General features: G+C 38.7%; 1 long non-coding RNA gene across 2 annotated transcripts; it reads right to left on the bottom strand.

Moving 5' to 3' along the window:
• Positions 1-39,966: 39,966 nt before the first annotated feature.
• LOC135318867 (uncharacterized) lies at positions 39,967-65,026 on the bottom strand. 2 transcript variants are annotated; one of them, XR_010377257.1, is made up of 6 exons: positions 64,784-65,026; positions 64,502-64,675; positions 51,427-55,542; positions 50,426-50,566; positions 47,332-47,505; positions 39,967-40,524 (listed from the first exon to the last, which is right to left on the bottom strand). It is a non-coding gene; the product is annotated as an uncharacterized LOC135318867 (long non-coding RNA). The 2 variants fall into 2 exon arrangements; XR_010377256.1 differs by having other exon boundaries at positions 64,502-65,026.
• Between the last annotated feature and the right edge of the window lie 7,063 nt (positions 65,027-72,089).

Raw genomic sequence — 72,089 nt, 5'->3', positions numbered from 1 at the left:
AATTACTTTTGCTTTCAGCTTCAGTTTTATTACCATCATACTAGATGGACCAAGAAAAGATGAACCTCCTCCCTCTTTTTTAGCTTTCATGAAGGAGAGTCAGACTGGTAGGAGGAGCTAGTGAGCAAGGTGTGAGAGGCACTGAGAACCGTTCTTTTATCCCCAGTGTGTGGAGCAGTTATGTCCTTGTCTTTTACATGCAGTGCAAAATTGATGTCTTTTCTGTTTTTATTGAAATAGAGTCGATTTACAATGCTGTGTTAGTTTCTTGTGTACAACACAGTGATTGATATATATATATTCTTTCTCATTATAGGTTATTACAAGATGCTGAATATAGTTCAATAGGACTTTGTTGCTTATCTATTCTGTATGTAGTAGTTAGTAAGATTGATTTCAGATTCAAAGTGACACCTGAGGAAGGGCAAGTGGCCTGCTGTCTGGCATGCAGGGGTCTGTGGCTGGCTTTAGTTCAAAGGAAGCTCAGCTTCTCTGTATGGACCAGTAGCAGCTGCAAAGTGACAGCCAGACACACTGTGTCCCCCTCGATGTTCTTCTCCTTGAGAGAGTCCTCCTGGGGGCCTGCCTGTCTTGCTCTGTCAAGGTCTATGGGCTGGCGTTAGAATTCAGAGAATAAGACAGTCCCTGCCAAGGAGGTTATAGGGAACTGTCATCTATAGAGATTGTTTCTTTTTAATGTTTCTATTAGTCAATTTAAGAAAGCTCACAGTGAGAGCTCTGTAAATCTCTATGTAGAGATAAATTTAGTCCCCTCACCCCTGATCTTTATTAATTAAACATTACGATCACATCAAAACTATCTTTCTCTTTCTGTCTCTCTGGCTCCCTCTTCCTCCCTATTATTCTCTCTCTTCCCCTGTCCCCCAACCCCCGCCCCCCAACCCCCGCCCCCGCATTTGTGGGTTTGTTTTTCATAAGAACATTGGAATCATTTGTAGCATGTTTTATACATACACAACCTAGGTTTAACAATCCCTCTGGGTGATTTTTTTTCTGTAGATCACATTTTGAAAACCAACATGGAACAGGATTGAATAGCTGCAGTTTGTTAATTTGATGTTAAAAATTATGTTACTTATTCACAGCTAAGAAATCACAGGTCTGTTTCTTTAAAACATTTTTTATTGAGTTATAGTCATTTTACAATGTTGTGTCAAATTCCACTGTAAAGCACAATTTTTCAATTATATATGAACATACATACATTCATTGTCACACATTTCACTGTGAGGTACCACAAGATCTTGTATATATTTCCCTGTGCTATACAGTATAATCTTGTTTATCTATTCTGCATATGCCAGTCAGTATCTACAAGTTTTGAACTCCCAGTCTGTCCCTCCCCCCGCCCTGCCCCTTTGGCAACCACAATTTTGTATTCTATGTCTATGAGTCAGTTTCTGTTTTGTATTTATATTCATTTTAAAAATTTTTGAGATTCCACATATCAGAGATCTCATATGGTATTTTTCTTTCTCTTTCTGGCTTACTTCACTTAGAATGACATTCTCCAGGAGCATCCATATTGCTGCAAATGGCGTTATGTTGTCAGTTATTATGGCTGAATAGTATCCCATAGTACAAATATACCACTTCTTCTTCATCAAGTCATCTGTTGATGGACATTTAGGCTGTTGACATCTCTTGGCTATTGTAAATAGTGCTGCTATGAACATTGGGGTGCAGATGTATTTTTGAAGTAGAGTTCCTTCTTGATATATGCCCAGGAGTGGGATCACTGGGCCATATGTTATGTCTATTCCTAGTCTTTTGAGGAATCTCCATACTGTTTTCCTCTGTGGCTGCACCTAACTGCATTCCCACCAGCAGTGTAAGAGGGTTCCCTTTCATCCACAGCCTCTCCATCATTTGTCATTTGTGGACATTTGAATGATGGCCATTCTGGCTGTTGTGAGGTGATACCTCACTGTAGTTTTGATTTGCATTTCTCTGATAATTAGTGATCTTGAGCATTTTTTCTTGTTCCTACTGATCATTTGTATGTCTTCCTTGAAGAATTGCTTGTTTAGATCTTCTGCCCATTTTTGAATTGGGCTGTTGGTTTTTTCGTATTATGTAGTATGATCTAATTATATATTCTGGAGATCAAGCCTTTGTTGGTTTCATCATTTGCAAAAATTTTTCCCATTCCTTATATTTTTGTTTTGTTTTACTTATGGTTTCCTTTGCTGAGCAGAAGCTTGTAAGCTTAGTTAGGCCCCATTTGTTTATTCTTGCTTTTATTTATACTGCTTGGGTAGACTGCCCTAGGAGAACATTTTTGAGCTGTATGTCAGATAATGTTTTACCTATGTTTTCTTCTAGGAGGTTTATTGTATCTTGTGTTATGTTTAAACATTTGATCCATTTTGAGTTTATTTTTGTGTATGGTGTAAGGGAATGTTCTAGCTTCATTGATTTACATGCTGCTGTCCAGTTTTCCCAAAATCATTTGCTGAATAGACTATCTTTATTCCATTGTATATTCTTGCCTCCTTTGTTGAAGATTAGTTGACCAAAAGCCTGTGGGATCATTTCTGGGCTTTCTATTCTATTCCGCAGACCTGGTTTTTATAAAGTTGTTTCTCTCACATTTTCCTGCAGCTTCCTTTAAGTTTTCCATTTAAAGAGGGGGACTGGACAACTCTGGTCATTGTAATGTAGCTGTTAGAGGATCCTGTTTTACCTTTGTATTCTTTTCTCCCACAATGAAGAATCAGAAAAAAGGAGATGGTACAGGAGCAGTGTTTGAATTTTCTTGCTGCTTTGCTCTGAAAAAAAAAAATTATAGACCTTGTTTCTTAGTAACCTGAAGTTTGCAGATTGTGTTCAAATATGTAACCCACTTTGTTTACTGCAATTATTGTGGATAAATCTCCATCTAATTCAGTAAGCATGCACTGAAATCCCTTTTTGTGCTGCATTCTATGCTCATATATAAGCTTTTACTTATCTGATTTTATTATCAAAACATCCTCCAGACTGGACTTACCATTTTTTTCATATTACCCCTATAATTATTCTTAAAAACTTAGGTTTAGCTAGGTGAGGCTTCTTGTTTAAGGCCACACAAGTAGTAACTGATAAAGCTGGTATTTTTTAAAAATATTTTTGATAGTATTTGAAGCATCTTGAATACTTGAACTTTAAATATGGAACTGAATAGTTTAGACATTTGAATATAATATCATGTTTATATAGTCTGATTATGAAATATGCATACATATTATAGGGAACTTTTATTATAATGCCAATCAGAAATATGCCAGAAGAACCATGGTATAATTGTGTTTTTAGTACTTAATTTTTAAAATCAAATTTGCCTTGGAAAACAATTACAAGGGAATCTCATATCCTTTTCACCTAGATTTACCCACTGATGGCATTTTCCTAGATTTGCTTCCTCTCTCTAAATATATGTATATGTCTCTCAATATAATATAAAACAATATTTGCATTTTCATTCTTATTTTCATTTATGGGATTAAGTTGCAAAAATCCTGACCCTTCTCAGCTAAGTACCTTGGCCTAAATCTCTCAAGATTCAGGACATCCTCCTGAAACAGAAGAAGAGTGGCAAGCGGGAGAAGGAGCAAGTGTGTGGGTACATTGACCTAAAGTGTGCAGTCTCCTTCTCAAAAAGGGGAGGCAGGAGGGTGGGAAAAGTCTTCAGTAGTTTACCTATGAGGATGATGTTACCTGTGCGTTTTTCCATACATAGACTTCATTATGTTCAGGTAGTTTATTTTTATTCTTAATTGTATTTTGTTTAGTTTTCACATATTTGTAGACTTTGCAGTTTTATTCCATCTATTAATTTCCAGTTTCATTTCATTGGGTTCAGAAAAGATACTTTGTATGAGTTTAACCTTTTAAAATTTGTTGACTTGTTTTGTGGCCTAAAATATGGTCTATCCTTGGAAATATTCCATGCCCATCTGGGAAAACGTGTTTTCTCTTGTTGTTGGATGAGAGTGTTCTGTATATGTCTGTTAGGTTCAATTAATTTATAGTATTATTCAAGTACTCTGTTTTTTCTACCTATTATTGCAAGTAAGGTATTAAACTATTGTATTATTGTTAAGTGATCTGATGCTCAATATTGTCAATGTTTATTTCACATATTTTGGAACTCTGAGGTTCAGGTATACATATTTAGAATTGTTTATCTTCTAGATAAACTTGACTCTTTTAACATAATGTCCTTCTTTGTCTCTTTTAACAGTGCTTGAAATAACTTTTTTATCTCATATAGATATAACCACAACAGTACTCTTTTTGTTGTTATTTGAATAGAAAATCTTCCTGGGGTGTACAGTAAGGTGGTAGTTGCTCAGGCTGACCTGTCTCCAACCTGTCTGGTGACAAACCAGCACCCATTCACTCCTTCTAGTCTAGGCTTCTCCAGCCTTTCTATCTGTTTCAGTCTTTCTCCAAGTAGCCAAGGGGATTTGTCTCCTTTGTGCAGGACACCAGGACTGGGATGCCAAGTCTGTGGATTGACCTACTCACTCCTCAGGGTTAGGGTCTATTTGCCCAGTCTTCCTTTTCCTCTTAGTCCTTCCCTAGGTGCACAGGTCCCAACCTGAACTTTTTACTCCTCCCTAATTATGTGGAAATATCTCTTGAAATCTTGTTTGTATAGGAGTTCTGCCAGTTTTCAGTCACTTTTCTGTGAGAAGTTATTATCCCTCATCTTGACCCCCCTCCTCTGGAAACCGTATTCTTCATTGGTAGGTTCCCCCCTACACCATCACTCAGTTTTTAGCAATTTAAACATATCATTCCACTGCCTTCTGGCCTACAAATATTTTGTTGATAAATTGACTGACAATCTTATTGGATGTGATGAGTTACTGCTTTTTGTCGCTTTCAAGATTCTCTCTTTGTCTTTTGACAGTTTGATAATAATATGCCTCAGCATTGGTCTCTGATTATTTATCTTACTGGAGTTTGTTGAATATCTTGCATTTGTAGATTTATATATTTCATTGCATTGGGAATTTTTTAGCCATTATTTCCTCAAATAATCTCTCTGCCCTGCCTCTCCCTTCTGCTTTAGGGACTTTCATAATGTATATACCTGTCTATGTGACAGTATTCCATAATTTTGTTAGGCTGTATTCACTTTAAAAAAATTATTTCTTCCTTCTGCTCCTGAGACTTGATAATTTCAAATGTCCTGTCTTCAAGTTTGCTGAGTCTTTTTGCCTGTGCAAGTCTAATCCCCTTTATATGTATTCAAATGCTCTTCCCCTGAGCTTTACCACCAAGGCTAATTCCCTGTAGAAAATGTGTAATTTCATTCATTGTTTTTTCCAGCCTCAGAATTTCAGTTTGGTTCCTTTTTTAGTTATTTTTATCTCCTTGTTCATTTTCTAATTTTGTTCATATATTGTTTTTCTGATTTTCTTTAGTTATTTTTCTGAGTTTTCCTTTAGCTTTTTAAGCATATTTTTAAAAAGTTATTTTAAAGTCTTTGCCTAAAACATCTAATGCACATGTTTCCTCAAGGTTTTTTTTTTTTTTACCACTTTATATTCTTCCTTTGGAAGGGCCATATTTTCATTTATTTTGTATGCCTTGTGATTTTTGTTGTTGTTGTTGAAAAATTGGATATTTATTTATCTATTTATTTATTTTAAATGAAGGTACTCTGTACTTAACCCAGGATTTTGGACATGTTAAGTACATGCTTTACTACTGAGTTATTACCCTCCCACCCCCTGAAAATTGAGCATTTATGAAAGCAGTCACCTTTCCCATTCTTTGCATACTGGCCTTTTGACAAGGAAGTCTTTTCCTAAGCTGGCTCTTGATTTTGAAACTTGGGATTAAACTTAAGAGAAGTTCTAAAGTGTTTTTAGGCTTTTTTGAGCATGCATCTTCCCTGGGCCTGTGTTTTGCTTTTTCAGTTTTCCCATATATGTGCTCCTTTTAAGTATATTAATTTCCCAAATGATGCCTCCTTTGAACTTTTGATTGTCTATTGTGTGTCTCCACCCTGAAAAGAAAAAGAAAAATTCAGTTTCTCTTCTCAACTTTCTATTCTCTATACTTATTTCTGGTCACCACATACTTGAGCAATTTTTCACAATAAACAATTCTGACCCTAACTTCCAAGAGTTAGTTTATACCCTACAGATTAAGGGCTCAGTCCCACAAGACTTCTCCTCAGTTCAGATGCAATTACAAATCCAGGTTGTCACCTGTGCTTCTGACTAACTGGCTGTACATTGGAGTTACCCATCTCTTCCCCAGGTTCAATGATTTGCTAGGATGGCTTAAGAAGTCAGGAAGGATAGTTTGCTTACTAGATTACTGGTTTATTTTAAAAAAGGATCCAGCCTATAAACAGCAAAATAGGAGATGCAAAGGGAAAGATATCAAGAAAAGCATGTGGAGCTTCCATGACTCCTTTGGATGTGCCACCTTCTAACAACATCCACATATTCATCAAGCCAGAAACTCTCTGAACCATTTCAGTTAGGTTTATTTATTTTTTAATGGAGGACTTCTTAGATAGATATGGTTGAGTAAACTATTGGTCATTGGTGATTAACTCAACTTTCATCTCTTCTCTGCTCCCCAGTGGTTGGAGCATCAGGCTAAATGTTGCAACTTTCTAATAACATTGATTCCTCTAGGAACCAACTCCATTGAAGTGATCTAGGGGCTTTACAAAATCACCTCATTAACATAAACTCAGTTGTTGTTGAAAGGTGCTTATTATAAATAACAAAAGACTCTCCTTTCATCTTTATCAGTCTGGAGCTATTTTAGGAATTGAGGACAAAAGACCAAAAGTTACAAGAAAAATAATTTCATCTCTCTCATCACATAAGTTTTTAAGAGCTATATACCAGGAATAAGGACAATGATCAAATTTGTATTTCTTATTATACATCTCAATATCACACACCCAAAATATCTTGTCATAGGTGTCTGCAGGTCATTCTCCCTGCAGCTTTCCCAAGCAATGCCCACTGCTTCTCCCTGCCTAAGATCCAAATAAGGGAAAAGATAACAGTCATTCAGGCAGCCCATGAGATGTCAGAACATTGTAAATGCAGCCTGCTCTGCTCTGTTTATTTTGAAAAAGGGAATTGGAAACTCAATTGATGCCTTAGATAGTCTATTTTATATATTCACTGGTAACCTCTTGCTCTAGGCATCTGTGGAGCTGTCTCTCCACATTTTTCATTGAGAAATACCTGCTGCTTCTTTCCACCTGATATCCAAGTTTTACCACCACCTACCCCTCTGCCACCCTTCCCTGAGTTTCATGTGAAGTGAAACAGAGACCTGAAGAGGCAGCCCTGACAGGTTAGAACATTATAAAATTCCCTCTCTCTGAATCAGGGGAGGGAATTGGGAAATGATTTGCCACTTCCTTAAAGACCTTACCACAATGGGGACCGAGGGCAACAGAAAAACCACAGAATTTCCTACCATTTTGAATGAGGCTGTTTCTTGATTTGGTATTTGGTTGGTTGCTTTGGACCTTTGACTGTTTTATGGAACTACTGTAAGGTAATTCTAGCTAGTATTTTGGTTGTTGTTTATATCTCCTTGGGGAAACAAGAGCTTAGAGTTTGCTAGTCTGTCATTTTGCTCAAGTATGTAGAATTTCAATCCTTTCTCAATGACATTCACTCAGCCTTTGTGAGAACCATTTACCTCATTTCCAAAGTAGTTATGTTAATTTCTAACTTTCAGTCTCTTGTGAATATCAGTTTAGCTGGATATGTAAGTTATTATCAAAGGGCTTGGTATATTGTAGGCCTTCAGTGCATCATAACAATAACTTTAATTATAGTATTATTTTGAAATAACAGTTTGGAGAGTGATATTATATTATTTCACTACCAATATCATGAGAGACTTGAGGGAATGATGGGGGAATACCTCTGCAGTATGCTAATTCTAGGTTACATTTTGTCTCATGGAAAGCACAGAACTCTTACTTACCTTATCCTAAGTTGATAGATGCTTTGTATAAGTCTGAGTTAGAGAATGACTTTATAATCAGATTTCCACTAAGAAGCTCTTCTAGGTTGGCAGGTTGCCATGGCATCCAGACCCAAAATGATGGACCCCATTTGTCTGCTGGAAAGTGTCAAGGTGCTTTCAGTGAACCAAAAATCTCTGCAGATTCTTGGTGAGATTTCTTTGCCAGTGCTGGTGGTGGCCATTGTAGGGCCGTATCATACAGGCAAATCCTACTTGATGAACCATCTTGCAGGTCAGAATCATGGTGAGTGTTGTAATGGGTCAAGGACCAATTGCTTGATTCTAGCTAATACCTCAGCTTCTTAATTTTTGTCCTGATCTTGTGTAGGGAGAACCAAACTTCTCTTAACAAATCAACTTTCCACTCCTATTTCTCACTGCTAAACCACTGTCTTACTGTAATTCATTATCATATTGTATGTTTTATTCCTGTAAAGCAAAATTTCTCCTACCAATTCTCACAATCCTACCTTATTTTACATGCTTAAGCACTGGACTCTTGCAATTGTGTCTACTTGCTCTTGAAACACATTTTGCTTTTTTATGGACTATACTCATCAACATATAAATGTGTTCAAATGTCTATAATCTTAAAAATATTTCCTGTATGTCATATACTACTGTGGCTAACACCTCTCCCCACTTTAGAAAAATTTGTCTGACAAAAAATATAATCTTGATTTTTTTCCCACCTTTTTCTCTTCCCCTGTCTGTCTTCAGTCCATTTCTCTCTGGCTTCGAACCTCACCGTTCTTTCAAGATACTCTTGTTATGGTTATCAGTGACTTCCATTTTGTCTGATTCATGGATTCCCCTTTGCCTCTATGTTGAGCCCTTGCTTGGTATCTTTATCACAATTAATGTTCCTTCCTCCTTGAAACAGATGACACACAAAGTAGGACATTCTTGAGGAAATGGAGAAAGCACCAACTCGTATGCTGGGATACTGACATTCCAATAGATCTGACTCTGTAGCCCCTTGGTGGTTTAGATTATCTGCTCTAACTGAATGCTGCTTTCTCCTCTCTCCTCACAGGGTTTCCTCTAGGCTCTACAGTGCAGTCTGAAACCAAGGGCATCTGGATGTGGTGTGTGCCTCACCCACGCAAGCCCAATCGTACTCTGGTGTTCCGTCTGCACAATTAGAGCCTGGGGGATGTGTGAATAGTAAAGCAGAAATTCACAATTAAATCCTTTTTATTCTGGATTTTCCCCTTATCTCTCCATGGTCCTAGAAATTTTACTGCTTTAATCTGTAAAATCTAGAAATCAATTATAGTAAATAAGGCAAACTATGTTTTGTTTGAATCTCACTTCTAGGTAAGTTATCATAGTGTCTTAGATAAATTCTTTTATTTCTTGGCACTGTGTGGATGACTTGATTACATTTAGTAAGTCATTATTGAACGGCTGAGTTCCAGGCCTTTGGACTTAGCATTGTAGATATCAGTGACCAAAGTAAATGTCCTGCCCTAAAAGAGTCTTTAGTTCAATTGACAAGACATTATCTGCAGTCAGATTTAATACCATGTAATTGGGAAAGAAGCAGGCTGGAAAGAAGAAGAAATTACATTGCATTGCAATCCCCAATTTCTGGGAATTTCATGGGAGCTCCATGGCTGGATTGGCTTTTTTGAGTTATCCTGATTTTGGGACAGGGGTGCTGATACATTTTTGAAGAGCTGCTCCAGAAGCCTTTCTAATTAAGGGGGCTGACACCTGAAGACTGTCTTCCACCAGCACTCCCAACAGCTGGGGGAATAAGTCCTTCAGTTTTGAAAGGCAATCCAGGCAGCACCTTACTGGTTTTGAGAATTTACAGTTAAGCATAACTAAGAAAGAGGAGACGTATCAATCTGCGAGTGAGGAAAAATTTCTGATTCACCTTCTTAGCTACAAGGTGAAGAGTGTATTTGAGGGTTGGATTTAAGAGACAGGTTTACATTTTCTATGATGAAGTTCATCAACTACTCACAGAGTGTTCTGGAAATCTGTGAGACACCTCTGAATGTGCAAGTTCTATAAAAGTAAGTTTTTGTCCTACAAGAAACATTTTAAAATGGATTTTTGGTGTTTTAGCTTTCTGCTAATGGGTGAAATGAACTATCCCTCCTTTACCCGTTTTGAGATTTATTTGGAAATAGTACCTACATTTTTATAGCTCTGTCTTTTTTCTCAACAGGAGTTAGAAAGTCTGCTTATTTTTAAAGCCATATATCAAACAATGATATAATCTTGCTGTTGAAATAATTGTTTGTCATAAATGCTACTTCTTCTTATCCTAATTGATTACTTTTAAAAACTGGGTTTTGGGGAAAGAAAGTAATGAATAGACACTTATCCCCCCAAACTCCCATTTAGAATCTTCTCAACATAAACCACAGTTTTTGCATTTACACTGGGAGCAACTTTACATGCCATTTATAATAAAAAAAAAAAACTATTTCCAGTTTATGCCATTATTTAGACAATGCTATGATTTATACAACTTAGCCTGGGCTTTAGGGCCCTTGATTAGGCTGCATGAAACTCACCTTAACTTCTCCACTTGCCCTCTGCCCTCAAATGACTCTGTTCTAACTACAAGACCCCTGTCTTCTCCCATCTCTAATTTTGTTTCTCTGGGTTTTCCTGTCTATGGGATCACCTTCATTTCTTCAGTTCCACATTTACCAGTTCTTTAATATTCAGCTCAAGACATTGAGGAAGCTTTCAGATCACATATTCTTTCTCCAAATTTCATAGCTCTGTTCTTCCTTGATAGACTTCTAAATTTTAGTTTAGTGTTATAGCTATAGGTTTCACTGCTTATATACATTAGTGAGAGTAAGCCTTTTACAGATACTTCTATCTTTGTTGCACTTACTGTTATGGATGTTTGTCCACTGCTTTGAAATTATCATGTTGAAAGAAAATTTTCATTTTTAGCATTGCTTTTTTAAAATCTAAGAACAGTGGGGGATATTTAGTAGCTTCCTGCCATTATTTATTGATTGCATATAATTTAAATACCCAGTTATGCCAACTATGGTTTATTTTATATGGACTCTGATTAATAAATATATGCAGAATGAATAAGTGCCCACACTCATCACTGAATTCCTAATTACACAACAGGTACTGTATTAGTTTTTCTGTATATGTTATTTTACTTTATCCAATTGAGGAAAAAGAAAGCACTGTGAACACTAGAATCCTTTTATATATGAAAAATTTGCAAACACAAGAAATGTCTCTGTAATTGTCAAAGTTGATATCTGCATTTACATCTGTCTTCAATTTCTTTGCATGGTGAGTATGTTAGCTGAAATAATAAATGAAACCATGATTGAAGAAGTGTACAGATGAATTTCTAATGTAGGGGTAAACTTCTAACTCTCTTGTTCTAATGTGCTTTCTAGGATGAGTCTAAGAAGGATTCATGGATCTTTGCCCTGGCCGTGGTTCTCTGCAGTAGCTTTGTCTAGAACAGCATGAGCACCATCAACCACCAGGCCCTGGAGCATCTTCAGTATCCTTCCAGGTCCTGAACCACCATGATTCACTGAATTCATGGGAATGAGGATAGAGTCAGTCTCTCCTTTCCTGTCATTTATTTTTCTTGGTTGGAGCAGAGGGGACCCATGGCAAAAGAGTGTGTTTATAATATTTTTATACTAGAGAAATGTGGGAATTGTTGGTAGTGAGTTTCTTTTCCCTAACCAAATGTTAGTTATGCGACAGAGCTTGCAAAACATCAGGGCAAAGTCCTCTCAAACACCTGATAGAGTAGAAGATTCCACAGAATTTGTGAATTTCTTTCCAGACTTTATCTGGACTGTATGGGATTTCACCCTGGAGCTGCAGTTATGTGGTCAGCCTATCACAGAAGATGAGTACTTGGAGAATGCCCTGAAGCTGATTCCAGGTATCAGAGTATGGCCTGGGCAGTGTAGAGTCCAATAGAGTGTGGGATCTACTAAACAATATCCCTCATCTCTGTGATTGCATTTGTATTTGAGACTAAATCAAAGTCTGTGGAAATGGTGGCTGGAAAGTGGGTTGCAAAGATCTAGGGGCTACAGTTGAAGTTTACTCAAGAAAAGTAAAGTGTAAAGTGAAATTACTCAAAACCAATTTGTTTTTTATACATCTTTAAATTTAGCATCCAGATTTACATGGGTGTTGAAACATTCTAAAGACTGGACACTGTGTTTCCTGTTCCATCAATTTTTCTCTGTTGAAGAAAACAACTAATCAGCTAATTGTTAGACATGAAACTGCAGTGAAAAGCTTATCTAATGAACAAAATATAGATTTCACATATTATTCTTTTCAAAGAGGGCTAGAAAACTTTCTAATCCTGTATAATTATATCATCTACAAAATGACTGTATGTTCTAAATAAACCTGAAGAAGTGACTGTCTTTACAATCTATGCCTTTTCAATAATACTGACAATTATTAGAATATTCATTTTACCTTCCACATCATAGCTTTCTCCTAATTCCCACATGTTTACCCATGAATTAATTACAAGGTAAAAAATTATTTTCATGGGTTACATTTCCAAGGATGTGTGTCTATTGAAACCTTGAGAGAAATATCAATCCCAATTTAGTCATTCTTCCTTTCATGTTTCTATTTATGATTTCTCAAAACAGCTATAAAGAAATTGGCTGGCAGGAGAGGACTAGATATAAACATTTACCTCAAAGAGTTTATAGATTAGTGGTGATACCTTAAAATTATATTTCAGGTACATTTATACTTCAGAGGTTTTTACTAATAAATACATAACACTGCATCAATTATTTTTAGCATCAAAACAGTTTTTCTTAAATAATGAGGATGTCATTCCTAATATTCCAATTACTGTCCATGATCCCTTGTTTGTAGCTCTCCTTTTTGGTTCCACAGCTCAATTGCTACATGAGGTTGAGTTGAGCAGAAAGTTTCATGTGACCTTTCATCCTTTTAGCTGCTAGTTAAGCAAACACATCATAGACAACCACTCTACTATGTGCATGTCTGGAGAGACCAGCCATAGGTTTCCTTTACTGGATCAGATGTCTCCCTAAATTTCTCTGCAGTTATATCATTGGTATAAGTCTGATGTGCAAAGAAGTATTGAATGTCTATGTTAAAAGAGTTCTATGTGTAGAAATGGCAAAGACACACAAATCCCTGCCATGAACACCTGTAATCCCCTCGTCTCAAGACTCTACACACTCTAACCCCTGTTTTTCTGTCCCTCAGGGAAGAATCCCAAAGCCCAAACATCCAATCTACCGAGAGACTGCATCAGGCATTTATTTCCAAGATGGAAGTGTTTTGTCTTTGACTGGCCAACATAGGAAAAAAAAATTCTAGCCAATATTGGGATGGTATCTGAAGACCAACTGGATCCTAAATTCCAGGAGCAAACAAAAAATTTCTGTTCTTACATCTTCACTGATGCAAGGACCAAGACCCTCACAGAAGGAATCATGGTCACTGGGAAAGGTGAGTCTCTTTTTCCCATTTCCATGGGGACTGCTATGTGTTGAATATTTTATATAATGTGCTTTCTAGTATTTTTGTTTGATTCTATAAAGGATTCTGATTTTACAGACTTTTATACTCCATGAAGAAATCTGTATACTTTATAATTATCTCACTTTGGGGGATTTACAAATTCCTTTCCCAAATTGCAACTTTTGTCAATGATATCGGTGACTCCCACTTATCTGAAAACATCCTCCACTTAGAATATAATCACTCTCTTGGTGTAAAAACAGAATACTGCATGTTTTCAAAGGAAGTCCTATACAATAAGTGTTCTTCACAAGGAGAATTCAAAGATATTTTGAGAATTTAGAGTGGTCCAAAAATAAATATTAGCCCATAAATCACTGAAAATACATTCAAAGCCTCAGAATTAGGAATAAATTAAACATGGTACACTTTGCCTCATCTGTCTATCTATGTAATCTATATTGCTTTCAATTTTTAAAATGAGAAACTGTATTTTCCAGGTAGCCCCTAGTATGTTAGATAGAAGTAGATATTAACTTTTTTAGTCCTGTGGCCTGGAAAACCATAAAAATGAAGAGTCAGTAGGAAAATGAAGGTGATAATAGTAGAAGGAGGTAGGGGTGCGTGTGTGTGTTTGTGTGTGTGCATGTGTATATGACCCTAGAAGCATAGTCTCAGAATCCTGGAGCCATTGACTGATAACTTGATATTTAGCCCCTAAATTTCCTGGCTTCTTCAGGGCTGAGGACTCTGGTTGTGACCTACCTGGATACTATCAATAGTGGAGCAGTACCTCGCTTGGAGAATGCAGTGACAACTCTGGCCCATCTGGAGAACTCAGCTGCCATTCAGAAGGCAGACAACCACTACAGTGAGCAGATAGCCCAGCGAGTGAGCTTCCCCACAGACATGCTGCAGGAGCTGCTGGAGGTGCATGCTGCCTGTGAGAGGGAAGCCCCTGCAGTCTTCATGGAGCACTCCTTCAAGGAAGACAAGCAGGAGTTCCAGAGGAACCTTGTGGTAATCTGTCTTAGTATTTACTTTATGTCGCCTCCCTTTGAAGAATGAAGCCTAGAAGTATTGTTACCGGTCCCATGGCTCATCTCTCACTCAAGGATAAAGTAGTCCATGTTCTCATGAGGGACAGAGTTTCAAAGGACTACACTTCCTTCTTTTTTGACTGCCAGAACTCAGGCAGTTTATCTGGAACTCCCTTTGACCTTCAATGAAAAGTCAGTATAGATATCCTCTTGAAATAAATACTTCTGTGGATTCCAAGCCTGTCCAGAACACCCAAGACATTCTTTAGCTGGCTTCTTTTTCTGTGAACACACTCCTATGGCTGGGAACCAAAATTTCTCTTTTCAGATCCACATCTCAGGCCACTTTCAGCTTAGGTTGTTCCTTGTTGTATCTATCATTGAAGACAGAATCACTGAATGTGGCAGCTTCAAGGAACCAGAGAGATTAGGTAATGCAACTCCAACAGCTCAGATGAAATACCCAAAGGAGGTTAGGGAACTTCCCCATGGTCTTCCAGAGTTTTCAGAGCTGTGAATAAATCAAATCTTGTGACTGCTGTTTTATTACATGTCCTCCAACAGAATACTGTTCTCATGAGGAACACAGTTAGACCAATTCTTCTACCAGATCCTTTGGAAATTTACTTCCTCTGTTCCTTGCTTCTGGTGACAGCCCTCTATCTTTCTTCCCTCTAGGAAATCATAAAGAATAAGAAAGATGATTTCTTGATGCAGAATGAAGAGACATCAATCAAATATTGCCAGACTAAACTTGATCAGCTTTCAAAGACTCTAATAAAAAGTATCTCAGCAGGAACTTTCTCTGTTCCTGGAGGTCATGAACTCTACAGGAAAGCAAAGGAAATTATTGAAAAGGAAAATTACCAAGTGCCCATGAAAGGAGTGAAGGTGAGGAATAAGGGAAACATGGGGAACCTACAGAATACTCAAAGGGGTCTCCTGAAAATCTGAGAGTGCAGCTCCATGCATGCATAAAGAGAGTGTATGGGGCCATTCAAACAGCTGTGGCTTTTAAGGTTCACTGCATGCTATTTATTCCTGAAGAGTGTACAAATGTCAACTCCCAACCATGAGTACAAATTTCTTAAATCCACAAGAGATAGAACAGAAATTATTCATTTTTTTTTACTCAACAACATATTTGACGAGTTGAGCACTGACAATTTACAAGTCAGTCTTTGTATACAAGGATGATCACAAGTGAGACAGGAAGTCAACTACATAGGCAAGCTATAACACTGAGGAAAGAGCTACTTAGGTGTTAGAAACAAATATAATAATAATAATAATAATAATAATAATAATAGTAATAATAATAATAATAAATAATGATAATAATGATAATAATAATAAACAATAATAATGCAACTAATATATATTGAACTGTTGTTTCCTATAGCCAAAATGTTAAGCTCTTTCCCTAGACTCTTTAACTTAATCTTTCAAATAGCATTAAGAAGCATCTACATTATCAACATTTTAAAGATCTGAACTGAGAAGCATAGGCAGGTTAAAATAAGTTGTCTAAATTTATAACCAGCTAGTGGCAGAGGAGAACATCAGCACAATTTAGTGGTACTATTTCACACTGGGAAAGCAGATATGTAAAAGCACCAGAGATTTGGGGTTTGTAGAACTGAACATGATTCTGATAGGCTGGATTCTAGAGTGGGGAGAAGGAAGTAGCACTGGGTAAGAGACTGGAGAGAGACAGGTCACTCTAAGGAGCTTGGACTCATTGTAAGGAACCACTGTGGAACTTTAAACTTGAAGCAAAAGTTACATGGACTTAGTTGTCTTTGCATCACTAATTTCCCTACTGGAAATCTAATTTCTGTGCTCCTCCTTGGTTCCTCAGGCAAATGAGTTCCTCCAGAGGTTTCTGCAGTCCCAGATGGCACTAGAGAAATCCTGCAGGCAGATAAAGCCCTCACTGATGGGGAGAAGCCCAAAGCAGGTACAGGGTAGGGCTGGGCTCACAGTGGGATTTGTATGTTCTTGCAGTGCCCTCTGACAGTTGTGAGAGCAAAACTTTTCCAATACCGGAGCTTCCTTCCTTTCTGTGGAACAACCTTGCTGCATCTGGAAACAGCAAAGGGAACTGTGGTTGGACGCCAGACAGGCAGAGCCTTTTCTCTCACATTCAGAAGTGTGTTCTCAATGGTGTGGACATGGGGTTTTGGGGGAGGACTTCAGAGATTTCCTACCTCTCTCTTTAATTTGGTTTGGCCTCTGAGCTCAGGAGGGTGGAGGTCAATCCTTGCCTATATTTTCCCTCTCTAATACCTTCCTGGGGCAGAAGAGTGGACCTGGAAGGAGACAGCTGAGAAGGAACAGGAGCTGCTGAATCAGAAACTGCAGGAGCAGCAGCAGCAGGTGGAGGCTCAGAAGAGAAGTCTCCAGAAACACATAGTTCAGATGATGGAGAAGATGGTGAGAGAAAAAGAAAACCTGCTGAGAGAGCCAAACAAGATATTGGAGCATCAGCTGAAGGTGAATCAGGCTGTGGCAGTAGTAGAGCTTGATAGCTTTGCCCAGGTACCCCAGGAAGGGATGGGTGAAGGTTACAGCATGGTCATGCAGAGATCACAAGTGCATCTACTGCTTGTGATTTATTAAAACCCTGAAGCCTTTGAATCCTTCCAAAACCTGTAAATTTGGCTCTGTAAGTAGACTTTGGAGAGTTCAGGATGAGTATTCCCCCCTCTACTCCAAGCCCTCAGAGAATATAAATAGGGTTGAATAGCCATTTAGAGAATTTTAAAATGATCTCACAGGGCTTGATTGAACAGATATTCCAATTATTTGTGTTTAATATGAACAACAACTAGTACGCTCTACCAAAGTCACTACCTTTTACCAGGAGACCTGCTCAGCCCAAGGCCCTGAGGTAGATCTGTTCTGACATAAAACTACCAGAAATGTCCAGACTTAAAAACACATAGAAATGATAGATTTTACACTTGCTGCATTGCCTCCAGGTGTGGACAGATCCCCAAGCTATCATGTGGCTTGGAGGGATTTCTCTCATTGTTCATCTGAACATGATTTATAAGAGATTTCTATAATTTAGGGGCCATGTGTTTATAACAGATTTCTATAATATGGGTGACAGTGTCATCCTGAGTGGGACTGAGAATTAGTGCAGTCAGACCAAGGCTACCTCTCATTTGCATTTTTTGACTGGAAAATTTTACATTTGTCCTCATGCCAGGCTTAGCCTCCTGGCAAAACCCTAAGGTATATGAATATTATTAAGGCTGTAAACTACACTTCTTCTTAATATTTCGGTCCAAACCAGGAAATATTCCTTGTTACAAGAGTCTTCTTTCATGATTAAGAGAGAACAATTTTAGGAATAAAACAAAGATAGTCTGACAAAGTTTTAAAGTTTGACAAAATGTAATCCTTGAAAAAATGGGGGATTTAAAAAGTTTTACTTCCTTCCTCATTTTTATTTTTTTTTTTAGGTCCAAGAAGATCTGTGTACTGAAGGATTTAGAAAGAAATGTGAGGAGATGAGTACAGAGATAAATCATTTGGGAGAGAGAATTGTTGATACTAAAAATGATGATAGTTCCTTGCTTGTACAAGCCTTGGACAACCTTGGCAAAAGAATCGCTTCATTATTGCCTGCCCCAGCTAACATTCTTGGTAATGTTATGAAAGTAGTGAGCTCACTATTTAAAAAGAAGTAGCTCTCCTTGTAAAGAAATCAGATATATAATATAATATACATGTATGTTCTCTGGCCTATTTCTGATATGCATGCTTTTCACTTTCATCCAGCAATGCTTTAAATATAAAAAGTGATTTCTAGAGAATACTGATGCCTGGCCCATATTAGATAGAATAAATGCATGGACATTTTGATATAGTGTGTTCAGTTTTAGGAAATATATATGTGTGCAAAATAATATATATGTGTATGTACATATATACAAGAGTTTCACTGAGGCTTCACTTCTAATGGCAAAAGATTGGAAACCACTTAATGCTCATTTATGTAATTTGGTAATATATATTTTGCATGTATTTATACTAGAATTCTATGTTGCTAGTAAATAGATAGTGGAGCTCTATTTGTATAAATATAGAACAATCTGGAAGATAGAATGTAGAGTGAAAAAATGAGGCACAAAACAGTTTGTATAATGTGTTCATCGTAAAAAAAAAAGGCAATTATTTTGGGCACTCATACACATGTATGTATAGTACATTTCTGGAAGATTCATTAGAAATTGGTATCATTGGTTCTTCCTGGAGAAGACAGCTTGGCATCAGGGATGGAAAGGACACATGCTTTTCATTATATACTCTATATTTTCAATTTTGCAAAGTTAGCTTGTGTTATTTCTTGAATAACAAAGAAAACAAACTACAATACTAATAATTAAAATAGTAAATGGAATGTGAAAAAATGGAATTGCTCATTGCTTCCAGAAATGACATTAGCCTACTTAATGAGGGGTATAAGACTAAGATCAGAATACTAGAAAATAACGTTTGCATCCTAATCTTGTTTTTGCTTTGGCCTTGGTTTTTAATCCCTTATATTTGCTTCAAAAATAAGGTATGAACTTTCCTGTTACCCCTTGAAATCTCAACAACAGTAACCTTTACTTCATAGGTTTCAATTACACTTTTACAGTGTTTAGAAACAAATTACTAAACACTAAGAATATTCACTGGTGAGAGGAATTCCCATCATCCTTAAGTTCAGTGGTGGCTTCTCTGCTGTAGGCAAGTACAGAAGGGGTGATGCACCACTGCAGAAATGGATGCCTTGATAGTAATGGGGAATGAAAAACCCAGACACACAGAGGCCAGGTGTTGGCATTTAAACATCAGAATTCAAGTACATACAATAAGAGTAATGAGCATCGTGGTTTGTCTTAGCTCAGGCTGCTATAACAAATTACCATAGACTGTGTGGCATACAAAACAAACATTTATTTCTCCCAGTTCTGGAGGCTGTAAGTCCAAAAGCACTGTGCCAGCACTGTTATTTTCTTGGTAAGGGTCCTCTTACAGCTTTACAGATGACAAAGTCCTTACTTTTTCCTAGCATGTTGAAGAGAGAGAGACAGAGAGAGAGAGAGAGACAGAGAGAATGAATCTCATGATTCTTTGTTATACAGGCACTAATTAGATTCATGAAGGCCCCACACTCATTATCTAATCCCTCCCAAACCCCATTTCCAAGCACATTGGGACATTGGTATTTGGGGTTTTCTCAAATGGATTTTGAAGAACACATTCAAACATTCAGTCTATAATTTGGTTGGAGTGGCAGCCAGCAGACCTGACCAGAGGAAATTCTGAAGATGGCAAATAAAACAAGGTGTCTGTAGAGAAAAAAAGAATGGGGAGGAAACCATTGGAATCAAGGATATTTATAGGAAGCTGAGAGGTAACATTGATAAAAGGTTATAATCCATAGCCTTGGTCTAAACCAATTTCAGATGATGGAAGTATCACCTGGAGGGGAGGGCAGGATCCCAGGAGAGAGGACCTTGCAACTCTGGGATGAGGATAAATGATAATGATTTTCACAGTGCCTCTCGTAGGGGACCTCTGGAAATGTACTTGGATCCATATGCTGGGAAATGAGAATGCCCAAACACTTCAAGGACTCTCAGAATCAGGATCCAAGCTAGGAGTGATGCTCAGATCCTGAAAAGACATCACAGTCTCCCTGTTAGAGGTACATGACATCCTGGTATGAACACAGTCTTGGCCCAGGTGCAACTAACTTGGTCTAGTATTTTTTTCAAATAAAAGTATAGTTCGTCTGAAGACAGACACCATTTTATATATATATATTTTCTTTACATCTTCATAGTGTATGTTTAGGCACAGAGGGTACTTAGTAAGAAACTTCTGTAAAAACAAAAAGCTGACATATGTGTGATTGTTTTCAATTGCCAGAATTCCATGATCACACCAAACCTCTGAGATAATAGATTGTTTGGATTTTAGATATTAGATTAAGGTCTCTAATTTGACTTAAGGACCAGAGGAGCAGAAGAAACTCTTTCGGTACAGTTTCCCCCTCTGAGACCTTATTCACCACAGTCTCAGTATCTCTGCGAGGATGTTAACTCATCTCCACTGGAGAATTTAAATGACTCCGTCTAGTCGTGGCTTCAAGTGTTCAGAAGGAAGAATGAATGGCTTTGCCTTTTAAAGAAGAAACCATATAGTAATGAATATGTGACCAATGTATCATGGGGTTTAATGGAAAAGTAAACTATTCTACAGAAATATCTGTATATCTGTTCCCACTGAGAGCTTGACTTAAGCAGATGTTCTAATCCCTTGGACTAGACACACCCTGCATTGAAGAGCAAAGAGAAGCCTTGTCTTTTTTAGATTCCACATACAAGTGATATCACACTGTACTTGTCTTTCTCTGACCTATCTCACTTAGCATAATGTGCTCAAGGTCCATTGATGTTGCAAATGGCAGGATATCCTCCTTCCTTGTGACTGAATAATATTCCCTTGTGTATATGTATATGTGCCACATCTTTTGTATCCATTCATGTGTTGGCATTTAGGTTGCTTTCATTTCTTGGCTACTGTGGTTAAAGCTGCAATAAACTTGAGTGCAGATATCTCTTTGAATTACTGTTTCTATTTTCTTTCAATAAAAAATAATAAAACTGACAATGGTCACTTAGAAAAATAAAAAGGCTTTAAAAAGTAGTTAACAATTTATTCACACATCTATTCTAATCCTCATTAAGGAATGCTTGGTTCTAATTATTTACATTGTTTGTTAAATTCTTATGTCCTCCCTGCCATTGTTCTGGATTATGTAAAGAGAGAAAAGCAAAGATCTTGTCCTCATGCAGCTTACACTGTGTATGGGCCTTACATAATGTTATTTAGGCAGAAATAAATATTGTAATTATATACATGTATATATATATATGTGTGTGTATATAGATGTGTGTATGTATATAGATATGTGTATGTGTATGTATGTGTAGGTGTGTGTGTATATATATAAATATTTTAGGTTTAGTGATCAAGAATCTAAGTTGCAACCAAATAGTCATTTTTTAAGTTTGGTTTCAACCTAGTGCATCTTGCCTGGAGATATAATTGTGTATTATAGAGTCCTAAGGACCAAATATGGTAACTTTAAAGTAAGGTAAAACCTAGAGTGCATGGTGATTGAAACAATGAATAAATAGATTAATGTTTGGATATATGAATATGTGTGACATTTGTTTATTATTTCAAAGGGTAATAAATATCCCTCTTATTACCTATAGGCCAAAAAGTAAAGGCTTTTGTTTAGAATTTTGTGTTTTTTGATCTCTATTCCTTTATCACCTGTACAAATTATTATGTTTAAACAAACTAAAGTGGATTCTGTTTCTATGACTGTACTAGGACTGATATGACAACTCTGGAATATTCTTCCTTGTGTCTCTTTTTCCATGGAAGTGTGGTTGTGCCACTCAACAGTGTTATTTGGATGGAATTCCTTTTACTTCAGTTAATGTGATCTTATTCCTTAACCACTGTTCTGTGGACAGTGGTCCCAGGCTGCATTGAATATGGTGCTCACTCTTAGCCCAGGAAACAGTCCCTGGTAAAACATGAGTAATGAATTCCTCCCCTGATATATTTGGTCTAAGGCCCCAATCTATCTCTGCCCCTGCTGACTGTCCATTAATATAGAAAATGCAGACAATCAAGTTCTATTTCCCTCCCACTTAAAGTACCTAATTATTTTATTTTGATGAAATATGCACAACTATTTACTATTTTAACTATTTAAAGTGTACAATATAGTGGAATTAAGTATATTCACATAGATGTTACAATCATCATCACTATCTACCTCCAACCCATTGCATCATGCTCAGCTGAAACTCTGTATCCAATAAACAAGTCTCCATTTCCCTCTCCCCAAGCTCCTGGTAAGTGTGAGTAAACTTTCTGTTTCTATGAATTTAACTACCCTGGATACCTCATAAAAATGACATCATATAGTATTTTTCTTTTTGTGACTGTCTTATTTCAGTTAGCATAATGTCCTCAGGTTTATTTAGACTGTAACATGTGTTAGAATATCCTTCTTTTTAAGGCTGAAGAACATTCCATGGTAAGAATGTACTACACTCTATTTTATTTTTTTAATTTTTAATTATTATAGAACTTTTATATTTCCACTTAATTTGCAGTTATTACAAAATACTGGCTATGTTCCCTTTGTTGTGCAGTACATCTTTGTAGCCTGTCTTATACTCAATAGTGTGTTACTCCCACTCCTCACACTCCTCCATACCTTTATTGCCCGCCCCACTTCCCACTGGTAACCACTGGTTTGTTCTCTATATTTGTTAGCCTGCTTCTTTTTTTGTTGTTGTTTTTGTTATATTCAATAGTTTGTTGTATTTTATACATTCTACATATAAGTGATATCATATAGTATTTGTCTTTCTCTGTCTGACTTATTTCACTTAGCATAATGCCATCCAAGTCCATCCATGTTGCTGTTAATGGCAAAATTTCATTTTTTATGGCTGAGTAGTATTCCATTGTGTGTGTGTGCGTGTGTGTGTTTGTGTAGTGTACAGTAAATATCTATACATACTATATCTATCTTTATCTATCTATCTATCTGTGTGTGTGTGTATATCATATCTTCTTTATCCATTCATCTGTTCATGGACACTAAGGTTGCTTCCATACCTTGGCAATTGTACATAATGATGCTATGAACATTGACATGCATGTATATTTTCAAATTAGTGTTTTTGGTTTTGGTTTCGGTTTTGCTTTTATATACCCAGGGGTGGAATCTTGGTCATATAGTAATTATATTTTGAGATTTTTGGAGAAATCTCCATACTATTTTCCACAGTGGCTGCATGAATTTACTTTCCTACCAAGAGCCCACCAAGGGTTTCTTTTATCCACATCATTGCCAATATTTGTTGCTTGTGTTCTTTTGATGACAGCCATTCTGACCAGCAAATACACTACAATTTATTTACCCATTCATACGTTAGTGGATAACTAGATTGTTTCCATTTTTTTGTACTGTTTTGAATAATGCTATTATAAACATTGGTGTACAACTATATATTTGAGTTCTTACTTTCAGTTCCTTTGAGATATATAACTAGAAGTTGAACTGTTGAATCAAATGGTAATTTTATGTTTAATTTTCTGAGGAATAGTTATACTGTTTTCTACATTAGCTGTTCAATTTGTTCCTACCAATGATGTACAGGATTCTCAATTTCTCTACATCCTTATCAAAATTTGTTTTCTGTTTCTAAAGAAATGGCAACCATATTAATGTGTGTGAAATGTATCTAATTTCCTTAATAAATAATGATGATGAGCACCTTTTCAGGTACTTATTGGCCAATTATCTTTGTTATTTGGGGAAGGTGTCTTCAAGTCCTTGACTATTTTGAAATGAGCTCTTTGTTTTTGTTTTTGTTGTTGCTGAGTTAAAGGGTTCTTTATATATTCTGTATATTAATTTCTTATCAAATGTATGATTTGTAAACATTTTCTCCCATCCTGTGAGCTACCCTTTATTCTTTTAATATTGTCCTTTGATATGCACAAAAGTTTTAAATTTTTTTAAAAACCAATTTATCTATTTTTTCATTTGTTGTCTACAAACACCTTTGGTGTATATCCAAGAAATCACTGCCAAACCCAATAGAATGAAGAGTTTCCCCTACGTTTTCTTCTAAGAGATTTTGTTTAGCTTTTACATTTAGATCTTTGTTATATTTTGAGTAAATTTTTGAATATGGAGGAAGGTAAGGGTATAACTTCATCCTTTTGCATGTGAATATCGAATTTCCTCAGTATCATTTGTTGAAAATATTGTGCTTTTCCCACTGAATTGTCTTGACACCTTTACCAAATCATTTGACCGCATATGAGAAGATTTATTTACTGTATTCGTCTATATGTCTATTTGGATTACAATAGTTTGTACTAAGTTTTGAAATCAGGAAGTATGATATCTCACACTTTGTTCTTCTGTTTCAAGATTTTTTATTTGTTTACTTGGAATCTCTTGAAATTCCCTATGAATTTTAGAACTTTTTATTTTCTGGAAAAAATATTGGAATTTTGATAAGAATTGCATAAGATCTGTAGAATCTGTTGAGTAGTACTGACAGCTTAACAATATTAAAACTTCCCACCTATGAACATGGATGTCTATTTCTTTATGTCTTATTTAATGTCTTTTGGCAATGTTTTCAGTATGCAAATCATTCTTCTTCTAGGCTAAATTTATTTTTAATTAATCACTTTGATCCTATTTTAAATGGGATTGCTTTCTTAATTTTTTGAATTGTCATGTTAGTGTATAGAAATGCAACTGATTTTTAATTGTTGATTTTGTATCCTCCAAATTTGCTGAATTAGTTTATTTTTTCTATTTTTTGGTGAAATCTTTGATATTTCTATATTTAATATCTTGTCGTGTGTTGAGAGAATTTATTACTTCATTTCCAAATTTAAATCTCTTTATTTCTTTCCCTTGTTTTATTACACTGGCTAGTACCTCTAATACTATGTTAAATAGAGGAGGGAAAAATGGGCATTACTGTCTTTTTTGTTATCTTAGGGGAGAAGATTTCAGTCTTTCATCATTGAGTAGGATGTAGCTGTGGATTTTTCATGCATGGTTTTATCATGTTGAGGAAGTTTTCTTCTATTCCTAATTTTTTAGTATTTTTTTAACAGAAAAATTATTAAATTTGATCAAAGGATTTTTGTAAATCAATTGGATGACCATTTTTTTTCTTTGCTCTCTTAATGTGGTATATTATATTGATTGATTTTTCTATTTGGAATCTACAGGATATAATCAACATTTATAGAATACCAAAAACATCAGAATACATATTTTCCTCAAGCTAACATGAAACATTCACCAAGATAGACCTCATTATGTATCATTAAACACACCTTAAAAATTGAAAGGAACAGAAATGTTATAATGTATGTCTCAGACTAGAGTGAAATTAAACTAGAAATCAACAATGGAAAGATAGCTGGAAAGTCCTAAAATACCTGGATAGTAAACAACACACTTCTACGTTAAAATAGGTCAAATAAGTCTCAAGAGGGATTTTAAAATGTATTCAATGAAATAAAAATAAAAATACAACTCATCAAAATTTGCAAAATGCAGTGAAAGTTGAAGGAGACTTGTAAGATATTTTGTCATGATATATAATCTTATGGAGACCATAAACTCAATTTTGGGAAGGGGAATAGGAAGACACAAAGCAGCAGTTCCCAGGAAGGGAAATGATCCTAAAATTAAATTCATAAATGGTTTCCAAGCAAAGAACAAATCCAGGGTGTTGCCAGAAAAGAAAAGAAAAAAGATGGAGGGGTCAAATATGAAATGAAGGACATGACTGAAGATTCTTTTCCTTAAACCTCAGAATCATTATGGTTGCATCCTTGGAGTATGACATAATCAGAAAAAGACTCTCTGAGGAGATACAGTATGTATCATAGATGCTCTCAAACAATTGGGCTTCTGGAAAGTTTAAGGGAGTTTTTCCTCAGACTTCTCAGCAAAAACCCAATGTAGAAATAGGGCTAAATTGAAAAGATTTGTGGGTTCAGCATTGTTGAGACTTGATGAAGCTCACCTCACAAGGCTTAGACCAAATTGGAAGGTATTTGTGCTAATGAAGAGCTACAGGGGAACCTGTTGATCCTGCCCTGGCACTCCCATGCATGACTATACTTTCATACATTTTTCCTTACCACTTTATTCTCTTATCTATTTTTACCCTTTGTTTTTCTTTCTTTTCTCATTTCTTCACCCCTTTATGGACAGTTTTGTGTAAGTAATGGACAGAGGACAGGCCTTGGAGTCAGAGAGCTTGCATCTGAGACTAAGCTCTAGAACCAAGCTAAGTGACCTAGAATATGTTAAGTCTAATCTCTTCACTTGCATAAATGTAGGAATAATATCTAATTTACTGTGTGATCATGAGGATTAGAGATAGTAAGTGTACTTCCTTAAAGGTAGAAAGTGTCCAATAAGAGTGGCTGTTATATTGTTTTTATTACTGTTGCTACAATTTTGTTTATGTGGTTGATTTGGGTTCTTGGAGCAGCTGTTAGTAAACTCTACACTGAGTTTCTTTACTCTACATACTCTTTAATATGAATATTTTTATGAGGTTGATTTTGATAGCTGATATTGAACTCTCTTAGTCTCTTTACAGCAGAGTATCCATCCCAAGATGCTTTGAGTGCTGGCTTCTAGAAATGCTTACATGATCTCCCTTGAGAAATGCCTGGGAAATTGCATCCTCCTATGTCTCCAGTTCTCTAAAGATTTCTTCTCAGAGGATTCAAGCAACAATTCATCTACAGGAATTGCCATCTTATGCTTTGCTTCTAACATACTAACATTAGAAAATTATTTTTTAATTTTTATTTTTAATACTACAAATATATCTTAGGCCTTCCACTAGCAACCAAAGATACAGCAAGCCCTCAGTTAAAGAGAATGCTAATCTATACTGTATCAGTTTCCCCTTCCTGGCTCCACTTCTGGCACGATGGTGTGCAACTCAGAATCACTCCTCAAAAAAACTGATGAAAACTATTTTTAAAACACATTTAAAAATAGTTGGCCTTATGAGCATACACAAATGGAAATGCCGCTACAGATATACAGCAAATGAAGACACATTTACTCAAGAATATTTACTAAAGCTCCATAAAATGATGAGTGTTTAGTATTTGAAGATCCGCACTTTTCCCCTCTCCACTCATTGAGCTGGGAACTCCACCCAGACTTGTACAACCGAGAACACAAGTTTTTGACTCACCCCAGGTCCTGGTTGGAGGGTTGTCTTCCTGGGAAGGACATGACATTAGCATTTCTCATACTGCCCCTAGATACTTGTTGCTGAGGCAAAGTTCTGTACTACTGCAGCCAACAGGTGGGGGCCCCATTCTTCCACCATGTTTCCTCTCATGAGACAAAGGTTCTACCTTGGGCATGGTAGGACATTGAGGTCCCAATTGCTATTGACTCAGCTCATAGGACAGGGGCTTGTGCCAAGGGAGACAAGCCAAGGACACCTGGGGCTCTTGCCCATATATCCACTGAGCACTTACTTCTTCAAACTGGGCTGTCACTTAGAATTGACCTATTGTTCCTTACTCCAGCACCAGAGTTGTGGCTCAGAGATTTTCCCTGGGAGGAAAGGCAGACCATAGAACAGAGAGCTCAAATTATCTCCCCAAAGGAGCCAACTTTATTTGCAACAGCATATGAAGTTCAAATCTAAGTTTGCTTTCAAAAACAGTAGAAGTGTTGGTGAGAGGCAATGGGGAGGAGACTGATAAATTCATTGAAGATACAGGCTAAATGATAAGCCAACTAGTTGCTGGAGAAAAATAAGAAACCAGCTGCAAGAACTAGAGTCTGAATAAATTTCAAACTTTGACCATCAGGAACTGTCCCTTCATAGCAGCCTGAATTTGACTGGATTAGGGTGTAAATAATTTATTCTCCAGGGCATTGTTATGAACAATAGAGCTTTTAACCAGCAGTTAGTGGAGTTTCATAGGTTAGCGTGGTCAGGTAACTAGACAAACACTGCCTAAGTCCTGCTAAAACCTTGTTATCCCAAAGTGGCTGGGCATGTCCAAGGATGAATCCCTGAGGAAAAACATCAGAGGCTTTACCCTGTGTCTGTTTAGTGGATAGAGGAGGAAGAGAAGGGAATGGACAACACTAAAATAATCCAGTTAGTCTTTAAACAAGTAAACAAGCTAACAACAATGACAAGCACTGACAGAGGGGAGAGATGAAGCCAGTACCCAAAGTTGCTGCAATATCTAAAATGTTCATTTTCCAAAAAATATGAGACATGCAAAATAAGCAGGAAATTATGGCCTAGATACCAGAAGAATAGCAGGCAATAAAGCCACCTGCAGGAGAGACCAGATGTGAGAAAAGAAGCCATTATAAATATGTTCAAAGAAACAAAGAAAACCATGATTTTAGAAGTAAAGCATGAAGACAGTGTCACATCACATAGAGAACATTAATAAAGAGACAGAAATTATTAAAAATAACCAAATGGAAATTTTGGAACTGAAAGGAGCAATAACTGAAATTTAAAAATTCACTAGATGGAATCAATAATACACTTAAACGGGCAGAAAGTAAAAGTACTTAAGAATAGATCAATAGAAATTATGCAATCCAAGAACAGAGTGAAAAAAGAATGAAGAAAAAATGAGCAAAGTCTCAGAGAAATGTGGGACACTAATGTATACCAACAGACATGTAAAGGCAGCACCAGAAGAACAGAGAAGGAAAGGAGCAGAAAAATATTTGAAAAATTAGTGGCTAAAAAATTCCCATTTCCTAAAAAATTTAAATCTATATATCCAGGATGTTCAACAAACTGCAAGTAGGATAAACTCAAAAAGACCCATGAATAGACACATAGTAAAAATGCCAAAGAAAATCTTGAAGGCAGCAAGAGGAAAATGACATCTTGCTTAAGAAAACTCGTATAAGATTAACAGTTGACTTATCATCAGAAACAATAGAGGGCTGAAGGCAATAGGATAACCTATTCTCAGCCCTCAAATTTTAAAAGCTCTTAATCAAGAATCATATATCCAGCAAAATTATCATTTAAAAGTGAAGATGAAATAAAAAGACATTTGGAAAACAAAATCTGAAAGAATCTGCTGCCAATAGACCTACCTTACAAGACATGCTAAAGTTAGTTCTTCAGGCTGAAAGCAAGTGACCAAAGACAGTAATTTGAATACACACACACACAAAACAAAGAACACTGATAAAGGTAATTATGCAATTATAAAGGAGTATAATTGCCTATTTCTTATCCTTTCTTATCTTGTTTAAAAATCATAAAGCAGTATACATTTAATTGTATCTGTGGGCATATAACATACAGAAATGTAATATATTTTCCAATAGCAGGGCAAAGAGGTTGGTGAGAACAAACCAACATTGGGTTAAGAATTGACTCCAGATATTTCACTTGAATCCAAAGGAACAAATGCATAGAACCTGAAATGGAAAGAAGGCTAATATGAGAAAAATTATACATATAACATAAAAATTGTGTTCTACACTGGAAACTGACACAACACTGGAAACTGACTATAATTCAATTTAAAAAAAAAGAAAAATTATACGTATAAACTTGCTCTCTTTTCTCCTCTCAGCTTCTTTAAAAGACATAAAATTACATAAAGGAATAATAATTATAATGATGTACTGTCGGGCTTATAACATGCATAGAGATAATACCTATGACAAGAATACCACAGTAAGAAAGAAAAGAGAGTAGAGCTATATGGGAATGCTGTTTCTACATTCTCTGAAATTGCTGGTGTAATTGTGAAACTGTTTTTGATAAGACATATATGGTAAGGCCTAAAGCAATCACTAAGTAAATAACTAAAAATATATAGCAAGAAAATCATTAAAGAAGTTAAAAAGTAATATTAGAAAATATTCAATTAATGAAAAAGAAAACAGTAATGCCAAAAAAAGACTTGTGGTGTAGAGAAAATAATAACTTAAATGAGAAATGTAAATCCTATTGTTTTGCTTAGTTTTGTTTTTATGAACTCTGGATACAAGTCCCTTATCAGATATATTATTTGTGAATATTTTCTACCATTTTGTGGGTTGTCTTTTCATTTTCTTAACATTACTTTTTCAATTAATGCTATGTCTCTCTCTCTCTTTTTTTTTTTTTTACTTAAAATGAATCAGAGCAAACACAACATGTGTACAAATCTATAGATAAAGCTGCTCTGGAAAAAATGCATAAATACATGGCAAAGAAATGAGACTTGGCATTTTAATGCTGATCATGCCATCCTCAGTGCCATAACACCAAATCTGTGCTTGCAACACAGTAAACTATGTGTATATACTATACCCTACTTCTCAAATCCAGGACTTATGAACTCAAATCAGAATTTGCCATCAAAAACTCAAACTTGAATTCCTGTACTAGGAATGTCTCCAGTAGAGAGCACTAATGTTTTTTGAATATTCGGTGTAAGTAGCTTTAATTGAGGTAAGGCCTAGGAAGGAGTTACAACCATTTCCCATTCCCATATATCTGGGTACACAAGACATAGGCATTTATTCCATATCTATTAACAGTTTACAGAGCACCCACTGTCCCCAGGCACCACATTAGGCCTTGGGATCCTGAGGAGGAAAAGATACACTCTTACCCTCAAGGAATTTGGAATAGTGAAGAAGACTGTCTCAATCCCCTAATAACATCTCCTTGCATCAATCAAGGAAAGCATTTACTAATCATGCACTTTCCTATCACAAACTACATACATATATGTAGAAAAGCACATGGACTCTAAGCATTTGAAAACAGTAGGTTCAGGAGGGCCTTAGAGAAAATCTAGTCAAAGTCTCTCATTTTATACCTGGAAACTTTAAACCCAGAGTGGATAAGTGACTTACCCACTATCACGACAATAGCTAAGATTAATATGGCACTTCCTATATGCCTAGAACTGCTCTAACAGTATTGTTTATTTAATCTTCACCACAACTCATTTTTGAAATAGAAAACTAAGGCACAGAGAAATTAATTAACAACAAAAATCAAACAGCTCACAAGGGCAAAGTCAGGATTTGAATCTAAGTAGTCTTGCTCCAGAATCCATACTTTTAGTCACCATGTTATATTTAAGTAGCTATGTCTAAAGGCAGTCATGATTTTCTGACTCATGTTTTTACACTGTCTTGTTATTTTATACTGTCAGGGTTTCCAGCATCTCTAGAACCCATTGGTCAAAAATTATCAAAGAAATCTCAAGATATTATGGTACTTCAAAGTCACAAGATCCTCGATTTGGGGAAAATGGCTCAATTCAATGTGGATGTATATGTTACCAGAAGGTGAAGATGAAGACATGCACAGACATGAGAAATATAATAAGTAATCTTGTAATAAGTATTCTTTTATCTTACTTTGACAAATGTTGCCACTTGTGTATCATTTCCTTGTCTTCCTGAATCACTTCCATGTACTCCTTCTCACTTCCAAATCCCAGTCTTTAAGTGTGTTGATTCTTCAATCAAATAAGAACATGTTAATGTAGACAGAGCTAGGGATTAAATCTTGAGAGGACCCTGCACTATACAAGATAGAGAAAATGTGCATTTCAGAAGCCTCAGACTTCACTTCACCCATTCATTTATTATCTAACAAATATTTATTGGGTGCCTGCCATATGCACAACAATGCACTGGGTTCTGGGGATGTGCTAGTCTATGTGATGGATGTGACCTTTACCCTCCTGAGGTCCACAGTCTTACAGCATTCCTCCAGAGTAAGTTAGGGATCCATAGTTAAGCACTTGTCAATTCTCAAACTGTTGTGCCTCTGAATGATGCCTGAGCTACAGGAGGATGAACAGAATGACTCAGCAAGACTGGGGACTGCTAAGAGATGCTGTCACTCTCAGGTGTGCAGACTACAGAGGAGAGAGCATGTTATTTTGAAATGACAGTAATACACTGAGTGATATGCATGAACTATAATATAGTTTATAAATAGAAATTATTTGCATTATGATTATGTTTTGTCAGAATGCACACATCTTTTTTTGTGTGTTTGTGTCCTTGAGGACCCTGAAGAACAAAATTTTGTATCTGATTATTGAATTGGTTAAGTAAATTAAGCAAATCCAGGCATTTTATTTGATAATCAAGTTCACTCAAAGATGAAGGTAAAATTATAAAATTTACACCCACTTACATATTTGTTTCATCCTTTAGTATGCTTCCCCCCCTCATTTTTACTTGTAATCAATCTGTCTGTAACTCCCCCAGTTACACAGAGGCCTTTACCAGACACAAAAAGCTATTCTGCTCACAAAAACAACAGGCTTCCTTAAGCCTCAAGTTTTTTTTTTAAATTTGCCCTTTAGGTCTCAATTTCTCTGAGAAATCTGGGAAGTCCTCTCCACTTTAGCCCACTCTTTCATCTACCAATGTAAGACCCAACTACATTTGCCCTTCAATTTTGTAATGAGATAAAGGACGCCTGATTTATTATCATACTGCTCTTTTTCATAAGGTGACCTGGTTACATTCAGCTATTATAAAGCATATTTGAGTCATAGGCTCTGAACCATGTCAATATCCTGTACTAGGAGATTTTAATCAGCCCTGAATTTGCTCATATATCCAGCTACATATTTGCCTCTATTTTTTTTTAAACTATAAGTTTCTTGAGGGCACATGTTTATTTGTTTTTAAATCCTCCAAAAACAATTTGGTGGAGAGACTGAATTGGAGATAAAGAAGTTAGCAGAGATAAATTAGTAGAATAAGTGGATAACTGGAAGGTGTGCCTGCATTTGGATACATAGCATTCAGGAGACAAAGCCAAAGAGAACTGTGGTTTAGGGACACACTGGGGTTTGTTTAGTTAGTCCCCACTGATTTATCATGTCCAGCCTAACGGTCCCTGGAGGAATGCTTGGAGACTTGTGGACCCCAGGAGGGCAAAGGCCACATCCATCAAATGGACCAATGTATCCTCAGAAACCAGTCCAGTGTTTTGCACACAGTAGGCATAGAATAAACATTTGTTGGATGATAAATGAGTGGTAAGATGAAACGAAGTCTGAGATATCTGGAACATGAAATATTCCTATCTTCTTTTCTGATATAGTCCAGGATAGTTACATTAAACACATAGAAAACAGAAACTCCTGCCTAGACTGTTAGTGGCTTGCCCCAGATCTCACTGCCAGAAGAGCCACCAGCAGAAGCCAAGATACCAATTCTCATACACTTTCTGACTCATATCTTTTCCTCTATTTCTAAAATGTTCTGAATCTTGTTCTTTTACAATTTATATTGATTCTTAAAAATTCTTAACAAACTATATATATGTGTGTATATATACATACATACACACACACACAAACACACACACATACATATGCATACATATCATGTCCTAGTCTTAGAGAATCAGTTAAGATTAGAATTGAAGTTCAGTATTAAATGTGTATTACAATTAACAGATAGCCTAATATTAGGCCAAGAAACACATATGCACAAATACATACACGCACAGTCATTGAGGAAAAAAAGATGGGAGGGGCATGGAATCAAGGCCTAGCTGGTATTAGACCTGGGTTACTTCAAATCAAAGAAATGAAAAAGTTGACTATGAGGAACCTCAGAAACCAGTTGTTTTCACAGTATCAGGAAAACTTTTGCCCAGATTTCAACATGGTCCAGGGAACACAGATTGAATTCTTACAGGGATCCCAGCAAGCACTGTCTCAGTCACTAGCAGAACCTATCACGGCTTTTTTTATATCACTTCACAGGAGCTAAGGAGCACTAACTCTGCTTTAATTCTAAGCTTTCAGCCTGGCTTCACTTGCAAATATTTTCTTAGAAGTCTTCATTTTATGGATGGGAAAGAGACAATAGTAAATAACTGGCTGGCTCCTGTGTGGCAGATTCCAATATGGGACCCAGATGACAGTACATATTCTTTAAATGGGATGCATGGGAAACTTTCAAAGAAATATTTGGACATCTTCCCAGAAGACGGATTAGCTGGAGATGGCGGGCATCCTGCTGCAGGAAATCGTGTTTTTCCCTTGAAGGAGAGCCTGGAAGATCACCTTCCTAACACTTGTCATAAAAGGAAGGGATGTCATATAGTTAAGGCAGAGGGTCAATCAGCATAGTGGGCTGAGAACACAGAGTAATTGGTCGTGAATATTTAAGACTGGGACCATGATAAGGGATCAGCTCACACAGAAGTGCACAGCTGGCCTTGCACAATTACAGTTTCTAGTCAACCTACCTTATTCCAAAAACACTTGCAATGTCGACCTCATCCTGTCCTTGGACTTCTCACCACTGAGCTCATTCTCAGGGGTCACTCTCAGAATTTCTCCCAGGCCCGAGGAGAGCTCACATTAAACTCTGCAAACAGAAGATTGAAAAGTTCAGGAAACATGGTGAAGTCTTTGATCAAAAATAAATAAAAATTCTTCATCAATGACAATATGCTCAATCATACACAGTTGAACCAGCAGGATGACTTTCTGAGAATGCAAAGCCATGAATGCCTTCTCACTTTTGTTCTTTTCTTCTGACCTGATGTCTCAGTAGGACTAACAAACTAGAACCCTGGTGTTGAGAAAATATTGCAAAGTAGTATTTCAATTGAGCACTGTAAAGCTAGCCAAACTTTCCCAGACCCATGTTCCTATGCTCCTCCTTCAACCCTGCATGGCCCACCAACCTCTCCTCCCCTTTCAGGTGCTGCATGCTTCCCCTGTAGATTACATACCTCTGAGAAAAGGAATAATGATTCCTGTTTACCTTCGTATTCTGCCTCACCTCTCCAGAACTCCAGTGCTTTATTTTATACACTGTAGAATTTTAATGTTTTAATTAATTGAAAGAAATAGAGAATTTTCCATTATCAGAAATAATTTTATAATACAGAATTGGAAAATAACTGTTAATACTGGATAATATTCTGTCTTCCATTAATCATAAAAATTTTCTCATGACACAGAGAAATCTGAACTCTTATCAAGGCAGCCACATGGAGCAGAGATGATGACACTCAGAGTCTCTCTTTTTTTAATTTTTTTTTTATTTTTTTGGTTTGGTTTGGGTTTTATTGTTTTGTTTTGTTTTTCAGGGAATCAACTCAGAAAGGCCCTGCCAAACCTAGGAGTGAGTTGATTGCTCCATGTAGGTCATGCAGTTCAATAACACAATTTGTAGTGATCTTTTCATTTCTGTTATTTGTGACTCTGCTTGTGCCATTGGGCAGAGGAACCGGCCACACTGCTGCTCACAGTCATCTCCTTTATCATATGAATGTGAGGAGCCTACCACTAGATATGTCCCCAAACCAATGGGATGCTGTAGAAAATAGAGTATTTCTAAGTCTTTTTCTTCTGGATTTTCTCAGGTTACCAGAAAGAGATTGACTGAGCCCTGAGGGTGGATTGGTCATTTTTAAGACAATATTTGGGGCAGATAAGGCAAACATATAGAATTTAGGTCTTTCTAAATTTTACTTCTCTTTCATGAGTCTCTTTCTGATTATTATCACCTGCACTGATCCATCTCTTCATGTAAGTAGTACTTGGTTGTTTTATATGTGTTCACCTAAGTTCTGAGCTGCTTGAGGTCAGAAACCAATATTGATGCTTTTTGATATTGTTCTTGATATCTAGCATACTGATGGGCACAGAATGAGTGCTTAATAATTATGATGAGACTTCTAAACACAATTTTACACTTTGACAAATTTGGCTGTGGAAATAGTGACTGAGTCTTTTAGAATTTTCTATGAACAGAATAATAAATGCATATAGGAAATTTATAAAATATAGATGGGAAATAAAATACAGCAGCATCTTTCAGAGACACAGCTTCTCTTTCCTTTCTCTTTCCAGATCCATGCAGGTGACAGATCTTTCTCTGTCCACCTCTGATGGAGACTATATTCTTTACTGTCCAGTAGCATATTCCCTTTGATTGTCTCTTAGGTATGCAGAATTGCGAGCATATTCGAACTTTCCTTCTTTCCTTCTGTCAAATTCTTTTCAGCAGTTTTACACACACACACACCCTTCCCGCACCACCAATCTTTTGCAGATTATAATCAGGAGTTCTTCAGGCTTCTGCCTAAGAGGGTGGACTTTGCAAACTGGTGGGCCTGGGTTTGAACCTTACATGATCACTTTGGATAAGTTTCTGGATTAGTTAAAATTAGCTGCCAGTTACAGGGACTGCAAAGAACAGTGGCATAAACAAAGTGATGTTTGTTTCTCTTTCACATTAAAAAAATTTCTAGAGAGACAATCCAGAACTGGTATTATGATTTCACAAATCTCCTGAGGCTTAGGCTGGTTCCACTTTTTAGGTTTGCTAAACATCAGAGGAAGTCCTCAATCTCATAGCCCTAGATGGAGCTTTATCCATCACATGCAATGTAGAAATGAGGAAGGAAGGAAGGGAAGGAGACAGAGGAAGGCAAGCATCTATGATCTCTTAAGGAAATTTCCCAGAGGCTGTCATACACTTCCTGTTACATTTCATTGACCAGAATTTAGTATTGTGACCTCACTAAGCTGGAATAGAGACTGGGGAATGTTGTCCTTATTCCAGACAATACTCAGCTGAAATGTGGACAGTTCACATCCTTAGAAAGAAAGGGGGAAAGGAGCATCGGAGTAGCCAAATACCAGTTACTCTATACCACTTTTTTCTTGACTGTTATTACCCATCTCACAGGAGTCTTAGGATTAAAATAAATGTTACTATGAAAGCATCTAATACAGTATCTAGCATAAAACAAGCTTTCGGTTAATGTTAGTTAATATCCCTCCTTATTCCTTTTTTGTGGATTTTCTCATTTCCCTGATACCCCATCATTGGCATCCAAATTCTATTTTAAATACTTGCCCCAGTTGATGGTACTAAGCTGTAGTCTTGTAACTTTTCATAAGAGGGAGCAACAAATACATTATTATTCAATGTCAGCATTAATTTTTTAGCTTAAAATTTGGCTTAGATTTAAGACATAGCTCTTGGAATCAAATAGACCTAGATGTGAATCCTGGCTCTGCCGCTTAGTCAGTGTCTAACCCCAGCCTCTTGCTCCCTCCATTTCCTCATCTGTGACCTGGGGTAAGATTCAGATATGAGGATTAAATGAAAATAATAGAGAGAGAGCGCCTCACAAAGAAAGTGGTAGTTTTTCTTATCTTTTTAAATTTGGCCTAATCTGGGTGAACCTTTTTGAAAATGAACTCTTATTCCATTAAAAAAAAAAAATTTTAAAATTGGTCATCTCCATACATATACAAATGAGTGTTGTTAAATTGTTAGTCAAACCTTTTGATAATTGTCTCCAAAATCTGTTTAAACCCAAATAGCAGCAAAGACTTTCTTGTGTTTTTTTTTAAAGAAAAAAACAGCGTAGCTGAGCCTTAACCTTATTTAGCCTTGATTTGAATGATTTTTGGCAGATCCACTCTTAGAAGCAGAAACATTTCCACCAATGAGTATATTTCATAGCATCTTTCCCCCAGTGGCTAGTTGTTAAGCCCCTACTGTGTCCCAGAAGCTGTGCTAGTTTCTGGGGACATATTGGTAAGCAGAAATGCACATGGTCCCTGCTGCTGTGGAAGTCGCAGTTACTGAGGGAGACAGGTGAATCAATCACTGAAAATAAATGAAAAATTGCCATTATTAAAGTTGTTAGGAAGGAGACATAGCGGTGCTGTGAAACTATGTGCGAACATCTTATGATCCAAGGTTGAATGGTGATTTTAGGAACAAAAAATTGACCAGTCAGTTGAAGTAAAGAGATGTTATGAGCATATGGTTTGAAATGAGCTCAGACACAAGGTGAGCCTGCCCTTGGCATGGACCAAAACATGCCACAGTCTCCAGCACCACTCCAAAGAATGCATTTCATGGTTTGGGGCTGTATTTAAAATAAGTGCCCGTGATATATAACTTCTCAATGTGATACTCTGAAAGGGGCTACATAACTTAGGAATAATCTAATTATTTCATAATGTATTCATGCTATATTGATAAATATTAAATTCACATACTTTTTTTTTGATACACCAAGCAGAGATATCTGAGAAAATTGGCTGTAAAGTAGGATCTTTTCAGAGAGGGTCAGAGTGTTGATCTGCATTTCCTGTAGTGAGAATGAATTTGAAGCCATTTGGCTGAATGGGGTGGCATAAGAAACACTGTTGGCAGAAGAATAGGTAGCCCACAAAGTAGCAGTGGAGGATGACCACAGGATGAGAGGTGTGAGCAGTGTGTTCCAGAGAGCAGGCAGGACTGTGCTTGGGATGGCCCATCTCAGAGCCAGCAGGCAGCCCCAATGTCCCATCTCTCCAAGGCATTCCAGGTTCACATAGACAAGAACCCAGCTTGGCACCTTGGCAGTGGGGTACCATTTCTCCTTGTCCTGTCCAGCTGAGCTAACGGGGCATCCTTTGGGGAAAATGTTGCCTCTCTGGTCTCTTTTAGGGGTTTGGAAGTTGGCTGGGAGGCTCTGTTCCCATGTAACATGTTAGGGCATGACTGAGCCTCGGGGGAAGAGCTGCCTGCCATTGGACTGTAGGTGGTTTCTTGTTCTGAGCTGATAAATTTAAGATGAATTCCATTCATCAAAAGAATTTTAAGTTCATCTTTGTAGGCAAACCTAAATGAGTTTTAGTTAAATGAGGTACCAAAATAGGCAACTGAGCAAGGGCTTGTCTTCCAAAAGCATTTGTGAGTCATGATGCAGTTTCTAGAGGCATAGTTTTGTGCACAGTGGGCAGGTTCCCAGCCCTCCCCAAGAGTATTTGTGCTAGGTATTTACCCTAAGGCATCACAAGCCTTTCACTTTCACCTTCCCAGGAATGCCATTGGAACTAGGAATTTCCCCAGCTCTTCAATTGCTCTGTAATTGGAATTCCTCCCTCAGGGTGCAGCAAACTTGTTTCGACCTCAGGGACTTCTCAATTGCTGTTCTCTGCCTAGAAAATTCTTCCCCTAAGAATCTGAATGACTGCTTCCTTCTCAATGGAAGGTCAGCTCCAGAGTGACCTCAGGGATACTTTCCCTAATATCTAGATAAAGTACCACTGCCTGCTACCATCATAGTCCTTCAGACCTGGGTTCATTGCTTGCTGACTTGTTCATATTCTGTTCCCCCCAACACAAACACAAGAATATAAGTTCTGTGAAAGCATGGTTCTTGTCTCCCTTGTTTACCTGTTCTTAAGCCTGGTAGAGAGTAAACTTCCCAACCTGCTGCATGTGATAGTAGGCAAAAAGTTTACCCCTTTGGACATAAAATAGGGATAACATCACCTGTGCTTCCTGCCTCATAGAAAAACTGAGGACCTGGAGTTAGGGTGCCGAAGATACTTTCTCTCCCAGAAACTTGTGACTAATTTTTTGATTCCATATATATATATATATATATATATTGCAAATATCAATACCATTTACCCAATTACATAACCCCAAAAGTCTTAGAACACATTTTGTGCTTGTCTTTGCTTTGCTCCCCACTAAACTACTCCTTAAACAATAGTAATCAGTTTGTCCAGGGGCTATATCCTTAAGGTCCCTCCCTTCAGCACCCTTCCTTCACAGCTTCTTGATTGCCTTGAGTCTTTCCAGGACCACTGATAATTGTCTTCCAACCAGCAGTTCAGTTTGTATTCTTTCCCCTCTTCCACCTCCCAAATTTGTCATCCACACTGCAGGAAAATAATTGTTGTAGAAGGCAAATTCCACACCAATACTGCTTAGTTTATTAATCATGTAATGACTTTCTTTGCCACAGGATCATGTCCAAATACCTTGAAGAACCATGTAAGGCAGTCTTCCTCTGTGTGCTTCTGCAACTCTCCAGCTTCACCACTTGCCCTTCTGTCATTTCTAAATCATCAGTGCACACAACATGGACAGAATGTGCACAGTCACGTGCCATATGCACCAACCATCCCAAACTGTTTGCAGTGCAGAGAGGAAGGATTCCAGGTGGCTTCACTCCCCTCTATCTGTGGTGTTCACATTGCCTTGTCAAACACCTGCCCATCTTTTAAGAGTCAGTTCAAGTGTACCTATTCTTAAAGAACATTCCAAACACTTGCCCTCTCCCCACCACTTCCAAGAGCTCCTCATTTCTTCCTCTGCACTGCCTCTGAGCCTTGTTGTATGCCTATTATAATACCCATGCCAGAGATCATCTCTGCCTCCTCCTCAGTGCTCCTTCATGGTCAAGTTATTTGATTCATCTCCTGAGCTTCCTGGGCCAGGCATTATACTTGGCATGTTAATCAGTATCTGGAAAAGAACAAAACAACCAAATTCAGTGTACTTATTATCTAGTAGAGGGCTTCATTCAATAACATACTTTTGACTGATATTTGAAAAATTGAAAGATCTCCTTGAAGGTTAGAGTTAGGAAGAAGGGATATTGTATTTATGCTGTTAATAGATATCAGTCGAATGGCCAAAATATTTTGTCAATGAGCTAGTGTTAACTGAACATTTACTGTGTTCAGAGTTCTGGATGTGGCCAATTGCAGGGGATGCTTGAAATAGCTTTTGGACATTTCTGAAATGACTCTGGCTTTATCATTTCACTGGGTCAAAATGTTAAATGGTCAGCACAGGTTCTCAGCTTCCAGGCAGTTTAGAACATAGTGCCTGAATGTTTTTTCACCCACTACCCTCTTAAAGGATTTTGAAACACTGTGTCCTTTCCTCATCCATTTAAAAAGATAATATGTAAAAATTTTACCTTGACTTTAAATCATTATAAAAGATGGTGCTTCTTACATTATAAATATTGATTTACAAAAACCACTCTTTTTAATGTACACAATGGAAGCTAAATTAAATACCAAAGTGATTTTGTATCTACCATGTCATCCATATAAAAAAAAAAAAAAACACATTATAAACAAACTGTTCTAGAAAAGCCAGGAATTTTACATAGTTGTTTCCCTTGCAGAACTCATTTCATTCCTCTTCTCCTATAAAACTTAATCCCCATATAACATTCTTGTGTTTGATATATTTTCTTGATTACAAGTGCATTCTTAGCTCACTCTCATCCATGTACACTCACCCCTTGGCTCAGGACACCTGCTGGACATTGGTTGAACATCAATTTCACCTTTTCTGTCTCTTACTTCAAGAGACAGAAAAGGTCCTCACAAAATTGGGAAGGAGGAAAAAGAAAAGTAGAAAAGGAAATCAGTGCAGGACCTGACTTTTGGTAAGGGAGCCAGAAAGGGTAAAACACTCTTTTACTGGGACACACACAGAGAGATCAGTTGGGATTGAAGGAGATCCAATGAGGGTGAGAGGAGTGCACAGCAGATGCCTGGCTGACAGAACTGAAAGAAACCAGCACAAAATATCCCTGTAATCAATCCCCAGACCTTGACTTGAGCTGTTGATGCTGAGCTAGGAATGTCTGCTGAAGCTGAGGGAGAGGGCTGAGGCTGATGGCACAGACTGAGTCTCATGGGGTTGGAGTGTGTTGTTTTCTGTGATTGGTAGTGTCTATGGAACAGAACTGCCTGGGACCTGAATTCAAAAAGCAACATTGCTGATGCACATGGTGTGGATTATCTAGTTATCTCATGGACATATTCACTATCTCTGCAGGTCCAGGGCCCAATTTGGCATTTCTGCAATAGAAGAGAAGCACGGTTCTATCAGAATCATCATAATTTTGGTCTGAGAGACCCAGGGGAAGTTCGGGTTGAAATCAGAATCCATGGCCAAAGAACCTGCATATTTCATTGGCACAACTGTGATTTTTATTGGGTCCAAGGCAGAGGGTGTGGATATGCTCTGTGGTTGTCTTGGTGGTCCCATGCCACAAGGAAGAGAGAGCCAAGAGCAGAGATCTGGGTGCACAGAAGGGGAAGTTGAAGCCTTTCCATCAGCCTTGTCTACTACATGAAAATGTGACAATAGGGATGGCAGTGACCTGATACTGCACTGAGGACCCAGCTGGGGGACTGAAGGATCATTACAGGAGGCCCTAGTGCATGACATCTTTAGATTTGTTTCCACTGGTGTTTCTGTGTAGAATTTGGACATTCCCATGGCAATAGAAAGGGCAAAGGAACTGTTATGAGTGTGTATTGGAAACATTCCAACACCACATACCACAGCCTGCACCCCAGAAATGGTTTGGAAGTCTCAATTCCAATAAAAGGAGAAACCCTAGCCACTCTCCAATCTGTGATAAACACCTAATCAAAATGAGGCTCTGTTAAACAACAAAAGTACATTGTGTTCACCACAACAAAAACCACATTGACAATCATAGAAATAACAGGCAATGCACTCACAAGAATGACATGGCACCACACCATACCAAAAACAGATCTCACAGCAATATCATGGAAATGTGCGCAGCCAACATAGGAAATCTTCCACTTAAAAAAAGCCCTTCAAGTCTACAACAGATAACTGACAATCTTTAACCCATAAAGATAGAGAGCTATAATAAAATGAAAAAGAAGAACCATTCCCAGACCCAACCTCCAACACACTTGGAAACTGAACAAAAAATAAATTAAAAAAAGGCAGCATGTGAACATCCTTATCTACAGAACAGACTGAAATAAAAATTAGATTATGACTACTTCTTAAAAAAAAGTTTTAGTTTTCTAAAATGTCTGAATTTTCAAAGCCACATTTTATATTCTCCACCACCTTTTTCTTGTCAATGAGCCTGAGTAAGGTGTTCACTCAGTGACCAAGAAGATCTCAGGTGTTGTCAGCAGGAACTAAAGCAAGCCTCCTCCTACTTGCTTCATCAAAAGAAAATCGACCATTAGTTCCTGCCACTGAGCCAAGAAAACAGGCAGTGAAAACACATTCAGTGTTGTTAATCATCAGAGAAATGCAAATTAAAACCACAGTGAGATATTACCTCGTGTCTACCAGGATGGCTATCATCAAAAAGACCACAAAACCACAAACATTCAGCAACAATGTGGAGAAAATTGAACCCATATACACTGTTGGTGTATAGTTTATACAGAGACTAGTGTGTGAGAGCTGAGTCCTGGAGGCCTGTGATTTATCCAGGAGGTCAAGTCATTGCAGGCAGCATGTGCTGCTTGAAGCCAGTTTTCAGCCCTGGCTGTCCATGCGCATCAGTCTCCTCAGGAGCTGAGTCCCCCAAAATCACAAACCCCCACCCAGAGATTCTGATATAATTGGCCCAGGCATCCTGATTTGAAAAGCTTCCCACTTGATTCAATGTGTAGTCACATTGAGAGACACTGTGAGCAACTAGTTCACTCTGGGTTTAGTCAGTATAATTTATACACCCAAACTAGGAAAAGAAGGAACAATAGAAATGCAAACTATTACAACCACAATGGAAAACAGGATAGTGGCTTCTCAAAAAACTAAAAATAGAACTAATATATGATCTAGCAATTCCACTTCTGGGTATTCATCCAAAGAAAATGAAAACATTAACCTAAAAATATATATGAACCCCAATGTTCATGGTAACCTTATTTACAATTGCCAAGATATGGAAGCAAACTAAGTGTCCATCAACAGATGACTGGATAAAGAAGTTGTGGTATATATAAAATGGAATATTACTGAGCCATAAAAAAGAATGAAATGTTGCCATCTGCAACAATATAGATGGACTTGGGGAGTATTATGCTGAGTGAAATAAGTCAGACAGAAAAAACAAATACTGTAGAATATCACTTATATATGAACTCTGAAAAAGAAAACTAGTGAACATAACAACAACAACAACAACAACAACAAAAAACAGACTCACAGGTATGGAGAACAAACTAATGGGTATCCATGGAGACAGGGAAGAGGGGAGGGCAAGACTGGGATAGGGAATTAAGAGGGACAAACTACTACTTATACAATAAATAAGCCACAAGGATATGTTATACAGCACAGGGAATATAGCTGATATCTTATAATAACTATAAATGGAGTATAACCTTTAAAAACTGCAACCTGGAACTTATATAATATTGTACATCAACCCTACCTCAATTAGAAAAACGTCGAAGACCAGTTTGCCCCATGTGACCGAGGTCCCTCCAGTTTTGCCTCCTTTTCCTATCTGTAGGGCTCAGTGTCATCATCTGTTAAATAAGGTACTCAGGCTAGAAGGCCAGCTCTACTTCAAGAATCCTGTAAATCTATTGAAAGCAAACTAAATGATCAAATGAGAAAACTCAATCCCAGCATGAGCAATCCTTACTGCTGGCAGAAGTTCCATCTCCACCATGATGAAATGAGGAATAGATAGTGCACACTTGTTCCTTGCTTTCATAGACAGGAAGACACAGCTGATGTTATGTGAGATTTAAGAAGTAGGGAGAACAAGCCACATACTGCACTAAACTTAATACTCTCATCTGCCTTTGCTTTCCCTTCCTTGCACACTTACTGGAGGTGAGATGTGTTTAATTAAGGTTATATACCAATAAAAACCAAATTATTATTTGCTTTTACCCATCAAATTTGTCTATATAGAAAATGTTTTCAAATAATAAAAATAACATTTATTAACCATAAAATTTCAAATAATTTTAAAACACAAAGAGTAGAAAGTAAGAGTTATCCATCTCTTGCCCAGATATATTTTATTTCCTTTAAGGAGTTTAACACATATCATTCAATACCTTTTCTTATATATATATATATACATAAAGTATATTTTAAATAAAATGAATTAATACTATGTGTAAATTTTACAACTTGCTTTTTCATTTGACAATATATACTGTAGACATCTTTTCATTTGAATTTACATTGCTTTACCTCATTCTTTTTAAAGGCTGAATAGTATTCTACTGTCCAGATGAAATAAACTGTATTAAGCCCTCCCTACTGAGCCTGGTCCTCTCCCCTCTAAGGTGCAGGCCCCTGCATCTGTGAAGGGGAGACGTGGTCTTGGGGGAAGAGCAGGATGTGCAGACAGAGGTGAGCAGGCAGGGAAGCAGGGCCAGCTGACTGCCACTTTCTGCCCTTCCCCTCTGGCTTTCAGCAACACTTCCTTCATCCTACAGTTACATGAACTGCCTTTTTCTCCTTTCAAGTTTCAAAATTCCCTGCACTCAAAGAATTTTGGAGAAACATTACATGAACATTTTCTGATTGTTCATTTCAGATTCCTCCTTCTCTCTGACAATAACACATCTGGCACTAATCTAAATACTCATGAAGCAAGACCATCAAACTCACAGAAAGCAAGAGGGGAAGGACCCCCTTGATTTTTCAGTCAACATGGAGGGTTAAAATTGTCCAATTTAAAAATACAGCTGGGCAGATAAGAATAAGAGATACTAGAATATTTAAATCAAATACTTCTGGCTAACTGAGTTATATTGCCAAGCATTTAAGTCACCCTCACTCCAAGAAAAATATTTTACCAGGAATCAGGCCCTTAACAAATCCTATAAAACAGAAGTCAAATAGGACTATATGCAGACTGATGGTAAGGGTCTATTATTCTCAGAATGCTGGGCATTTAATTTCAGAATGAAATCCAACCATGTTACCCAAGCAGCTTATACCTTATATAGCAGATGGTGGACATCAATGGGACAGTTCTGCGTTACTTTGTCAACAACATCTGAGATGGATTGCATAAAATCCAGGTTGGTGAACAGAATTTTGTACAGATATAAAAGAAACAATACACATTTCTCTCAACAACTTTTTTAAAATGTAACTTTAACAAATACAGAATTCACTATGCCTTTTAAACCATCACATTGGAATGAATGTGTCAAATTAATCCAAGTGACTCTGTGCATGGAGTGATGGTGATATGTCCCTTCAAGAGATGAAATGTGTGGGTTTAGAGAGGGAAAAGAAATCAAACAGTAACGAAGACAGACCAGCCCTGCATTAGAATACACAGTGACTCAAAATTTATACGAGATTGTAAAAAGCAAGTGCTCAGTGTATGTGGCATGTAATGAAAAATATTGTAGATAATGAGCATGTGATGTATAGACACTAATGTCATGAAAAGTTAGCCAGGATATAAGAAAAAACCTAGTCAGTGACTCACACTGTAAATCTGAGCTAGAAGACTGGGAATGGGGAATGGTGGTGGCTTCTAGGTGAAACAATCAATATGGTAATAACCATGTTATTAACTAAAAAATCTTACATTCAATTCCATAAGTGAAATAAGCTAAAGTATAAGTAATTCAATTACAAAATTCTTAAAAATGCTTTAAAAATCATGAAAAGTGTCAATGGGCTCGAGGGAAGAAGAAGGCGCCATGCAGCTGTTCACTGGACTTTGCTGGTTTATGTCTATTTTAACTGAAGCCTATCACGAGCGAATGAGTGCCGTGATATCAGGTACTGTCAGACATACATTGTGTGCCATTTCCCTGAACAGTCACACACATCGAAGAACAGGCAGTGGTTTGTATTTACCTATTAAATGTAAACTGAATGAGGCAGAAAAATATACCAAAATACAAATAAAGTCCATTTTACTTAAACCTTAAAATATTGCCTCTTAGTTACTGCTTTTACAAATGCAGTAATAATTCTTTGTGACTACTTGCTAAACTGATGATATCTTTAATTCTTCTTTCCAAGGCTGTCCTCAGACAGAAGCTTTATCTAACTTGCAGCAGGGAACGCAGCAGGACCAGCTGTACTGGGTTAAATGTTGGACTGGGGATGGATCGTCATGTGTGATGGGAAGGTTATATGTACACTATCGTACTCTTATACAGAGGCAAATTCCAATCAATCATCGAGATTAACTAGTTTTCATATCAGTAGGAGATGAATTTCAAATCCATTCTCTTCTATTGCTCTTAAAGCTTCTTCCTAACCACTCTTGGTTTAACCAACCATTAACTGTTTAACAGATAGCCAGATCCAAAGAGGAGCATGATGAAACACACAGTCAAGTGCGTGGACCATGCAGGAGCCAGAGCAGCCACTGAAGCTGCAGCCTACACTCCCAAGGTCCTCCCTGAAAGGTGGCCACCTCACTTGGGAGCCCAACGGGGAGCCACTCTTGCACACACGAGGTGACAGCATTGCTCCACACACGTCATTCTCTGCACACTCAGAAAGCAAATGTCTTACCTCTGGGTGAAAGAAAATTTCAGGGCCTGGGAAACTTTCCTAGCCAACATCGATAATGAATTTCTTCTGGCTTATGGCATTGTTCCCTGTTTGCTGTTTGATCCACTTCCGCTGATCCACGTCATACTTGGCAAACTTCTTGACTATATTGGGGCAAATGTGACAGTACCTCTCCTGCAGACACACACACAGAGATGTCACCAGGCATTAGCGGCCACCCAGTCTGCCCTCCGGCAAACACCCAGTAACTCCAGCACCACAAACCCCCGACATCAGTCCTGCCCAATGCCACAGCTCCAAGGGACACTTACTGGGCTCAGTGATGTCTAACAGCTATGCTCTGGCCACGTACTCTGCTTTCTTTCCAGCTCTGATGTTAGTCTCAGCCTCACTGTGTCACATGTTGCTGCCTACTATCTGAGATGATGTCTGACGGTGCCTATCAAGTCCCTAGTCTCCATCTCCTCTCTTCTTACTCCTTGTATGCCCCCACGTGGCACCTGCCCAGGCACTCGCTGCCACCCACTGGGACAAGCAGACCCGCATCGCAGCCCAACCCAGATCTGAAGGCAGAAGATCTGGCCCTGTGGTCACCACATCCGATTGGCAGGGGGTTAACCTGCTCTGCGGTCTGACACAGCACACTCAGTGGCTCCATGACAGAGAGTTAGTGAGTGCCTAGGCACGTGGGATGCACAAGTGAATAAAACACACACAGACCCCTGCCCACTGGCCCATACACTGGCTGAGAGTCAGAGTAACAAGTGACAGTGATAAATAAGTAAATGGCAGAGCACTTTATAAGGTGCTGGGACCATGAACCAAAGGAAAGCCCGACTTTGACAGGATGGAGCTGCCACACATTGGGGCATGAGAACCCGCTCAGTGCCAGCCCCAGCCTGTGCTGTGCAAAGTGTTTCCTCAGCTGGTGATGCCTGACTGGGGGTCTCTGGGTTGATCATCTGTCCTTAGAGCTAACCTCACAAGAACAGCAGTTGGCCCCTGGGTACCGGATTCTGAAAGTCAGCTTCCTGTGGGCCAGGTGGGCTTTGTTCAATGCCTGCACTTTGTCAGGCCCAAAGCTGGTGCTCAGGAGGACCTCTGAAGGCATTTTCATGATACTAAGTTCAAAATTTCTTAGAATCCCTGAAATGAAACCTAATACCATCCTTGGTATACTCTGCACAACTGTAAGACTGATGGGCCAGACTTGCTACACACCCCTGTGCTCACTGATAACTGAGTGAGTGGGTCACCCCATACAACTTCAAATCTACCAGGCTGAGGGCAGAAACAGTAAGTTGTCCTAAGAAACCAGGTCAATGTCTCGCAGCAACTCAGAGGCTTAACTGAAGGCAGGAAGTGCCTCCACAGTGTTGATGGTGTGCAGTGTGTCAGCCCCAAGTCCTGGACCACCACTGTCCCCACCAACAGAATCCACGCATCCACAGGCCCACTCCTGCCCACAGGGGCAACAAGACACAGGGTAACTCTGACCCACTCCCACAGAGGGAAGTGGGGCAAGAACTAACTGACAGCAGGGATGGGGTGGCTGACCTGCAGGGAACACAAGGAGCTCTTCCACTGCCTACCTTCATGGCTGAGTGATACATTGTCACTGCCCAAATGGGCCAAACCTGGTTCAGGGTCAGAGATGGACCCCAGAGAGCCAGTGAGGAAGGTAAAGCCCACCACGAGGACTAGGAGAGCAGCCTCTGTCACAGTCAGCATACTCAGGGCCCTTCTCACCTGCATGGCCACCCCGACAGTCAGGAGCCAGAGGCTGTGAGACATATTGGTAACAGGAATGGGGAGGTGAGGGAACTTGGGTCATCTATCCAAATTTATTTCCTTGAAGAAACACAAGGAAAGGACTAGGGGAAGTTCTAGGAAATATTTTAACATAAAAAGAAAGTCTTATGCTACTTCTGTAAACCTTCCCCCAGGGGGAAAGAATTGACTCCCATGGGCTGCCCAGGACCACACACCCAAGCTGTGAAGTGACCCATCCCTGGAAACTCTAGTCCTGGGTACACCCGGGCACCCAGCCACCCTACTCACATGGGCCCTGACTCGCACCTGTGCACCCTGTCCTAAAAATACCTCTCCGTCCACCAAGAGTGTCATGCAAAATGTGAGACTCCCCCCAGGCACTAGCTTTCCTTCAACCAGCTTGTTACTGGGTGCAAAAGTGGGAGGGAAGGGGGGAGGCTAACCTCCCTTAAACTCCCCTGCAGCTCAGAAACTGTGTGTTCAAGGTCACATGTCACTTCCATGCTTAAATTTTTCTCCAAAAACAAAATCTTTGCTCTTCATATAATAATTATCCTTGTATTAATAAGAATCTTTTCATTTTGACTAAAACAAAACAAAAACAAAACAGTAATTTGTCCTGATTTTGCAACCTGAAGAGAAAATTGCTTTGAAAGGGGTCTGTCAACTGCTACCTACAGAGTGACACAAAGACCAAACCGATGGATCAGTCAAGTGGGCATTTTAAATAAGGACCAATGAGCCATTTTCCTCCGAATCTTACTGATTTAATTTTAGAGCTTCCTGTAACTCCTCCAGCATGGTAATGGAGTCTAGAAAACACAGGTGGACTCTGTTCAATGATTCACCCTAGAACAGCATCACTCTGAATGGTAATTCTCAGGGTACAGAACCACACACAGCAAGAGCTGGAAATGAGTTTGAATTCTGGCTGACTGCACAGGATTCCTCACAGTCACTGCTGCTGCTGTCTGCTCCTTACTCAGGAAATGAAGCCTGGAGGGAGAGGTGCAAGACACATTGGCTAATTGAAGGTTCTGTCTAATCAGTCTCCAATTAAATGACATCGTACTAGGCAGGATGCTCAATACCAGTTATCAAGCTGCTCTCATTTACAGCTGGAGAACTCCACAAGCATCCATGTTCAGAGAAGAGGCTAAGTTTTCAGCCCCTTAATTCAAGTGGTAAACAGATGGAGACCCACATTCATGGGGAGGGGAGGGAAGGCACAGTGGGATCAGGGGTGGTGGCCACAAGGGGAAGTGTGCAAACACTATTTCTCTCTCACCACCAAACTGGCCAATTTCCCATCTGTTTTTACCTTAATGGCCTTTGCGGTCTCCAGTGGTTGCTCAGGAGGGATTCCCACCTCCCTCTCCCTTGGCAGGTGTTGAATGAAATACATATCTCTACCTGCAATAGGGATGTGTTTGATGCAGCTTCCAATTACCTAACCTTCCACCTGGGGAGACAGAGAGGCAAAACACCATGTGAGTAACTCGAGGAGGAAAGCCCTCCCTGGACTGTAAGTTAGACTCCTGCCCCCACCTGCCCTGGCAAAGCAAGCATTTACTGAATCTTCACTCTGTGCAAAGCTCAGGACTGGGGGAGGGGGAATAAAATGACCATGCATGCAATTCCATTAGGAGAACCTGAGATGCTCTGTAAGCAAACAAAGTGGCCTTTCCATTAGGAATGTGAAGAGAAAACCACAGAAAGCAGTTAATTTCCAAAATGCTGCTGTCTGTCCGAACAATGGGTCATTTTATTGTTCCTCTAACAAAAAGGAAAAAGTTTTAACTATTAATTTTATAAACATTTTTATTGAGTTATAGGCATTTTACAATGTTTTGTCAAATTCCAGTGTAGAGCACAATTTTTCAGTTATACATGAACATATATATATTCATTGTCACATTTTTTTTTTTTGCTGTTTAACTATTAATTTTTAAACCAACTACAAATTGGCTTGCATTTAAAAGTCAACCACCTGGTTAGCATGCAGGACTTAGAGTGTGACAACCAGGACTCAGATCCTGGTTCCACATCTGTGGGCAGAGTAACCATGGCCACATCTGTTAACACATATGTTTCAGCCTTGGCACCTTCACCCATCATATGCGGTGAGTGGGTGCACAGAAGAGACCCAGTGACAGGGAGTGGGTCAAGTACACAGCATGGTTTAGGCATGCATTTAAGACTCAATAACCGATCTGCTCACTCTAGTAAGAGCTGCACTTGGTAGGAAGGAACAGTCTGTCAGGTTCCCCTCAACCCTATGCTATGTGAGATCCATGCTGGGGGGAGTTTGGATCCGCTCACCCAGCTGCCCTCCCGGACCAGTGACCAGGCTGTCAGCCATCACCAGCAGGAGAGGGCCAGGAGCTGCTGTGTGGTCCCAGGTCCTCACCAGCCCCCTGGGGTGCCACTCAACATGCAGGCCACAGGCTGGGAAGGTCCAGCTCATGCTGGTGGGAGTAGCTGTGCAGAGTGGACAATGTCCCCACCTGCACCAGGTAGAGGAGGCACTCTGAGCTCCCTGATGGCACTGGCTGCTTGTCACACACTCATGGAGACAGAAGGCTGGAGCAAATCCTCATCCATCTGACAGATGGATCAGTTCCACTATGTACAAGCACAGTTACCACTGAAGTTGCAAGAACAGGTGACTGAATTCCTCTTATGTCTTCTGAGGTGCCCAACTTCTAGAAGTGAGAGAGTGTGTAGCCTTTCTCAGGAGCCCAAGCCAATTGTAAAATATTTAAGATCAAGATAAATGATATGTACACATTATTAAAATAAAAAAATCATAAGAACAGTAGCTCTCACAAACAGAAACTATTCACAATTTCTATACTCAATACATTACATATAACATTTTCTAAAATTAATTCAACCCATTTTGAGTATCAGCTTCATCACAGATTAATATATTAAAACAAACCACAGCCAATGGTAGGAAAACAAGTAAGTGAGTTGTGCTACACCCACATGATGGGCTGTCAGGTAGTTACTAAATATCTTTCCACAGAGTATTTAACCATAAAGATACATCAGGGATAAGTCAATATGCAAAATACAACCTCAGGAGCACATTGTACAATTAGAACATGAAATCAGATGGAGGGTATCCCAACTGTGCTTAAAATGTGTGTTGTTTGTCTAAGAAAAAGAGCTCAGTAGACTATACCAAAAAAGTGTGGCACAGTCCTATGGGCAGGTTTGAGGGTCATTCTATTTTCTTCTTTACATTTCTCCATTTTACCTAAATTTTGTACAGTAAATGTAATTTTTATAAATAGGGGGAAAAAACTGCATTAAGAAACAGAGAAAAATTTGAACAACAACTTTCTCTGTGGGCCTGCACGTAGTGTGAAACTTGTTTCAGATGCACAGGGGAGGCCAGGAAGCAGACCCACAGGCACAGGCCCTGACCTTGGCCTGCACTGACCTCTGAGGACGTGACCTCAGAGAGGAGCCAGGCAGGGCCACACAGCAAGTGGCACCTAAACACCTCACACCCAGGAGGGGGCAGTGTTCCGAGACTGGATGAAGGGGCTGCGAGCACAGAGCATGCTCTGCAGGCCTCCTGCCTCTCCTCACCCCCGGGCAAAGGGGACACTGGCAGGGTGCAATGACAGAGGGGAAAGATTTGGCTTTTTCCTCCTGACTGTAGACACATCAGCCTCCCCCTGCAGTGATTTCTGAACTTTGAGGTATTAAAGCACCAGCATATTAGTACATCATCTCTGCAACGTCCTGAAATAAAACAGTGACTATTTTTAAATGAAATAAATGAATTGTTTTTTAAAAGAAAACTAGTTTGCATTTTTTAAATTTGTCTTAGTTGATTTACAAAATTCTGTTAGTTTCCAGTGTATAGCATAGTGATTCATTTATTGCATTTTTAAAAGGAGCTTAGCACATAAACACACAAACCTATATTTGCACAAAAGATACTTGTAATACACAAAATAACAAACATTAGTATCAGGGGTTGCCTCCAAGAAGGGACGTGGAGAAGGAAAGGCAGGTCTGAATTCCCAATGTAACCCCCTCCAGATAGCTTCAATTTATTAAAAAAAAACCTTTAAATAATTCATTTAACTAGTCCATTGTACCAAATATATATATATATATATATATATATATATATATATATATATATATAGTCTCTTGAAGCCTGAATTAGAAATCACTTCTGTTATATTTTGAAAATTAAAACCAAAAAGTGACATTGCAGAGCATCCTACAAGTCAAGGTGAACAATCTCTCCTTCTTGGCTCTTAAAAAATTTTTAAAAAGCAAGAAACAAATCCTCTCCAGAGGATTGTCACAGAAAACAAAATCATCCTCCAAATGTTCATGTGCCGCACCCACTGATATCCAGATTACAGTTCAGAATGAAAGTCAGGAAAGCCCCCCTGGCAAAGTGACACCGGGGCCAAGCAGAGCCCCGGGACATCAGACGACTGCTGACACCAGACTGCACAAATCTGCTACTGCAAATTTCCAACTGCCAGTGCCACAGACACTAGGCATCTTCCACTTTCTCACACAACTGTGTTTAAAGGCTCTTGTTACCTTTGCTAAGTACAGGTATGTCTTCAAAAGTGGTGCTTTAATTAACAGAAGGGTTTTTTCTTTCACTGCTTCCTTCACCTCAAATCAGGTTAGGCCCACAGACAGAGCAGAACTCGGTGCCCTGCTGACCATTGGGATAGTGTGAGTGACCCCATCCCTGCTGTCAATGATGATTCCTGTTAATGTGTGTTCACCAACTTGTCATGATGTCCACTACACAGCTAAGGCCAGCACTGCCTTCACAAATACCACAGAGACCATCAGCATGGGGACTTTCTCAAGTGTTCCACAAGCCTATCTTCAGGTTGGAGCAATAAGCCCTTTCTTTCTTACTGAGTCTGAATGACCTTTCCCTTCCCTACCTTCCATCTTCCTCCCAAATCCAAATTCCAAAGTGGACAACTAACATGTAAATTCTGTGCACTTAATCTGGAGGAGTCAACTTCTCAGTAAGATAAATCAAAGCTTTGCAAAGAAAAGCCAGAGAGAAAGGAAATTTATTGTGGAATCAGGAGGTTTTAATTTCTAATCCACTGGTTCCCAGTGTGGGTCCACAGATGGATTGCAATAAGACTACTTGTGGGGACTTTAGAAAGACAAAATACTGGGCCTGTCATCCAGAAATTCTCATCTGGCAGAACCAGGATAGTGGTTCTCAACCAGGGGCAATTTTGCCCCCAAGGAGCACCTGGCAATACCTGGTGCCATTTCTCGCTGTCACACTTGAGGGAGGGGAGGCTGGTGGTGGTGCTTCCCCTGGTGGGTCAAGACCAGAGATGCTGCTAGACATCCAACACACAGCTCCGTACCCTCTCCTCCCCTGAGGACTGCCCGATCCAAAATTTTGAGGCTGGAAACCCGTGGTCTGATATAAATTCTGAGAATGTGTATTTTGAAAAACACACTTTTGAGGAGACCTTGCTGCATAGATCACTTTGAGAACCACTGGGCCAGTGTTTCCTGAAGTGTCTCCTACTCCATGGAACAGAAACAGCTTAGGGGTGGGGGAATATTTCTGGTTAAATTTGGAAGTGGTGGAATAAACAGAGTTTCCTAATGTAGGCATTTTCGGAGCCTTTAAGACATCACTGTCTACTGAGAATCACCACACAGAGGACACAGCATGTGGAATCTTCCAAGTTAAACATCTATGCAACTCCTCCTCTTTTTTCCTACAAGTAAGGGAATAGAATATGCAGGAAGCATTTTGGAAAACAATTTTATCATTTATTCCCCCAAATTTCAGTCAATTCCCTTATATAGAGGCAGATACATTACACCTAAAAACAACAAACCCCCCCCCACGAAGAACAAGCAGCTTCAGGGGAAGTTCTGCAAACTCATGGAACCACAGGAGCTCAGATCCACAAAGGGAAACCCTTGAAAGATTTATTTTGTTTCATTTTGTTTTGTTTTAACAGATTCTATAGTATATTTTCTTTTTTATGATCAGAAGTAAAAATAGCCAAAGAACCACACCTATATCTTGATCTTGTCTTCCTGAGGATACCTTAGATTTTAATGAATGTAAACAGACAAAAGCTGGACAAACTCTACACCAGCAGTAAAAACATAAATCACAGAAATTGCTCTGTACAGTGTTTGAGCTCAGACCTGAATGGGATGAGTTCATGTGCACTTGAGTGCATGGGAAAGGAAACCACATCACACAATCTTACAGAGGCCTCTAGAATCACCATTTCTTCCACATTAGACAACTAAGGTCACTTGGGAATCATGAAAGTCACTTGTCCTTACCTGAACTGCAATGTAGAGTCCCGGTACATTAAATAATTTGAACATAATTTCTGCAAGATATTCTTTATTTTCTGGTGTATTCAGAGGAGGTTCTGTCTGTAAGGAAATATTCACTATATTTAGTGTTCACCCAAATTTCATGTAATTACATCAGAACAGCAAAATGTTAATCTAAAAGCATGTTCATTAAGATGCTGTACAACTCCTTAATTTGACAGACAGAGTACACCCAGAGTGATTGATTAAACATATTTTGGCTGTGAGGTTTAAAATCTTTGAGAGAGTAAAGCCTCTCTAAACACTTCTGCTCTTACTAATCCACCCCAAAACAAGAACAAGCTACAGAAAAGGAAACTCCACCTCGGATAACAGAACACCCAAACACCGTGAATCTGAAGAGACATGCACTGAGCTGCCAAGGGCAATAACAGCCCCACTGAGACCAGATGAGTGAGGACATGGAAAGAGAACACCAGTGACTTCAGATACCAGGCAATATCCAGTTCTCCAGAGAAGAGCAAAAGCAGAGAGCCCTTGCTTGGAGTCAGAGCAGTCTGAGCAGCACAGCTGCAGGAGCCTCGCTCCCCAGGTCGCTCCACTCAGAGCACAGGCAGCAAGGTGAGAAGTTACACCTCCACCATCAGCTGTGAGAAAGACAAGCCTGGGACAGAAGCTGCTTCACCCAGACACTGCCCACCACCCAGCCTAAACCCGACACACAGCCAGTTCAGAAAGAGATCCCCTCACTCAAAGATGAGGAAAGAACACAAAGAGACTAGCCAAACACCATATAAAAACACTCAAAGAAGAAGAGAAGGGAGAGAGAAAATAGGAAAAAACAAATGGCAGATAAAAAACATGTACCCAGAAAAATATAAAAATAAAGCAGATGAATATCATGACATAGATATCCGAGTTTTTTAAAATGTCTATTTAAAATAATAACTATTATCTAATAGGAGGAAATTAACAGGATTACAGAAAGATAAAAATAAATAAAACTGCTTTTTGTCATTCAGCAATGTGTTGAACATTTTTCCATGTTAATAAATATGGATTTACATCACATATTTAAGCTAGGGAAAAAAAGAGAGAGAAAAGGAGAAAAAAAAAACAAAGAAAGGAAAAAAAATCTAGGCCTTTTGGCAAAAAAATAAATAAATAAAAATCCACATTACCCTTTGTTATATACTGAGCTGTGTGTCCCAAAACTCTTATGCTGAAGCTGCAAAACTCAGGTGACTGTGTTTGGAGATGAAGCCCCTAGAGGGGTAATCCAGGATCAGTGAGGTCACAGGACAGCACTAACATCTCTGCAGGATAAGGCAGAGGGATCAGGGAGCTCTCTCTCACTCACACACAGAGGAAGAGCCACACAAGGACCTGGTGAGAAGGAGGCCATCTGCAAGCCAGGAAGAGAGATCTGATCATAAACCAACCATGATGGCACCTTGATCTCAGACCTAAAGCCCCCAGAGCTGTGAGAAAACAACTGTCTGTTGTTGAAGCCACTCAGCCTATGGTGTTTTTTTAGGCTTATTGAGCAGAGCAACATACTCTTAAAGCAGGAAAAGGGCAGCCTGTCTTGGCCATTGGCACAGCTGCATGCAGGACACTGGGACACACAGGGCCACATTTACAGACTTTTCTGGCAGGAAAATATGACCCCAGAATTCTATATCTGGCCACACTGCCAATCAAGTCTGTTGCAAAAACAAAATATCTTTAAACATACAACAACTTGAGAGAATTTGGTTTCTATGAACCCTTCATGAATTAACCATCAGACAATAAGCTTTAGCCAAATAATAAGAATGCATAAAGTACAGCCAAAGACTTACAGTGAGCAAGTAGTCCATTTAAGATGTAGGGATAAATGCTTTTCTTTTCTGGGAGAATCTATAGCTATAGAACAGAATGTAAATATTATAAATTAAAACAACAGGAGTAGTATCAAGTTGACAGGCACAGATGGAAAGGAGGAAAATATAAAGACACTGATGCCCTTGTGTCATGGAATCAAAAGATATTGTTTTCTTGGTAGAGCAGCAGAGACACCAGTAAACATAAAGTCACAAACATAAATATCAGAGTAAGTTCACTAACATAAACAATCAAAAGCAGGTGATAGAAGAAAGGAGGAGGAGGTAAGAAATGTGGCCATGTACCAACGTGGTCACTAAGCACAGTAGGAAATAATCATCCCTAAACAAATACAGGTAAATATCTTATACAAAAGTACAGTTATTTTAAAATATGTTTTACCAATTATCAGAACGAATATGCACCCAATAGAAACCAAAGAGAAAGCCAAGCCTGAGTTTTAAAATATCCATACATAAATAAAACACACTAAAACCAGAAAGCACAGCACCAGAAAAGCAGCTGTGACCACACACACCTGCCACACAGCCCAGGCCATTTCAGCACGGGCAACGGGAGAGCTCCAACTCCAATCAGCCCAGCTACACCCCACCTTCGATTTTACCAAGTTTGGAAAGTGATTTCCTCTCTCCATGCATAATTAGCACTGACTTCACAGGAGTCTAAACAAAGTGCTCATGGCAGCACCTGGCATGGGGAACATACTCAGTGAAAGTGCATTATTATCACTAAAATCATCAGCATGTACCAGTGAAAAACTCACCTACTGAAGAGAAAGTCTCTGAACAAAGACTATGAGACAAAATCAAATTCCATTGTCAAGCCAAGGGACATCTAAAACAAGGTGCCTCAGAGAGGTGCACAGTTGTCACAGCTTCCAAGATCAGAAAAACATAACTGCACATAACAAGGAACTGATTACACAGATTAGGTCACATCCATAAAATGTAACACTTTGCAGCAATTAAAAAGGATGGGCAGTGTGTCTGCAGATATGAAACAATATCTACTATAAATTTGCTACATGAAAAGAGGCCTCTCCATACATACACATTCTTAAATATACTTCTGTATCTACAACATTTTTTTAAAAAAGCAAGGTGTATGAGGGAGAGAAATGAGGAGCTGTTTATGGGCACAAAGTTTTGATCTTGCAAGATGGAAAAGTTCTAGAGTTCTGTTACATCACAATATCAATGTAGGTAACGTTACCAAATGATACATTTAAAACTGTGTTAAGTGGGTAAATTTCATATATTTCAAATTATAATTTCTAAAATTTTTAAAGTAAAAATCAAAATGTACCATAGTATGTCAATTTTGTTACCATTTTATGAATCAAGTTTATGTATAATCCATGTGCCTGCACATAATTATTGCTGGTTAAGCACCAGTAAAGTTGGTTTCCTCCAGGAAGGGGATCTGGAAGGCAACACAGAAGTGGGAAAGAGACACTCTTGCACTGGAAATCGTACTGCACCTTTTGAATTCTGTGCTGTGTGTATGCTAACTCTTCAAGCAAATAATCAAATCTGGCTATCAACTAGCTGGGGGCTTTAGTTTATACTCCTGTCTGATACAAAGCTCAAACATCATGCCCCAAGTAAGTTTTAATTACTCTGATTAGAATCAATACACTCCCTGAATGGGAGAGAGAAAGCAATCTTAAGACATAGACAAGAAATAATAAAGTCATCAAAAGCAGATTGTAAGTAAATGATCTAAACGTTATTCAACAACACATTACTTATTTTAATGTGCCTACCTCAAGGGGCTGAGATCAAATTAGTTAATACCTTAATGTTCCCAGTACACATTAAGAACTGTGTTAGTGATTACTATATCAGATTTTTTTTTTTTAGTTTTCTTTCATTTAAAGCACATGAAGAATAGCTGTGGATTCCAATATTTAGGTTACAATATATCTCCTTATGGCACCTCCTATCCAACCTGAAAAACAGGCCTAATAACTACCTACCCCACAATTGTCTGTGGGATTAAATAAGTGAGTTAATTCATGCAAATGCTTGGTGGGGAGAGGGCTGGGCCTTTAGCAAGTGCTGAATATATCAACAAACAACTGTAATATCAAGAATATATCTCAGGCCAGAAGAAATTGAATGTATTAACTCCAGAGACCTAGAGTCTTCTCTTACCTTGAAGAGGAATCCAAGCACCTTAATAAGTTAATTTTATAAACATAACATTTAAACTGATTAGAGGGGGAATAGGATGAAGAGAGGAAGGCTAGAAAGGTATGCAAAGTGGGAGCATAGTCATGCAATGTTTCCTTCCTGCCTGGTTTAAAAAAAAATGTGAGCCTATAGAAGGCATTCCAACAAGAAGTAGATTAACCCTGGCTCTGGATTCTTCCTGGGTTTAATTTCAGTGTCAAGTGATGTTCCAAATAAATCCCAGATGAATGAAAAATATATATAAACATCAAAGGAAAGTAGGTTTACTTACATAAAAATTTACAATTATAGATGTTCAAAAACATAACCTACAAAAAATCAAGTGAGAAAAAGTATCTGCTTATGACAAAAAATTCTTATCTGTTATATGAAAGAGTTCACACCATAAACAGATTGTGGCCATACATACAACAGAATATTATTCAGCCCTAAAACAGGAAGGAAATTCTGACACATGCTACAATGTGGCTGAACCCTGAAGACCTTATACCAAGTGAAATAAGCCAGTCATGAAAGGACTAATACTGGATGATTCCACTTATATGAGGACCCAGAATAGTTACAGTCATAGAGACAGAGGGGGGATGGTGGGGGCTAGGGCTGGGAGAGGGGGAAAGAGAGTTATTCTTTAATGTGGACAGAGTTTCAGTTTGGAAGATGAAGAAGTTCCTGAGATGGATGGTGGTGATGGTTGCACAACAATGTCAATGTACGCAACTCACCAAACTGTACATTCAGAAATGGTTAAAGTGATAAATTTTATGGTATGTGCATTTTATCACAAAAGAAAAATTTAAGTAGAATAAAGTTCAAAGAAATCATAGCAACAATAAAAGCAATAAAACACTGATATGTACAAAACCCAGGACATGAATAGGCAATTCACAAAGGAGAAAATACAACTAATAAATACATGAAAAACTGTTTAAGATCAAAGGTATTCAAACTGCAAATTAAAAAGTCAAATAATCAAAAATGATATTAATCAATCCTAAGAGTTCAAATAATGTGGCTTCTTGTACATTGAAGATTTCAGTGTGAAATGGTATACCAGAGATTCAAAATTATTAACACATCTGGACCTCCAAATTATATATATATATATAATTTTTATATTCTTAATATAAAAATGTTCTAAATATAGAAAAAAATGTGCAAATATTAATTTATGTTATGTCTTACAAAACCAAGAAACTGGAAACAAAAGTAAACATCTAAAAATAGTGGGGCTGCTAAACAGACAGGAAACAACCACTGGATACATGATTGCATGACCATTAAAGCGAGGATTATGAAAACCGTGCAAGAAAATGGGGGAGAGGGATGGAGGACACAATATTGAATGCAAAATCATATAAAAACATGAGTGAAAAGATTAAGTATAGCTATACTAAATGATAATATTTATGATAATGGGATAGGAGTGTGAAAAGCCCCACAAGAATCTTCCAAATTTTCTAAATCGCACTTATAGTTCTATAATAAGAAAAAAAAAATTCATTACAAGAGTTGTGAAACCCTGAGTTACAGCCTGTGTGCGAAGGCCACAGAAACTCCCAATACAACTTCCTGGTTTATTTCTCCACAGGCGGAGAAGCTAACAGAAGAAAGACTTCACCCCAGGGCAGAAGCCACAGCACATCCTGGTGTGGCTTTTCCCTAGCCTGTTGGCTCTGTAACGTGGAAAACACTTTCCATATCCAACCACAGTTGTGAAGACAGCTGAATTCTTGATCTGCCAATGTCTTCATACCTGTAGTCACATCATTATGGCAGGCACTGCAATTTCCCTACCCAGTATCTATTCTGCCTTCTGCCTTAATGACAGACCACTGATCAATCACAGGCCCAGAAAACAGCATTTCCCAGACTTCCTGGTGTACAGGGATGGCTAAGTAAGTTCTGGCCAATAAGAAGCAAAAGTTATTGGATGTGTCTTCTGGGAAAGCTCCTTACAAGGTTGAAGGTAGACTCATGTAGTAGGCCCACTTCTGCTCTTAACCCCTTCTTTCCTGGAATATGGAGGTGATGACTGGAGCTGCAGCAGCTAACTTGTGATCTAAGGCAATCTTAGAATGGAAGCCATATGCTAAATATACTAGAGCACACAGATCCCTAATGACACCAGAAACCTGACATACCAGCACTGCCCTCCCTGCTACAAATGACTTTAAGAAAAATAAAACCTTTAACTTGCTTAAATCACTGATTTTTACACTTTAGTACTTGCTGCCAAACAATTCACCATCTGTGAAGAACTAACATTAAAATCTATACACTTCCATTAAGAGAATGTTTACAATAAAATTAGGTTCTCCTGGCTCCTGTATCAAATTCAGCATTATTAAAGATACATTCTTCTGGGTTCTCAGAACCATAATCATAAATCTATGTTTTCCTCAATCCTCCTTTTCTCCTATGTTTACCACCAGTAATTGTTCCTTTAGAGGACTAATTTAAATAAAACCTTCCAAAAACCATTATTTATATATAACGAGATCTAAATTGGAGATATCAAGTTTTTCTTATTTTTTAAATACTGAAGTATATGATTAAAACTTCACATGAATGCAAGTTACATAAGCATTGTATTCATAATAATGGTAAAATATCATCAAGTATTAATTCAAAAATGAATAATTAGTCAGTACTATAAAAATCAATCCATATTTCTGGATAAAGAAAGCAAGCTGAACACATGCAACTAATATTGCTCCAGTCCCAAACCTCTCCATAACTGCAGTAAAGAAACATTTTTAAAAACATAAATCCTCAAGGAAGGGCAAGTAGGAGTGGAGATGACAATATACTGAAAATGGGAAGAACACGGGCCAGCAGTAACAGACTCAGCAGCGCCAAGGATGTCCAGCTCCACACCGGCCAGTGCTAGTGTACAGGACAGAGCAGGTCTGAGCCACCCTAATGAACCAGGAAGGGAGTTACTGCGGTAAGCCAGGACAAGCCACATGTCATGGTGATTATTATGTGTCATCTTGACTGGGCTAAGGGGTACCCCGAGAGCTGGTAAATGATTCTTTCTGGGGTGTGTCTGAGAGGGTGTCTCTGGAAGAGCTTAGCATGCAGCAGACTGAGTAAGGAGACCTGCCCTTGCCAATGTGGGTGGGCAGCACACAGGCTACTGAGGACTTGATTGGAAAAGGATGAAGGAAGGGTGATCCTCCATCCCTGAGCTGGGACACACATCTTTCCTGCTCTCAGGTGGATGGCAGAGCTCCTGGTTCCTAGCATCCTTGGGCAGCACTGCTGCTTGCTCTTCCTCCCCTGATTCATATTCAGAAAGGTTTGCAAATCTCCTCTACAGTTACAATTCAATTTCCCTTCAAGAGCACTGCAGTTCTTTAGAATATATGATTCTGTCTTGAACTCTGGGCAATTCAGTATTAGAGAAAAGAGTGTGGTTCCCATTTGCTATCTGTTTAGCCCACGTGACCAACATGAGTTGAGTCTCTGAAACTTCTTGAAAAACATGAGCCCTACTGAGCTCATTCCCACCATGGATGTGCAGATGTCTGTCATGGCAGTCAGAAGGGACAATTTCATAGGCTACTGAGGGAACTTTAATTTAAAACTTTTAGACTCTTTTACACCAAGAAGCCATTAGCTGATGTAGTGGTTCAGTAAATGTCTTCAATGAATTTCTGGACATGGCCACAAATCCCTGTACCTGCTTCACTCCCCTTCAATTATCCCATTAACTGATGAGGAAGGACATAAGCCTGAGATAAAACCACCCTTCTCATAACTTCCTCTGTCACATCATGCAGCAAACACACCTCCTAACTTCAAAGTACAATAAATGTAGCACAATATTTTCTTATGTTTAATGTAATAAACAATTATTTTTGAAAATTCTCTTCAGATACTCATTTTTGGCAAAGGACTTAAGCTTTTCCATATTCATATCAAACACCTCCAGTTCGTTCCCAGCAATTGGTTTTATTGTACTGCGGTGTATATGCCAGCTAGAGCAGAACAATTCCTGGTAGGAAAAATTTCCTGTGGGCTGTGTCCTAGTGATTGCATTTGCTCCACGGGCCTAAGACTCAGACTCCCTCTGAGCAGAGCGGGATGGGGCAGGCAGGGAGAGGAAGCTGGGCCCCAGGCCCATGCCTGGAGTCCTATCAACAGGTAGTTATGTGACGTATGAGAGAAGGGAACATGCCAAGCATGGCAGGTGGGAGTCTGTAATTTGTTTTGGCTGTAAAGACAAAGCCACTTTGACATACTGTCAGTTTCCTGGCTCCATGTATTTTACATAAACCATCATAGATACACAGGAGAGAAAATACACAGTGGCCTGTAAAACACAGTACTTGGACGTGGCAATTCCTATTTGTGAAGATACAGCCAGGAAAATGCTTAGAGCACTTTCAAGGACTTGATTTAATACACACAAAATATATAGATTCCACTAACTACCATAACAGCCTTGTACTTAACATATTTTAAGCCAGATAATTCTAAAGAATATTCCATATTTAACATTAGGAAGAATTATATAATTGGATCAGGGACCATTTGACAATGCACTAGCATGGAAAAAATGCAAAGCTAAATTATGTAGGTTTTAATGTGCAGCCTATGTTACATGCAATTGCTCTCCTTAAAGTAAGTGTTTTATACATGTAATTAATTTTAACTTAAAAAGAACATAAAACAATGAAAACAGGCTCCACAACCAAGAGACACTTCTCTTCATTTCTCTGTATTGTTTTATTTCATCTGAACAAGATCAATTACATCCACAATATCAGGGCCTGTAACTCAGCTCAGTGTTAGTGTGAGATTTAACCTTGGCAAAACAGCACCTTGACTCAGCTCCCTCTGCTGTAAGAAGCAAAGGTCAGAGCCAACCAGTTATTTCAAGAGGACACCTAACTACACAGGTGGTTTCCTACCCAAACCCATTCCTCCCTCCTCATTCCTTGCTGCTGGAGGCCGGTTTAGGTACTTACCTCTTGGGGCCAGGTGATGAGATGTGGTCCCCTCACCAGCAACAGGAGAGAATCTTGACTCATCAAAATGTACCAAAGTAATTTTGTTCCCCTCTAGGGCCCACACTGGGCACGGACAGACAGGGCAAATCTGCTAGGAAGGTTTCTGAGGATGAGAGTCTTAATTCTAAAACTCTGAAAGTAAATACACCAAAAGTCAGTACAGGAACTCGGGCAGCCACCCTGGGGCCTGAGGGGAACCAGCACAAGAGGCCAAACAGGTGAATTAGGCTGGGTTCTCACCTCCATCTCTGAGCTGCTCAAGTAACCAGTCCTGAGTGGCCTGACACTGGCATCCTGTTTTGTGGGATAATAAGCCCTCTTTGGTTTTGGACATTTTGGTTGAGCCTTCTGTTATTTGCCCAAAAAGCACTCCAACTCATACAAAGAGCTTTAGTGGGAATTAAAAACTCCCCAGGGAAGAATATCCTGGGTTTAAAATCTAAGCAACCAAGAATCCACAGGGCTCTTCTCTCAGTCCCAGTTACTCACCATGAAAAAGTGATGGCCCTCAGGTTCAGCTCAGGGAAAATTAAAAATAACTTGTTCCATGAACCTCTCCATTAGATCTCAGTCTTCAATTATTCCATGTCTTATTGGTCACTAAAGCAAGAGAAATCAAACTATGTCAAGCTTCAGTCCATGTCAGTAAGAGCAACAGTTTTAAAAACACTGGCCCAGAAGAGACTGAGTTATTAGAGAAAACAGGTCCTTTGCCCTGGGTGAATGTTAATTTATGTAAAGAAATAACAGGCACTTTACCAGAAATATTAATTTATATTATCATTTATATTCTACTTCACATCTCTAAGTACAAAGTATCATCTTAACAGTGGAGTAATAGATGCAAAAGTACAGCTAATCCGCCATACCATTCCATTTGGAGTTTGGAGGTTTTTAGAACAAATACCTAGTTAAACAATTTTAGTGCTTCTTTTTAATTAATCAGTCTACAGCTCTTCTACATCTGACAGGTCAGTGAGTCAACCTGCAATTTTCCACAGAAGCAGATCTTGCTCTCACATGAAGCCCAGCATTCCCAGAGTCAATCCTGCATTCTGGGGTTTCTTAAATTCACTTGATTCCCCACATGAAAAATACCTTGTTCAACTAACACAACACTGTAAATCAACTATACTTCAATTTTGAAAAATACCCCATTCAAAACCAACAACAACAAAACCTCTTTTCCAACACAAGAATAAAATACACAGCTCACAAGTACAATTGCTATGAAATCTACCATTTTGCATGATTCATCCTACTCTCTGTTCTTGGTGATACACTTACAGAAGCAAATCCCGGTGGGGAGTTTACCTTTGTGGCATACGTGGGTTTATCTATGGCTTCATCCCCTATGAAAAAGTCCAGGTCATCAACTCCCCTCAGCACCCTCCTTTGGGCTTGGTCAACCACCTTTGCTGACTCTCTGATGGCAATACCTTAGGGAGAACAACGCAAAGATTTCTGTCTGCATCCATACTCATTTCAAGGATCAAGGAAGCATAATATAACCCCTGTGTATGTACAAGTAAATTTTCAATGTCAGGGTCTTATTTGGAATTGAGAGTGTTCACAGAAAAGACGCTATCACAGAGCACATAAAGTAATACAGAAACCTTTCTTATGTTCTGGTATTATTTTTAGTGCGGCACAAAGGAGCCTAGCTGGTCTGCTTTTAATACTGACAAAAGATGAATTACTAAATTTTTCAGTTTCATTTGAAAAAACATCCCTCATGATAGTGAAGTGAAAAGCACATATCAATCGGTTCCAAATTTTAGAATACAATGTAGGACACAAAATTAAAAATATAATGTGAAAGAAGAAAATAAACTGAAAAATGCTCATACACTCTCAAGTCATTTTAATAAAACTGTGTCACACAGATTTAAAATATATTTTTATTCTTGTTACAAAATCACTTAAAGAAAAAACTGAGGTTGCTGACTAATATCTCACAAGAAAAATTCAATAATCAAACAACTGTATTATGTAAAAATATTAATGGCTTTATGATATATTATTTTAATAACAGTTTAACCACGATATTTAGGAATATACTTATAGTTAATAATCATATGAAACTTCACTGTAGAATTTAACATCTAATAAAATGTGGAAAGCTTCATGAAGATTCAATTTTCCACTTAAATTCCTAACCCCTGGTCACACTTTGCTTTCCCATAAACTCATCTTCATCAAATTTATTCCAAAACAAATGAGTAAACATATACAACCATTTTTAAAAGTAGAGTATTTGTAGTTCCCAATTTATTAGAAATGAAGAATAACAGCAAAGCTAAGGGAATGAATTTTAAACCTTGTCCTCAGAAAGGCATCTTGAAATAATAGCTTGAAAAGGTAGGAAATAAAAAGAGGTACAGGACAGAAATCACTTTGCTCACCTCCTCTTCTGACTCCATCTCACTGCCGCACTTGGTCCAGAAGCTTTCAACTTACAGAAGGTGGCACAAATCCAAAGCTCAGGATTTCTGCAGGACTAAGGCAGCAGGCGTGACGTGGACGTGCTGGGGGCGGAGCCCAGAGGAAGCATCCGGGGCAGAAGCAGCGGGCATGCCAGGACCACGAGGCCGAGAGTGGGGCTGGGGAGGTCTGGAGGGCCGGGACGAACTGCGGCAACTGCAGCCACAAACACACCTGTCCCCAAACACAGACCCCGCCACGGGCGGCGCACTGACGGGCACCGCGCAGCCACCTGTGCACACGCAGCACGTCAGAGGGCCCTGGCGGGACGGCCCGCAGCCGACACCAAACGCCTCGCGCGGCCGCGGCGCTGCTGCCGGGCCGGCGGGAGCCCCTGCAGCCGTCTCCCCGCACCTCGCGCCCCGCTCCACACTGGGCGGCGGCGGCAGCGGCGGGAACCGGGGCGAGCAGGCGGCGGGCTCCGTGGAAAGCCACAGACGCCCGGGCGGAGGCCGCGCTCCCTCCGCGGCGCCCGGGCTGCAGGGACCAGCGCTCGCGCCCTGCCCCGCGTCGGAGCGGCCGCCGGCTACGGGACTGACCAGCCGCTTCGCCCTGGGCCCCGACTCGCCCTCGCACCCGCGCCCCGGCGGGGTGGCGGCCTCCGCAGTGGCCGCGGCAGCGAGAGCCCGCCTCTGCGATGAGGTCCAAGCCCCCCTAGGCCGCGGAACTAGGACCTCGAGGGCTTCAAGAAGCGGGCGGGGTCCCTGTGCTTCCGGAGCGAGCAGGAGGACGAGGTGCTGCAGGTGGGCAGGCTTCGGTCCCGGACCAGTGGACTGGCCCAGGAGGAGGACTGGAGCCCCAGGAGGAGCCTGCCGGTGCTGCCGTGAGGGAGGCTTACCAAGAGGCTGGAGTCAAAGGAAAGTCAGGCAGACTCCTGGGCATATTTGAGAACCAAGACAGAAAGCACAGGGCATATGTCTATGTCCTTACTGTCACTGAAATATTAGAAGACTGGGAAGATTCTGTTAATACAGGAAGGAAGACAGAGTGGTTCATAGTAAAGGATGCCATCAAAGTTCTCCAGTGTCATAAGCCTGTGCATGCAGAGTATCTGGAAAAATTAAAGCTGGGTTGCTCGCCAAACAGTGGAAATTCCACAGTCCCTTCCCTTCCAGAGAGTAACACCTTGTTTGTAGCTGCTGCACAGCGAACCTCTGGGCTGCCATCCAGCATAAGATAGACAGGGTTGGAAGGACCTCTTCCACCATGTGCAATCTCATGGGCAGAGGCTTCTTTATTTTCCTTGACAAATATCTGAATGACGCTTACAAACTGAATTTGCCATGCGGGATTTTTTTAACAGTCTGCTTAATTTGTAGGTGCTTTCAAATCTTCTTTAAAAAGAAAAAAGATAGTGTAAAATATTTTAATAAGCCAAAGCCATGTGGAATTTTTTTTTTAGATGCCTTAAATGTGCTCTCCCACCCAGCCCACCCACCTTGTTATTTTGGTTGGCATTTTCACTTTTTCCCCAGTATTTTTTTATCCATTTGATATCAGTCTGTGGCTTTTGTCAGATCAACATACATGTGAGTATATTATCCTGGTGAATTGTCTTCTCATTCACAATATTAACATATTCAATGAATCCATTTGTCAACTCATTTATCTCAATTTTCACAACTGGTACTATGTCACTAGCTACCTGATATGGCCAATTCCCCTGTAACTCAATAGTCCTTTAATACAGAGTTTAACTCTATATAGCTGGTGAGTATTAGGCAGTTACTGTAAGCAAAATGCATGTAGTAGATATCTTATCATGGAACCTGTATTCATGGAATTGAATTAGGGTGCTCAGTTGCCAATTCCCTTTATTCATAATCTCTCTTTACACAGAACACACAAGAACCATATTTCCCTCAATGTAAATTGCTGCTTTTAAATATATATTTTCAGGTTGAATTTAGTGACATCTCTTCAGTTAAACTTGCTGGTTACCAGTAAACACCTTAAATAGCAGTCAGTGGTGACTGCATCAGAATTGAGTAAAATGGCCTTCTTGTTCACCTGTTACAGACCTAGGTTTTTAGGGTGCCTCGGAATGTCTCATCTTTTATAGGTGGTCAGCAGGTAGGTACTATTTATCATGTAACTAATTACTGGGACACTGGAATGTACCTAAGAATTATTTTGTCTTATCTTTATATTCACATAAATCCAAGAATCCCATCCAAAACACATAAATACCTAATCTGAAATGCCTGTACTTCCTCAACCAAGTCAGAGATGACATGGGGCAAGTAAAAGGTGGTTCTCTATGTAGATATTAGCTTTTTGTAAAGATCATAACTGTTGAGAATAAAGTAGGAAGAAGCATAGTTAGACATTTGTTGTACAAATTGTTAACCTTTAAAAATATAATTGCTGCTGAAAATAGTGCTGTTATAAGGAAAATCAGTGCCACCATTTTGAAACTGGGCTCTTGTGCCATAAAAGCAGCTGAGCTAAATATGACTATTAGTTCACAAATTAAGGCTGCCAAAGGAATAAGACAGAAAAACTTTAAACCACTGACATTTCATTCTAAATTATGTAGTGTGATCAGACATGATCTTCCAGAATTTTTATATTTTTCTTTGTACAGAGGTTATGTTTTCTGGGTGTTTTTTATTTTTTTAAAGGAAATACTTAAAAATCCCACAGATTGACACTTGTTATCAATCTTCAGTGGACTAAGTTTTTCCTCAGTAATCTCTGAAGTTTCTTTAAATTATATACTTAACACAGAAGATAAATTGATTTTTTTTGTACATAACACTGTGTCCACCTGAAATGTCACAATTACTGGGGGGCCTGGGTATGTTGTACATTGATATTCTTAAAGGTAATAATGCATGAATTTCTTTTATATACTCTTGGACTATGTATTTGATGTGTAAAATATGTACAGTATTAATGTCAACCATTTCTTAAAGGTGAGCCTATAAATATTGTTGTATCATTTTCTTTGGTCAGTAACATTTGGACCAAGTAGTGCCACTTGGGTCAGGATTTTCTTCAGTGCCATTTAGCAAAACATCTGTCTTTGGTCTATGCAACTAGCAAAATTTTGTATAATGCATCAGAATACTTCAGAGTTGTCACACTTTAAATTTCACATGAGGGGTTCTTCACTATTCTTGAACTCAGCCCACTGAAGCTAGAGGAAAGGCCCTGAGGATATTTATTTCTGTTAAGAGAAAAAAGCCTACATTTGCAGGCTCAACAATTGAATCTACTACAGATAAAAAATAGTGTCTACTCTCTCAGTCCCTCAAAGTTTACAGAGTGTTGGGACTTTCATTTGTGCTGCTTTCTGTTGGGTAGTTGGATAAAACTGGGCAGCTAAAATTTTCAGTCCCAAGTGCCTACTAAATTAAAAAAAAAAGTTTGTAAATTGACTTGCAGACACAAAGTAGCAAGTATCCTACATGTTTGATTTTGAGTTTTCTTAATTTCTTCCTTTTTTTTTTTTTGTAAACAGGTGAAATTTTCCAACTAGGCACATGCCATTCAATTTTCTGTCGATCCCATAGTTGTATAAAGTAGCAAAACTGAAGGGGGGAATGATTGTTGTATACACTTTAAAATTGCTTTGTATGGTCTCATTTGAGATAACTGGTGTAAGAATCTTGATGTTTTATATATTTGGAAATATCAAATTAAAAAATTGAAATTAAAAAAAAATCCTCACACAGTCTGTCAGTGCAAGTTCCAGTCTATCAGTGCAAGTTCCAGACTCCATCCTCTGTGCAAGATCAAACTTAATTATGCATGGATTTAGCATTAAAATGCCAAGAGAACATGAAAGACTATCAAGAGACAAAGGCAAAAAGGTTCTTCAATTCATGACTTTACTCAAGTTCACCAAGAATTTGAGGGCAATAATTCTACTCAAAAGAAAAAAATCACCACCCTAAAGAAAAAGTGCTAATTTAGTGAGAATGAAACAACCATGCTAAAAAATTTAAATGATAACAAAATCAATCTCATCTTTCCCAAAAGGTAGATACAAGTACTCTGACCCCAAATCATAGTAGACCTGTGTTTTCATGCCCCTTAGAAATAACAACAACAAAGTGCATACATTCTGTTAACTGTTATGTGGAAGCACCTAAACCCATGAAAGTGAATAAGGGTATATAGAGCTTATACCCAAAATCTTTTGTTGACACCTATGAAAAGCAAGCTGTGGACCAAAGAGCCCTTGTGAACATGATGGAGAACCAAGTCTAGGAAAGCAGCTGTAATGAGTATCTCCAAATACTTATGGAGTATACATATGACTTATCATAAATTGAAGACTTCAGTCACCAGCACCTGTCTCCAACATACTTCAGCTTACACAGGACCCTGACTCAGGTGTACACAGAAAACACAAGAAATGTGCAGAAGACACTAAGATGGAAGGGAAAATAAATATATTCAGGTAACAGGACCAACACCTAAACAGTGCAAGTGGTTACATACACATGGCATCTCCATGCACTGGAACAGCATGAGGCCATGAAAAATGATAAAGAAGTTCTTCTTGTATGAATCCAGAAGGTTCACTAAATTGCAGTGTTATGAGAAAAAAAAACAGGATACAGTGTATGCAGTATGCCACCACCTGGGTAACAACGCATCTGTGTATGTCTGCTGGTATCTGTAAAGTTACCTCAGAAGGAAGCACAGTAACCAGAAGCACTGTTGCCATCTAAGAGGGGAAGTGGGTGGGAGAAAGTTAATTTCACTGTAACTTCTTTTTATATCACTCAACTTGTATGTCACGTGAATGTATTACCCATTCAAAGTTAATTAAATTTGGACTTCTGCTTCTGGAAAGATGGATAAACATACTTTTCCCTGCTCTTCCCACTAAGCATGGCTAGACTCCCTAGGCTTTATATTTGAAAGAAACAAAAACATGCTGAGAGGTGAAGAGAATGTGGCAGACTGGCCAGGGATCAGGACCTGAGGAACTACACAGTGGTGACTTCCTGAGTTTTCTTTTTGTCTCATGCATCCCACACTAGGTGCCAGGGAAGCCAACAACCCAGAAACGCCAATGGGAGCAAATAAAAAATGTCCCCAGAAA

Source organism: Camelus dromedarius, chromosome 22 (genome assembly GCF_036321535.1).
Source record: "Camelus dromedarius isolate mCamDro1 chromosome 22, mCamDro1.pat, whole genome shotgun sequence".
Classification (NCBI taxonomy): domain Eukaryota; kingdom Metazoa; phylum Chordata; class Mammalia; order Artiodactyla; family Camelidae; genus Camelus; species Camelus dromedarius.
This window is presented reverse-complemented; position numbering and strand designations above follow the sequence as displayed.